The sequence below is a fragment of the Pinus tabuliformis genome, chromosome 4_2 (genome assembly GCF_031772625.1).
Source record: "Pinus tabuliformis cultivar Carrire ecotype Pingquan chromosome 4_2, CPIR1, whole genome shotgun sequence".
In the NCBI taxonomy this organism is placed as follows: Eukaryota; Viridiplantae; Streptophyta; class Pinopsida; order Pinales; family Pinaceae; genus Pinus; species Pinus tabuliformis.
The window spans coordinates 1134789758-1134861846 of record NC_142304.1 but is presented as its reverse complement, the minus strand read 5'-3'; the positions used below and the strand labels follow the sequence as shown (position 1 = coordinate 1134861846).

The 72089-nt window shown below is 37.0% G+C and overlaps 1 protein-coding gene across 1 annotated transcript; it reads left to right on the top strand.

Moving 5' to 3' along the window:
* The first annotated feature begins 27793 nt into the window (after positions 1-27793).
* On the top strand, positions 27794-53880 carry LOC149173673 (subtilisin-like protease SBT5.3). Its single transcript, XM_089426795.1, has 11 exons — positions 27794-28267; positions 28778-29299; positions 46731-46887; positions 47021-47203; positions 47380-47491; positions 49009-49564; positions 51768-51865; positions 51993-52247; positions 52475-52586; positions 52688-52901; positions 53165-53880. The coding sequence occupies exons 1-11, from the start codon at positions 27794-27796 to the stop codon at positions 53710-53712; spliced, it is 3231 nt and encodes a 1076-aa protein (XP_089282921.1). The 3' UTR covers positions 53713-53880.
* The last annotated feature ends 18209 nt before the right edge of the window (positions 53881-72089 follow it).

The window sequence follows — 72089 nt, the reverse complement described above, 5'->3', positions numbered from 1 at the left end:
TCCAGCAAACTTGATTTGCATGCATGGGCTTCTTTTCCCGAAATAGAAAAAAGCATCCCTAGATTTTAGGGATTTATTTTTAGCAGTTGGAGGTTACATGCAAAGATCGTTTTAGAAACTACCCTCCAAGGGTCGCTTTTTCCTAAATTTGTGGCATGTGCATTATGAGCCTCAAACTTATTTATTCGACTCTGTAGAGCTCATTCCTCACATCAACCTTGGAGCTTTGACATCCCATATTACATCTAGGAGTCGTCGGCACTTTCAACTCAGCTTTTTCTGGGTAAGACTTCTTTACAAGTATTTTTCAGCTTTTATGTCACTTTTTGTATGTTGGCTTGTGTGAGTGTTGTTTGCTTGATTTCTATGAACACTTGTTGTCATTTGCATGCATGTTTCCTGCACAAGTATTGTTTCAGTTTTCGTTTGCATCTCACTATTGTCGCATGCATGACACTATTTTTGCACCGATGGTTACCGTTGCGGCAACCTGCTTCACACACATGCATGTCTTCTCCTTTTATGAATCTTGCATCCATTGTTTGTATGCATAATCATTCACTCTTCCTTACACTCAGTTTGGCCATGCATTCAAAACTACACATGTTTTCAGTCACCTGTTTGCAGGTCTGGGCAACCTTGACCTAGACCTCACCTTGCCCAGACAACATTGCATATTTTTGAGAGGGAAGGCTTTGCCTTCCTCCCAGAAAATGTGCAAATATGGCCAGGTACTATCCTCTAGGCTTTCTCTATGCATTTCTGAGAGGCAGTGCTCTGCTGGCCCAGAAAATTGTGCAATGCAGTCCTTGGGCTTGCAGGCCTTGCTGGTTGAAAGTGTGCATTGCGCAACCTCAGCCCCAACAGGTCACCCTGGATTGCATACTATGCAAGTCCAGCAACCAGTCAGTCTCCCGACAGTTTGGACTGTGCTTTCGCAGGTCCGGTAGTCAGTCTCCCGACGAAAACTGCAAAATCCTTACCATTAGTCTCCCGGGTATGTTGCATGTCAGTTGTCAAGTTTGCTTTGGTTTTGAAATGACAGATTTCTTGCCATGAATGTCGACATGCCTCCAAGTATTGCAAGTGTTCTCCTATCTCTCAGCAATTCAGGTTCGATGGCCTTCAAGAGAGCAAGGTCAAAGGACACCGTCGAAAGCACAACTGGAGATGCAGTTGAGAAAGTGTCTATGAGTTTGTCGATTTATGAAGACACCAAGCTTCTCATAGACAAAGACATCAAGTAGAAATTGCAAGACATTAATGATACATTCTCAGGCACATTTTGGGAAGATATAGAAGACTGCAGGGTCTATGTCAATATTAACAAGTATGGCTTGTACCGGATTGCATTCAAGTATCTTGCGTTTCCATGCGCAGACATGATACATTGGATCGTCTTGCATGCTAATCCTGAGATGATAATGTTAAGCAGTTTCAGTAGGACATAGCTTGCTACATTCAGGGCACAGGACTATCTGTAGATGTACCCCTTGCCGCAATCGATGATCATAATGGAGACACCCTTTAGCAGACCCAGCAGCAATGAAAACTCCAGGGATATCTTGAAGAGCTAGGTGAAGGAGCCAGCCAAGTTCAAGGTGACACCCAACTAGGTTTAAAAGATGAAGATACTGCAAAAGGCATATCAGTACTTGGTCATCTTCGCGTGCTTCTTATACGTCCAAGAGAGCATGGAGACCCTGCCACAGATTTGGGTGATCGCTTTGGACCAACTGGCCAGTGAAGGAAGACCATGCAACTGGTCTGACATGTTGTCTCACAGGCTGAAGAAGCAGGTAATAGAAGCACGGTAGCTACTCAAAGGTCCCTATACTACTAGTGTAACCCCTTATTGTTATTGGTACAACCCCCTTATTATATTGTTGTGCCCATGTAGTCCCCATATTTTTATTATTGTGCCTCATAGAAGCCCACAATTGTTATTATTGTGCCCTTACATTATTATTGTTATGTCAGCTCTGATTATATTATGACCCCATAGAAAGGAGGTCTTGTCATTTGCATCATCCAATAATTGTTCAGTTGTGTATTATAAAGGAGGTTTCCCCCTCGAAAAGGCTTATCTCTAAGGTGTTGATCTATCTTTTCTATATTTTTGTGAGTTGGTTTCATAACATTTGGTATCAGAGCTTTGGATTCTAGGGTTTCGCTGCTCCAAACAGGTCATCATTGCATTGTCTCCATAACGTTTTTTCTAGGACGTTTCAGAAGCTAAAAAAAAAACCATTTGAGAAGACATCTCACAGAACTTTGGCTCCAAATTGTAGAGCTTGTCTCGCTATATTTTCAGAGATATGATATGAGGAAGTTAGGGTTTTTGAAATATCCTGAATTTCAACTAAAATAGATTATCGTGGGATTTTTGCTATAACTATTTCGCTACAAAGTTTCAGAGGCTAAACCAAAAACCCATTTGAGAAGACATCAATTTGAATCTCGACTCCAAATTTCAGATCCTGTCTCGTTATAGTTTCAGAGATATAGTCTGAGGAAGCTAGTTTTTGCAGACCCCCGAATTACATTCCAAATAGGTGATCGGGGAAAAATTGTCATAACTGTCTCTCTAAGCATCAAATTGAAATTTCGTAAGAAGTTTCTAAAAGAGTACTTCCTATAGTTTTCTGTATATTAGTTTTAGGTACTAAGATCAAAACAGTGAGATGTGGCACGCCGTACAATTTCGCTCTACTGAACTAGTCTATAATAAGGTCACCGTGGGAGATTTGGCATAACTCTTTCATGGATAATCAAATTCTAATCAGAACTGTGGGGTTAGAAAGAGAACTCAAAGAGATACCGCAGGAAGAAACTTCAGAACTTGGAGATATGAAAGTACAGAGTTACAGTCATTTCAAGATCGAGCTCCTGAAATCAAGAAAAGGCGATATGAGGAAGTTTGATGGAAAGGATCCAGTAAATTGGATACTACAGATGGAGAAATATTTTGATCTACATGGTGTACCACTATTACAAAAGGTATGTATTGCATCTTCATATTTAGAACCAGATCAATTTTTATGGTATAAAGGGCTTTGTTCTCGTAAACAACTTGTTACATGGTCAATTTTCACGGAGGAAATGATAACACATTATGAGGATACAGAGAGCAACACCTTCTTTAGAGCAACAGAACAACAAATGGAAGAAAAAAGAGAAAAAGGGCTTTGTTACAAAGTGGAAAGCAAAATTATGGCAACAAGGAAGTCTACCCCTCACAACTATAAAGATGGAAGTGTTGTTTCTCCTAGCCTTCCACAACCTACAAGGTTTACACCACAACAATTGGAAGAAGAAAGAGAAAAAGGGCTTTGTTACAATTGTGATAACAAATACATTAAAGGTAATAAGTGTGCTGAGAAGAAATTATTTACATTGATTGTGGAGAGGAGGAAGAAAAGGATCAATAAACGTCAAAAGAAGAGTATATACACCAGGAACCAACCCTAGAGAAAGAAGAAATGAATCCGACCATATCTTGTAAAGCATTGAAAATAATTACCACTCCTAAAAATCTCAAGATAGAAGGACATATCAAGAAGAAAAAGGTTCAAGAAGTGAAATATCATATCTAGAAAGAAGAAGTTAATCCGACCATATCTTGTAATGCATTGAACGGAATTACCACTCCTCAAACTATCAATATAGAAGGACATATCAAGAAGAAAAATGTTCAAGAATGAAAGATCACATCGAGTCTCAAGAAGTCAATCCGACCATATCTTGTAATGCATTGGAAGAAATTACCACTCCTCAGATAGAAGGACATACCAAGAAGAAAAAGGTAAGAGTGTTGATTGATTCAGGCATTACCCATAATTTTATTGATTGTAAGATAGCTAAGGAATTGAATTGCTTCCTATATCCAGCACCGGAGTGTCAAGTGATGGTTGCAAGTGGAGGAACCATAAATTGCTCTCTAAAGTGCCATAATATCAAGCTATCCATGGGAGAATATGTATTGAATAGCCCAATGCTTTCCATTCCAATGGGTGGTGCTGATGTTTTACTAGGAGACCAATGGCTACAATCTTTGGGTACAATAGCTTTTAATTTTCAAGAACTTTTCTTGAAATTTTTTTGGGAAGGAAAGGAAGTTGAATTGAGGGGTATTGAAGGAAAACCTAGAAAGATAATCAACTCTAACAACATGGAAAAGCTTCTAAATAAACAACAACGGGGTGTAATTGCATAATTATGTTCACTAGAGGATCCCACATCGAAATCATGTATTTCTCCAGATCTCCAAAAAGTTTTGGACAATCATTCCAAGGTATTTGAGACTCTCAAAGGCCTCCCACCTATTCGTGATCATGATCATGCTCTTCATTTCATTCCATGAAGTGTTCCTCCAAACATCAGGCCTTACATATATCCATATGCCCAAAGGAGTGGGAACTCATTCAAAAGTTGCAGAAGATCCCAGTTAAAACAATATTGCGAGAACTTGACATGGAAGGAAAAATCATATTGGAACCTGAAGGAGTCACAGAACCAAGAAATCGAAAGCTATGAAATAGATCAATTTCAGAGTATCTCATCAAGTGGAAGAACTTACCTTCTGAAGATTCCACATGGAAGGACAATAATTTATACAAAAGCATCAAGAACTACTCAAGCGTTGAGGACAACACTTTTTGAAGGAGAGGGGCATGTTAGGTCCCTATACTACTAGTGTAACCCCTTATTGTTATTGGTACAACCCCCTTATTATATTGTTGTGCCCATGTAGTCCCTATATTTTTATTATTGCGCCTCATAGAAGCCCACAATTGTTATTATTATGCCCTTACATTATTATTGTTATGTCGGCTCTGATTATATTGTGACCCCTTAGACTCCTATATATAGAAAGGAGGTCTTGTCATTTGTATAATCCAAGAATTTTTCATTCGTGTATTGTAAAGGAGGTTTCCCCCTCGAAGAGGCTTATTTCTAAGGCGTTGATCTATCTTTTCTATGTTTGTTTGAGTTGGTTTCATAACACTGCAGGGTCTATGTCAATATTAACAAGTCTGGCTTGTACTAGATTGCATGCAAGTATCCCATGTTTCCATGCAAAGACATGATACATTGGATCATCTCGCACACTGATCCTCAGGTGATAATGTTAAGAAGTGTCAGCAGGACATAGCTTGCTACATTCAGGGCACAGGACTATCAGCAGATGTACCACTTGTCGTAGCTGGTGATCATAATGGAGACACCCTTTAGCAGACCCAACAACAACGAAAACTCCAGGGATATCTTGAAGAGTTAGGTGAAGGAGCCAGCCAAGTTCAAGGCAACACCTAACCAGGTTTACAAGATGAAGATATTGCAAAAGGAATATCAGTACTTGGTCATCTTCACATGTCGCTTATACGTCCAAGAGAGCACAGAGACCCTACCACAGATTTGGGTGATCGCTTTGGACCAACTGGCCAGTGAAGGAATACCATGCAACTAGTTTGAAATGTTGTCTCACAAGCTGAAGAAGCAGGTAATAGAAGCATGGTAGTCGCCCAAAGGTTGGCAAGAAAAGATATGCATTTCCACATACATTCTGGATGCAATCTATGTCCGTCAGCAGTTCCCAGGCTTGAGTTGGGCATGGATATCAACGGAAACCTTTGTACACACTTACTACAGATTTCTTTCCGAATGCAGCTTCCATGGAGTCATCACACAGTTTTCAAACCATTTTGTCACCCTGGTGTACAAGATGATATTTGAGCAAGATCCACCTTGCATGTGGCATGAAACAATGGAGGCATTGATTGACATAGCAGATTGGTATGCCTCACCTCTTGGCACCTTCATACGGATGTACAATGTGGAGAAGTCTCTGCATGTTTTAATGAAGTTTGCCATGGACAAGCTGGTCATGCAAGAAGTGCTGTACCACATCTCGACAGCACTGTCAGCTAGACCGCATCAAAAGAACAAGGCACCCTATCCCACTCTTCAATTGTGGATTGGGTTGTTCGAGATACGAAATCATAAGCATGTTGATACCAAGACCGATGATTTCAAAAGATTTACTTTCGGCACCAGGAGTTTCAATCCGTATGACCCACACTGCTTGGTGAAAGAACAATATTCGAGAGTGTGGTTTCCGTGGATCCATGGGGTGTGTCATTAGCCTAAGGAAGACACATGGAGATACTGTCACATTTCTCCATGCTCAATGTACTAGTCGACATAGTTTTGGAATGGTGTAGCATCTTTCAGAGCAACATCTTTGAGAGTAGCATCATCCGCAGTAGCAGAGGGTAACATACCTACATGTGACAAAGGCAAGAGAAAGGTTGTCGATAGTGCAGAGGTATAACAAAGCTGCAAGTTCAAAGCAGATCACACCATAATGAAAATATTGCTTTTTAAATCAAAAGACCACACCTCACCTTGGTTTTAAAATAATCGCTGCAAAATTTACATAACCTACTTGTCTATCTGACTGGTAAAAACATGAAAGAGTTCTTATGAATTTTTCATTTTAGAAAAGACACATAGGAATAAATTTGACAAAAAAAGTTGGATGAAGAAAAAACATGCGTGTGGAAATTGCACTTACTGACCTTGGTGATCCGATGAAAATTTAGTTATTGGAAAGTCCAAATTATTTTATGGCATCCATGGACCATGCTACAATGAAAACTTACTACAACACTGCTTCCTTGAGCCTTACAAATCATGATGCCTATGTTGAAGTTAAATACCTTGTCTGATTATGCCAAGATGAATGCCTCGTAAATAAAGAAATAGATCTTGATTTGCTACCTTCCGAATCAGAGGTTGTTTTGGTACAATTCCTCCATATTTCTTATTGATAACTTCCTCCTACTATAGACAACCTTAATTAGTACATTTTTTTTATAGTTTCAAACGTGTGCCTACAAAGGACTATAACAATTTTGTAAATCAATTTTGAATTTCTATGTGAATTAAGATACACCCTTGAATAAAACTGCACATATTTGCAATCTGGAAATTGAACCCAAGAATAACATAAACTACATCTCTTTTTCATAAAATTTCCTTCTAAATGTTGAGTCACCTCTGTATTATTTTATTCATGATCCTTGAAAATATTCAAAATATCACCCTGCTCTTTACCACTATTCTCCTTGGTGTCTATCATGTTCTTGTTTTAATCCAACAAATTCTACTTAAGAAAATATAACCCACGTCATACAGTTAAAAAAAAATTAGAGATCATTCAACAACATTTAAACCATTTAATCTTAAAAATCAAGCAAGTGTGGTCCATGACCACCCCAATGAAAATACTATTTTTTACATCAAAAGACCACACCTCACCTTGGTTTTAAAATAATGGCCCCAAAATTTATATAACCTACTCGTCAATTTGCCTAGTAAAAAATTAAAGAGTTATTGTGAATTTCGCAATTTAGACAAGAAACATAGGGATAAATTTGAAAAAAAAGGTTGAATAAAAACATGCATTTGGAAATTGCATATAGTGACCTTTGTGGTCACATGAGAATTTATGGAAAGTCCCAATTATTTTATGACATCAAACCCATATATTTATACATCACAGATTCGAAAAAATATTAGCTCAAAGCATGCATAATATCCAAACCCTTCTCAAAACATTTTGAAGCTAAAAAAAAATTGCAATCACATATTACAGTCAATGAATCAGTTGTACCATGTGAACCCCATAAAAATGTACATTGGTAGTCACATCATGAATATGCAATGTGGTATATTCTTTATATATACAACATAATTTGGTGCATATTAGGGCTCACAATACATTTAGAGTGAATATCAAGTCCAACACACTTATTCTAAACTCATAATATATAAAAGGTCTCTCCAGAGATTCACATTCATTACTAACTGAGAAGACACTCCAAATGCACAAAATATCAAGAGAAGCTCAAATACCGATCACCTTCACCCATCAACCTAAACAAGGATTGCCTTTTCTGAAATAAAAAAGACAAAATGTTAGCATTTAAAGAAATTTCTCCAAAGAAATATGAACAAAGATAAATATCCAAATTATGAGAGAATTGACTTCCTACTAGTGCCAAGAGATCGATCATTTTTTATGTGTCCCTTGGTTGATTGAACTTGTGGCAACAATATCTGAGTCCTTGTGATATAGAATTGGGTTTCCATTAGGAGTTGCTAAAAGAGAATGTCTCCATATTATAGGAGTTCCCTTCTCTTGAACATCTAGACTCGACCTTAGAGAATGACCACGAAGCTTTGCTTTTTCCGACTCGGTAGAAATCGTGTAACTTGAAATCGATCGACTTCCTTGAGAAGCATGTTCAATATGCTCATTTTTAACAGATCCAAATGAACTACGTCTTCTAGGTGTAGGAATTTACAGGGTAAGTTCCTCAGAAAGAACACCAAAAGGACACCGCTCACAACCAGATCACAGATCAATACACCAGTATTTTTGACGTGGTTAAAACCCTCAAAGAGGGAAACAGTCCACGGCCTGAGCCAACACGGCCACTTCAGGCAATTTATTAATCAAAGAATGAAAATTTACATAAGCTTCTCTCATGCACGGATTACCCTAAAAATGACCCTCCATGCGCTTTAAATAGAATTCATGGACCAATCAGGTGTCAAGCCACGGATCAAGTGTCGGTAATACCGAGGAGAGAATGAACCGTCAGATCACTACATATCGTGACCGTCGGATTGTAAGTTACAAAATGTACAACGGTAAAGAAACACACTTTACCTAACTCTATACCTAACTCTATACTAGACCAAGTTGTACTTAACTATTTCCTATGTGTCGGAATATCCTAACATCCCCCCTTAAGAACAACTTGGGATAGGATTGAAGGATTTACAAATATGACACAATAGGAGAAGGAAGGAGGCACTAGAGCCTATCCCCCCTTAGTGACAACTTCCTGAACTCCAACCATAAATCGAAGTTTAGTGAACTTCGCCTCTGTGAGAGCCTTTGTGAAGATGTCTGCAACTTGATCATCTGTTGAACAATATTGCACTTCAAGAACATGGTCGTGAATGAGCTTTCCGATGAAGTGCATGTGCAGTTCAATGTGTTTGCTGCGCTGATGTTGAACTGGATCTTTGCATAGCTGAATGGCACTTTGATTATCACACCAAAGTATAGTCAGATGTTGCTGCTGAAAGCCAAATTTTGACAGGATCTGACAAAGCCACAAGGCTTCCTTACTAGCTTCTACGGCACCACGATACTCTGCTTCTGCTGATGAAAGAGAAATGGCAGCTTGTTTCTTACAAGCCCATGTAATAGGTCCTAAACCAAGAGTGAACACATAACCGGCAGTAGACTTCTGATCATCAGGGTCACCAGCCCAATCAGAATCAGTGAAACCAACCAATAGAGGAGCTGCTTCGGCACTATAATGAATCCCAAACTGAACTGTACCTCGAACATAACGAAGTATTCTTTTAGCTGCTTTCCAATGACTTTCACGGGGGTTTTGCATAAACCGAGCAACAAGGACAACAGCAAAGGAAAGGTCAGGACGAGTATGGGTTAAATACAAGAGTTTTCCTACAAGTTGACGGTATAATGTAGCATCAACTTCAGGAGAAGTACAAGTGACTGAAAGTTTGACTCCAGACTGAAAGGGAGAAGGGGCTGGCTTACAGTCTTCCATGTGAAAATGACGTAGAATATCACAAGCATACTTGGACTGGGAAAGGGAAATACCCTCCTTGGATTGCAAGACTTGAAGACCGAGAAAATAGTGTAAGTGTCCTAAGTCTGTCATTTCAAATTTCTTTTTAAGGCTGGACTTCACATGGTTTATAAGGTTGGGATCACTACCAGTAAGGATAAGATCATCAACATAAAGAACAAGGATGAGAAGAGAGGTGCCCACTTTCTTGGTGTATACAGTATTGTCAGAATGACACCTAGAAAAGCCAGATTCTAAAAGAAAGCTATCCATTTTGGCATACCAAGCCCGAGGAGCTTGCTTGAGACCATAAAGAGATTTCTTAAGTCGACATACAAGGCTGGAGTCTGTTTGTATGAAGCCAATGGGTTGTTCCATATAGATTTCTTCATGCAAGTCTCCATGCAAGAAGGCAGATTTAACATCCATCTGATGGACTTCCCATTTGAACGAGGCAGCAAGGGAAAGCACAAGGCGGATAGAGTTCATTTTGGCAACAGGGGAGAAGGTTTCAGTGTAGTCAATGCCTTCAACCTGTGAAAAACCCTTAGCAACAAGACGAGCTTTATGTTTATCAACTTTCCCATCTGGTCCATACTTGGTTCTGTAAACCCATTTGCATCTAACAAGTTTTCATCCCTTTGGTAGAGGAACAAGATCCCATGTATCATTTGCCAACAATGAATGATATTCTTCATTCATAGTTGCTTCCCAATCTGGATGTCCTGAAGCTTCTGCAAAAGTGTCAGGATCAGAATTCACTGGAGCTTGAGCCAGTAAAGAAGAGGCTCTTTCAAACTGAGAACGTGTACGACGCTGATCTGTAGGATCACCGGCAAGATCACCTGCTGCATCCCGAGTAGTATGGACCCATCTTGGAAGCTGAGGAGCTGAAGGAGGATCCTGAGAAGGTGGGGGAGGATTGTCATCCTCACTTTCATCATTTGAAGAAGAAATGCTTTCAAAAGTAGAAGAGATAGAGAGAGGTGGCACATCCGCCGGACTAGGCTCACAGGCCGATATATTTTCATCAAATTTTACATCTCTTCTAATGATAACATTTTTGGACTTAAATGGAATAAGTCTATAGCCTTTTACATCTTTAGAATATCCAACAAAAGTACATTTTTCACTCTTAGGTTCTAAAGCTTTATGCTTTTCATCTGGAATATGGGCCCATGCTTCACTTCCAAAAACAAGAAAGTGACTTACATCTGGTTTAATTGAACTCCATGCTTCTTCTGGAGTGATATTCTTTAGAACCTTAGTAGGAGTACGATTTATTATATAATTTGCACAGTTAATTACTTCTGCCCAAAAACTAAGACCAAGTCCTTTAGATTGTAGCATACAATTAGCCATTTCCTTTAAGGTGCAATTCTTCCTTTCAGCTACACCATTTTGTTGTGGAGTATATGGAACATTATGTTGCATTTGAATTCCATTCTCAGTGCAAAAGTTGATGAATGTGTTTTTAACATATTCTCCACCATTATCAGATCTTAGCTTAAGAATTTGATGTCCAGATTGTTTTTCAACAAAGGCCTTGAAGGCCAAAAATGTGTTAAATACTTCGCTCTTGAGTTTTAAGAAGTATACCCAAGTGCGTCTGGAGAAATCATCAATGAAAGTTAAGGAATACTTGCAGCCAGAGAATGAAGCAACTGGAAGTGGACCACATAAATCACTATGCACAAGCTGTAAAGGGGCTGAGGCGTGCCAAAAGGCACGTTTTTCAAAACTGTCCCGATGATGTTTTCCGAGTACACATCCGGAACAAACACCATCTCTGCAAGATACCATAGGAAGACCTGTCACCATATTTTCTTTACATAGATGTTGAAGGGAGCGATAGTTTAAGTGACCAAATCGCTCATGCCAAAGTTTGCTCACTTCATCGTTATGAGCAACAAATACTGAGGGAAGATTTGATGACCCAAATTTGTGAAACTTATACAACCTTGTAGAATCATCAGCAATGCCAGTAGCCAAAATCTGTTTAGGATCTTTTAAGTCCTTGATTACAACATCATGAGGTGAAAATTCAACGATTTTACCTTCACCTGAATGAGTTATCTGATATACAGATAGAAGGTTGCAGGATAAGGTTGGAACACATAATACATCATTAAACTGACCATTGTCTAGATGAACAGTTCCAGTCCCTACAACAGTAAGAGATCTATCATCACCAACATATATATTTTTGGTGTTACAATCATTTAAAGAAGAAAACATGGCTTTGTTTTTGGCCATGTGATAAGAAGCTCCAGAATCAATGAGCCACTCATGAGAATGAGAAGAAAAAGATACATTTAATGCATAGCCAGACCGAGATGCTTGACAACCACATGCAGAAAGTGCCATTCCTGAAGATGAAGTTGAAGTTGAAGATTGCCCCAAATGGATGTTATGCTTCTTCATTGCTGCTTCCAAGGCTTCCATCTTTTTAAAGCATTTTGATTCTAAGTGGCCATCTCGATTACAAAAATTGCAATGTCTATCAGTCTTCTTCCCTTTGTTTTTATTTGTCTTATCATTATGTTGAAATGATTTTTCATTTTGGGGCTAAAATTGCTTAGGACCCTTGTTTGGTTTAGGACCATTCTTTTTAGGATATGACTTCTTAGGATTCTTTGAATTTGGTTGCTGCTAGGCAGCTAATGCTTTCTTGGAAGAGTTTCCAAGATTAAGAAGACCAAGGTGTAAGATTTTTTCTTGTTCTCTTATTAAAGAATCACAGAAAGAGTCAAAGGAAGGGGGCTTGTAGTCTTTTCCTTGAGAAATGAAGGCTTCTCTTGTAGAATGGAAGGTGGAAACAAATACAGAGTAGGCTGGTCCCAACTTAGTAAGGATGGAATAAATAAGGTTACTATCTTATTTCTTAACCTTAACACTTTCCAAGAGATATCTAAGGGTCTTGAACTTAGACAAGAAATCTTCAATGCAAGAAAAATTATTAGGGTCCAATGTAAGCAACTCATTTTCAAGTTGATGGGCTCTAATTTCATTTTTAATCCCAAAAACTTTAGTGATTTGTTCCAATGCTTCATTAGGAGTATCAAGTTCTGCAATATGGAATCTAAGATCAGGAGAAATAGACATCCCTATCAAACCACGTGCTTGATCTTGTCTATTTTCCCATTTAGCAACCTTATCTTCATCCTTCGATTTCTTCTCTTGGCCTGTGGCTATTTTGTAGAGACCTTTACTTCTAAGTAAATCCTCAATGTAGGACAACCATTGGAAGTAGTTGGTGCTGTCAAGGGTAACTTGGTATTGACTTTCCATTTCAACAGAAACTGAAGCTAAAGATGCTAAAAGTAAGTGCTCCAATGGATAGATCTTGAAAAATTAGGCTAGTTTAAAAAAAACGGCTCTCAAAAAGGCTTCCGAATGAAGAAGTTATGGCTTTTTGAAAAAACGTTGTTGAAGTTGCCGACGAAGTGCGAGAATATGCGGAAATGAAAAAGTCCGCCCCCACAAAATGGAGACTTGAACCCAAGACCTCTACTCTCTTAAAATAGCTTTGAACCAATTGATCTATACAAAAAATTTGAGAGAGAGAGAGAGAGAGAGAGCGGGGGGGCTTTGGGTTGCGTGCTTGCTTTGAGAAAGCTCTTTTTCCCTACAAAAAACACAAAACCCAACACGGACATGCAAAGAAAACGAACCTTACGGCTCGAAGTTAGCTTTAGCCGAAAAACTAAATATTTTCAAAAATGAACCTTGCGGCTCAAAGTTAGCTTTGGCCGGAAACTAAATATTTTCCTCAATGTTTCTGATTTTCCGAGATCACCCTAAGGCACAGGGAAAAGAGCATACGCATGAGAAAAATCCTTCCTTTCTGTTTCTGATTTGCCCAGATCGCACAGAGTTGCAGGGCAAAGAGAATACGCAGAAATGAAAGGTATAGATCCGGTAATAAAAAGGCTAAATAAACCGAAACCGAAATAAACAGAGAGAAAATAACAGTAAACTGCAAATAAACATTGTATACCTCCAGATCTTAAAAATGACGCAGCTAGGGCTACCAGAAACCTTTTCGCGTGAAACGAAAGGGGTTCCTCACTGGAACAGATGCTCCGAACACAACAGAGCAGTCCTCTCCGCCCGAAAGTAGTCAGAAACAGCAGATCTAGGAAACGGCAGACGGATGCAGTTCTACCGGCTTCAGATTTGGATCACCAACGGATGCGGCCCTCAAATAGCTCTGATACCATGTAGGAATTTACAGGGTAAGCTCCTCAGAAAGAACACCAAAAGGACACCACTCACAACCAGATCACAGATCAATACACCAGTATTTTTGACGTGGTTAAAACCCTCAAAGAGGGAAACAGTCCATGGCCTGAGCCAACGCGGCCACTTCAGGCAATTTATTAATCAAAGAATGAAAATTTACATAAGCTTATCTCATGCACGGATTACCCTACAAATGACCCTCCATGCGCTTTAAATAGAATTCATGGACCAATCGGGTGTCAAGCCACGGATCAAGTGTCGGTAATACCGAGGAGAGAATGAACCATTGGATCACTACATATCGTGACCGTGGGATTGTAAGTTACAAAATGTACAACGGTAAAGAAACACACTTTACCTAACTCTATACTAGACCAAGTTGTACTTAACTATTTCCTATGTGTCGGAATATCCTAACACTAGGTTCCTACTTCTATAATGTTATTTCACCTATCCTCTTACTTTTATAGTATTTTATGCCTAATAATAACAACATTGTGATTTATACCAAACTAAGTATCTAAATGCCCCTACCTTGTAGCATTTCATTGTAGTATGGTCCTTTCATTTTCTTGATATTTTTTTATCTTCCAAAAGTGATCAAAAAAGCATTAATTAGTTTTATATGCTATTGCCTTACCACATTTCTTTTGCAACATCCTATGCAATTTCTAGTTTGTTGTCTTGGATGTCATAATGAAGAAGAGACCAATACTAATTAAGTTAGCTTTGGGAGAATGATGTCTTGTTGTTAATTTACATAAAATGTCACAACTTTCTTTTAATAATATTTTTTATTTCTCATTATTTACTTTTATCTTCACAATTTTGATATGTCAATTTTTTATAATAAAATTGTAATCAAATATATTAAAGAAACATAATCTTTAAATTTTGTTTTCATTTATTATATATATATATATATATATATATATATATATATATATATATATATATATATATATTTCATTTATACTATATATACTGAAATTATATATTTTCATGTATTTATAAAGACAATCTAATTTATAAATAAAATAGTTTTTTTCACAACATTTTTTTTTCTTAAGTTTATAACCGAAATCCCACAAAGTTTTTAAAATCTTGACTTTAAGTTGTTCAATATGTAAAATTCGACTCCCATGGGATTTTTAGGTGTTGAATCTATCTATGCATTCAAAAATGTATTTTAAACAACAAAAAATAACATTCTTGATTGAAATTGTATGGCCAAATTCCGTTGAAAGAGGCTATTTTGTCTATAAGTTAGACTAAGCGAGACTGTCAAAGAGCATGACCTCTCAATAGCAAAGGAGAGAATTGAATCCTTAACCTATCAATAGAAAATGTGCTTTAATATATATATATATATATATATATATATATATATATATATATAACCATTATTTTTGTTTTCCCCTTGGAAAAACTCATAATTTTATTCATAAGACAAAATTACATGTTGTAGATGCTAAAAAAACATATGCATATGGTATGTTCCTATTTTCTTTTTTTCGTTCAAATAAGATTGGAGCCTTCAATTAACCGAAAACATGATTACATATAGTACACATCTTTACAAGTGTAAAGACTAGTAAAATACACACTGGTTGATGAAAACAAACAACAGGGTCAACAATACCCTAAACATCACACAACAAAAAAATTTACCCTCTTTTACCGAAAGACTAACTGTTGAAAAGTGGCAACAAGAAATTGTTAAAAATAGAAGTGCTAAAAATAGCACTTCTAAAAATAGCAGTTTGGGTACCAGTGATGGGTTGGGCAACAAGGAATGGAAAATGTAAGTGCTAAAAATAGAAGTTCTATTTTTAGCAGTTCAGGTTGGATTCCTATTTTTAGGCAGTCCCTGGTCTAAAATAGGAAGTAAAATTTGAATTTGATATTAACAACAATTTGTAAATTAATTAATTAATTCAGTTTGAGTTAATTAGTTAGGGAATTATGAACTTGAAGTTATGTGAGGACATGCAATAGTTTCTCCTTTGATTGAGGGATTTAACCATCAGTTAAAGGATGAGGATGAGTTGTAATTAGTTGGCTCAGTTAACTGATTCAAGTCCAGTTAGATTAATTTAACAAGTTGTTAAATTAATGAGATTCAGTTTGTTAATTCTTGCATGCATGTAACAACTGGTATTTTCAGATAATTGAATATTATATCTTAGATAACTCATGCATGTTAGATCAGACAGACACCCAGTTGAGATCAAAGAAGGGACAGTGTACTATTAGTTGGATGAATATTTTTACTATAAAGGAAGCTCATCCATGATGAGGATTTATCTCCTTCAAGTTTGTGCAGTTAGATCAGAGGTTAGTGAGTGTGTGAAGAGGCCAATTCACACAGGTGGAAGCACTAGACCCCAAGGAAATTGCACAAGGAAATAGGAGGTTTGGAGGGCAGAGGATAAGGTTTGTGAAAAGCCTTTGACTTTCTATGAGTAGCAGAGGGATTGTACTGAGAGTTAGATAGCTTCTGAGTTAAGGCTTTGTGTAATTCGAACTATATTTCCACTTGTATGATAATATAGAGATGGGGTTTTAGGCAAGAGCTTTCCCCTAGTAAATTCCTCTGTGTTATGTGTGATTGATTCCTTCTTATCAGTTATATGTGTTCTTATTGATGTTGCTCATGGTTGATTAAGCTTCCGCTAAATTGTTTGTAGAAGTAGATCAAGTGTTTTGCTTTAGTACATTGCATTACCAGGTTGATCTACAGGTGGGAAATTTCTACATGGTATCAGAGCTAGCTGATTTGTAGAAAAAGTTCTACATGGTATCAAAGCTAGCTGATTTGTAGGAAAAATTCTACAAAATTCTACATGGTATCAGAGCACAGGTGATCAAGGAGAGAACAGTATACTGAGAGGAGATTTCAAAGTTTTGAGTTTTGGGCCGAGAGTTTGCAGAGCAGATCTAAAAATTTATGTACAAAATTTTTAGAAACAAATAACAGATTTGGATTCCTTGTGGAAAAATACCCAAAATCAAAAAAAAAAATCGGCTGAATCGGACCTCGGAGGAGGGAGATATCGTTGATTTAAAATCAACTCTTTTTCTAGAAATTTCATGGCAGCGGGAAAGTGGAAATAGATTGGTGTGCTAGCCAAGAACCCGTATGTACTTGAGGTACAAGATTCATGCAAAGCCTTGAGGATCAAGGAAAAGGTTAGATACTTGGTGGTTGAGAGGGAGAGTAAATTACCTCTCAACATGTAGAGCGAGAAAAAGTCTCAAACAATTGTGGAGGAGCCACGATTGGTGCAGCAGTTTTAGGAGGTTGTGGAAGAGCCACGATTGGTGCAACAGCTTCAGGAGGTTGTGGAGCAGCCACAATAGGGGAAGCTGAGAGGAGATTGAATAGAGACATCTACTCATGCAGAGACCTCTAGTAGGGGGAAACTTTGAGCCAAGTGGGCAGAGGGATCACATGTAGCCATACCTCCAGTAGGAGGTGGGAAGATGTGGAGTGATCGTCCCAAGGAGGGGCAGGATCCTTGAGGTACCCAACCTCTTTGATTCGACTTTGCTATGGGAGTCCCAATGAGGAGTAGCAGAACTGACTAATTGGGTAGAGACAAATGCAAATGGAGCAGCAGAGAGAGCTACAGTGCATGGAATCCTAGGACAGCGCAGAGCATGTAGGTTGTAGCAATGCGAGAGGCACAAGTGTGTTGCACAGTGCAGGGTAGCACAGAGAGGTTTGCAATGGTGCAAGATGCATGGAGATGTTGCAGTAGCGCAGAGGTCAGAGAGGGAGCATTTGTCAGTGGCAGGTAGAGCTTCAGCATCAAAGTATGTTTCTAGCCCAACAGAAAGGTCAGTTGGGAGTTTTTTTTGTTCCAAGAGTTGCTAGAGCAACCACACTTGGTAGATGTGTTGCATGCAGAACATTCCAGAGGTACATGATCGGGTTCGACAGGAATCCTTTCTTGTTGAGAGGGAGCGTTGAAAAGTGGCAACAAGAAATTGCTAAAAATAGAAGTGCTAAAAATAGCACTGCTAAAAATAACAATTTGGGTACCAGTGCCGAATTGGGCAACAGACCTGAGAAGTCTCTCCTCCAATTCTTCAAAGTGTTTGTGATGTTGATTCTATCCCTGTCTGTTTGCCTAAAGACTGAGGCCCCCCAATCCCACATGATAGAGGTAAAGGGGCAGAGGTTTAGTAAATGCTCCATCGTCTCCTCCTGTAAGCCACATAGATGGAATTTAGATGGGCCAACAAATCCCCTTTTTAGAAGATTCTCCCATGTGATAATTTTCTTTTGGTGAACCAACCACATAAACAATTTGATTTTCATCCATTGCAGGTTCTTCCAAAGGTCATTCCAAATCTGATCAGGGTTTGGATAATCAAAACCTAGGGCCATGCGTTTAGCTTCTTTGAGGTTAAAAGTGCCTTTGGTGTTTCAACCCCATCTCAGTTGGTCAGATGTGGAAGACACCAAAATCTTCCTCTGCTCCAAGTCAAGAGCAAGGGAATCTGCCTGGGCCCTCAAAGGACTCTCTTCATTGTAACCAAGATTCTTCCACATTCTCCATTTATCATTGTCCCATACCTGATCCCATAAATCACCTACCATAAGTAAACCTTCATTATCAGTGTCATTTTTTAGAGCGGTTAATTCTTCTCTAAACAAATTTGGTTCCTGCTGCCATATATCCTCCCAAAATCGTGCAAGGTTCCCATCTCAGATCTCCCAGAAACTATGTTGCTGGAAAATGGATCTATTTTCCAAAGCAAGGTTCCAAATGTGGGAGCCCTTGATAAGTCATGACATTCTAATATGATCCCTCTCCTGCTAGTTATTTGCATATTTCTGCTTCCAAAGCTTAGCCCAAGGGGTAGTTGATTCCTTGAGCTCCACAAGAGTTTGGCTCCCCATACTCTGCTGAGGATTTCAAGGTTGTGAAGCCTCAAACCACCATGGGCCTTAGGTTTGCAAAGCTTGTCCCAAGCTACCAAAGCCCACTTCTTTTTCTCTTCCCCTTTGCCCCAAAGAAAATCTCTTTGAATATTCTTGATCTGTTGCATAACTCCTTTAGGAGCAGGAAGAGCTGACAATATGAAAATGGGTATGGCCTGCAGGACAACTTTTGTTAGCACAAGATGCCCTACCAAATTCAAAGACCTACAAGTCCATTTCCTGATCTTGTCCTAAAGTTTGTTAATTACCGGCTCCCACACTCCCTTGCTCAGAGGTTTGTCCGTAAGAAGCATTCCAAGGTACTTAGAAGGTAACTAATCCCTCTGAAACCCTAGAATTCTAGTGAGGTTTCTCTTAATGGCAATGTCAGCGTTAAAAAAGAAAACTTTTGATTTTTCAAGGCTTACCTCTATTCCAGCATCCATAGCAAAGTCGTTCAAGATTTGCTTAAAATCTTTAGCTTCCTTGTGTTGGGACTCACAATTGACCTATTTTTGACCTTATCTTTTGCCGTATAATTACCCTTTTGCAGTCATAAGTTGAAAGCTTTTATTTTATAATGACATATTAACCCCAAGGTATGAAGTAACCTTCCGCATGTCTATGTTTAATTGTTTATTTCATATTCGTGAATATCTTTATACTTATCCTTGGAAACGCTGATTAAATTGTCAAATAATTGTCTTAAGCTTGCAGGAGTTATAATGTATAGTTGCTGTAACACCAAAAACAGCAACTACACAGTTGCTGCAACACCAGAAACAACAACTACGCAGTTGCTGCAACACCAGAAGCAGCAACTCCGTAGTTGCTACAGTCAGCAACAGCAATTACCTAAAGCAAGCTATTTTGTAACAGCCACGAACAATAGATGGCAGCTATCTAGAGAATCTTGACGTGGCATAATCAAGCGGAAGTCTAAAGAAAGAAGAACACAGTCAACATGAACAGCATGGGGAAATGGCGAAGGAATATGAAGATCCCGAGAAGACAGTCAAAGTCAGTTACCCACCGTGTAACAGCTAAAGCTCAAGAAAAGAATGTATTATCATACTGTTGTAACAGCACTCTGAATTGCTTATTTTTGACAAGATGGGTTAACTGAATAGGCTGTAATACTCTATTGTAATAGATGTCTCCTCTATAAAGAGGAGACATCTACATGAAAAGGGAGTTAGTCGGTGTCTATGGTCAGTCTGTAATTGAGATTCTGAGAACATCAGCAAGTCTGAACTCTATTGTATGTAATCTTTTTGGCAGATGAATATAAAACTGTTTTGAGCACTTAATCTCGTCTTCGTTTTCCTGGGGAATCTTGTGAGAGAGACTGGGCCCACCTTCCTCACAAGATTCACCCATTTACTTTTCTGTCAAGTGTGTAAGTGTGCAGTAATTTCTTTCTGGTACTCTGTTTGGATTTGATAGCATTACCTCTGGTATTCTTTGTTTTGCTAGTACTCTGTTTCATTGATCATTTGAGTTTGTTTCTCACCGGTGAATGAGAGTGCAGTGTGCATTAGTAATTCTGATTACAGGGGCAGGTGATGAACGTCCCCATCTAGAGGATAGGGTCCTGATCCTCTGCCAACAGAGCGTCCATTATTTTGCTTTCCAGATTCGTAGTTTTAATTAATTGCTTTCATCTTAACAAGTACTATAATGACATAGCGTAAGAATTACGTATACTACAGCTTTCGATGCTTTTAGACTTTAAGTACATACAATACGCAGTTCATTTGAAATAAAAAGACTTTCCCTGGTCGACAACTAATGTGGTACTTGAATGTTTAATTCGTAAACAATTCAACTAGCCAACATTTTGGCGCCGTTGCCGGGGAAGGAAACTAAAGAATTCTAAAAGCATTAATGGTTTCTTTGTAAAATAACAGGTGTATGAGAGGACGCAAGAAACCTAATTTTACAGGCGGCAAAGGAGGAAGGAAGACTTACATCGACGAAATCATCTCTAAGGCCGAAGCATCACAGAGGACGAGTTCCTGGAGACCCCAGATCCAATACTCCTCACAAACAGACCAGCAGACGGAGGAAGTGATAGGACCTGAGAGGAAGCTGGAAGCACCAGAGTACACCGAGGAACCGGAAGAGGAACCTGAAGAAACAAAAGACACAAAAGACAAAGCGAGTGATTCAGGGAAAATACCGATGGAGGATAACAGAACAGAAGGGAGAGGAGAAAACTCGCTCTCTACCCTGGAATTCCCTATTGGGGAACTTCCGAGAGGAACAACCCCCATGAAAAATATTCCACTCTCGGCATTACCCAATTTCCATGGGTTGTCCTCTGAAGATCCGGACGAATTCCTCTTCGAATTCGACATACTATGTAGAAGCTATGATTACATAAGTCCTAATCAGAAGCTGAAATTGTTTCCAGCAACACTAAAAGGGAATGCATTGAGGTGGTTTATGAGCTTGGGAGCTCAGGCAATCACCACCTGGGACCAAATGAAAGAGGGATTTCTGGCTAAGTATCAAGACTACTGTCGGACAAGAGAAAGAAAGGAAGAATTGTTTAAAATGGTCCAGAAAGAGGACGAGAATTTGGAAGATTTCGTGGAAAGGTTACAGTATAATCTGCAGCGGTTTGATCATCCTAATATGAGCAAAGATATTTTGAAGACCATACTGTTGAAAGGGGTAAGAGATGATTGCCTGGACATGCTGAACATACTTGGAAAAGGGGACATTTCTAAAGAACCCTTTGATGAAATTATTAAGCTCTGTATGCGGTGTTCAAGGGGAGCGGCAGGCAGATCGAAAAGCAGAGATAATGTGTATTCAAGGGTTCAGAAGTCAGCCAGTGGAGGAGCAACAAGAGCTGAGATAGGTAACTTATTAGAAGAATTTAAAACTGAAATGCTAAGTTCTTTTGCTTCACAGATTGATGCTCTGCAGGTCAAGAAGAAACAGGCAGAAGTAGAAGCTGCTATGGCAATTTTCTGTTCAAAATGCAGAGAGAAACATCCACTTAGAGAATGCCCACTGGATAGGATGCCTATATGCACAATCTGCAAGAAGGATCACGAAACACAGCAATGCCCCTCTCTGCCTGGAATCAAAGCAGCACTGCAAACAACCGAAGAAGAAGCTGAAGCGGTGTACCTAATGACTCAGAGGAGGCAATGGCCGCAAAGACAAGGTACGAGCTCTAATACAACATTCAATCGTTGGAATAATAGTTCTCCTTTTTACCCACCCATGAATCAAATGCAATATCCACCCTTCAACACAATGAACTTTCCACTTATGCAGCAACCAAATATCCCTTTTCCTGACCCTACTATGTGGAATCCTTGGGCCCCCCAGCAACCATACTTTAATCAATGGAACCCAAACTGGGCAGCCCAACAGATACCTTTTCCTCAACAACAACAATCTCTTTCCTTACCATCTAATAATCCTCCGAATAATTAGGCAATGATACCACAACTGCCTGTACAACCTAACCCTAATCCGAATAATAAGGCCTTGCAAGTTATTGACATTCAGAGTCAGTCTATTCCTCCCCTGCAATGTAATGATATCCATCTTCGCTCAGGGAGAATAGTTGAACCTATTATAGATGATATCACGGACTCTGACAAAAAAGAAACTAGAAAAGAGAAACCAGCTAACCATAGTACTGAAACAGTAGAAACAACACCTAACAATAATGACCAAACGGTAGACCCACCATTCCCTGAAAGACTAACTCTCACGAAAGTACCTGAACAACCTACCTTCAATCTTTTAGGAGAGTTACAGAACTTTTATGTCAAAATCCCATTATTGCAAGCACTAAGGGATGTTCCTATATACGCTAGAACTATTAGAGACATCTGTGTGTAAAGAAACCTGGAAGGAAGGCTAAAGACCCCCTCACAGTTCATGTGATGGGGGAATTAATTGCCTTAATGACTGAAAAAGATTATCCTGTCAAGTATGGTGACCCTGGTCACCCTACAGTAACAGTCCAGGTTGGAAAAACCTTTATCTCTAAAGTCTTAGTAGACTTAGGAGCTGCAATAAACATCATGACTCTCGAAACAGCTCAATTGCTCCAGCTGAAAAACTTTATCAGGGAAACTCCTACTATCTTAGAATTAGTTGACCGTTCTACGATCAAACCTGAAGGGGTCATTGAAGACCTTATAATCTCTGTAGAATCCTGGAACTACCCGGTTGACTTTGTGGTCTTACAAACCAAAAAAAAGTTGGGGGGTCATCCGTTGATTCTAGGGAGACCTTGGTTGGCTACAGCAGATGCTTTCATCAGCTGTAGATCTGGATCAATGACCATCTCCAATGGACAAGAAACTAAATAGCTGACCCTCTATCCCCATGCCACTCCCATGATTAACAGTGATAATTCTATATGGGTAGACTATGAGGATGAGGAAACCCAACCGATATTAACTATTGGGCAAGCTTTGACCTTTAAAGATTCCACCGAAGATGAGCTAATTAGCAGTTTTATTTCTGAACCCTCTTCAGTTAACCCAGAAACATCTAATCACTTCGCTGCAATCCTAGAACCAGAATCCCAGCAGAATATGAATGATGAAAACTTATGCCAGACAACACTAGGAAACTCTTCCAAGAGCACAACAGTTGAAATTGAGCCTGGTAAAACGCTGAATATAAATCCTGATTTGACTGAGGATGAAAAACAAAAATTAATAAAGTTACTCCAAGCAAACAAAGAGGCATTCGCATGGGACTACACAGACATGAAAGGAATCTCCCCTGAATTATGTACTCATCGTATATACATTAAGGAGGGATCCCGACCAGTCTGTCAACCCCAACGAAGAATGAACCCTAACCTCAGAGAAATTGTGAAGGAGGAACTCCAAAAACTTTTAAATGCAGGATTCATATACCCAATATCTGACAGCGAGTGGGTTTCTCCACTCGTAATTGTACCAAAGAAGAATGGGAAATGGCGAGTATGTGTAGACTATAGATCATTAAATAAAGCAACCCAAAAAGATCATTTCCCTTTACCTTTTATTGATCAAGTATTGGATAATTTAGCAGGTAAGAAATTCTTCTCATTCTTGGATGGGTTTAGTGGATACAATCAAATCAGGATTGCACCCCAGGATCAGGACAAAACCACATTTACCAGCCCATGGGGAACCTTTGCCTATAGAGTACTGCCATTTGGGTTGTGTAATGCTCCAGCGACATTTCAGAGAGCGGTGATAGGAATCTTTTCTGATATGTTAAACGATTCATTAGAAATATTCATGGATGACTTTACTCCTTATGAAGTGACCTTTGAAGATGCCCTGCAAAACCTTGAAAAAGTACTCAAGAGGTGTGTTGAAGCACACCTCGCTTTGAGCACTGAAAAGTGCCACATGATGATGAACCAGGGCATTGTATTAGGTCATTTCATTTCATTTTTAGGAATCCAAGTCGACCCAGCTAAGATTCAGGTGATTCAGAACCTTCCTATCCCCAAAACACAAACAGAGGTGAGAAGTTTTTTAGGACATGCTGGATATTACAGAAGATTTATTAAGGATTTTTCTAAAATAGCTTCTCCCTTGTTTGTGTTATTAATGAAAAATGTTGAATTCAAGTGGACTGATGACTGTGAGACTGCATTCAATAAACTTAAGCATCAGTTGTCCACAGCTCCTATTTTGAGAGGACCCGATTGGGAATTACCCTTTCACATTTCCTCTGATGCCTCAGACACGGCAATTGGAGCTGTCCTGGGTCAGGAAGAAAACAATCTCCCCTATGCTATCTATTTCATTAGCAAAAACATGAGACCAACTGAGTTAAATTATACAGTATCTGAGAAAGAATTTTTAGCAGTTATTTATGCTATTAATAAATTTCGGCATTATATTACTGGCTATACTACCTTTGTGCATACAGACCACTCGGCCATCAAGTATTTAATGAATAAATCAATTACTAATGCTCGAGTCACCAGGTGGTTATTACTATTACAGGAATTTGATATCACAATCGTAGATAGGCCAGGAAAAGAAAATGTAGTTGCTGATTTTCTTTCTCGTTTAAAAACCAATGAAAATGTTCTAGTAGATGATTCTTTTCCTGATGAGTATCTATTTGTAGTATCTGCTCACTCACCTTGGTATGCAGACATTGCCAATTATTTAGTTGCAGGAAAATTACCATCACACCTATCACACAGAGAAAGAAGAAAGATCATCTAGCAAAGTGCTAGGTACAGCTAGATAAGCGGGTGTCTGTTCCATACAGGGATAGATCAAGAAATCAGGAGATGTGTTGGGGAAGATGAGATTTATGACATATTGAAAGCTTGTCACGATGGTCCTTGTGGAGGACATTTTGCAGATAAAAGAACAACTCACAAGGTACTTAGAATGGGTTATTACTGGCCATCACTTTTTAAAGATGCAAAAAAATATGTGAAGGCTTGTGACAGCTGCCAAAGAATGGGCCAGCCCAACCATAGGGATGAAATGCCACTCAACCCTCAGGTAACTCTCGAACCCTTTGAGAAATGGGCATTAGATTTTGTAGGTCCCATTAATCCTCCATCCAATCAATGAGTTTACATTTTAGTATGCACAGATTACATGACTAAATGGGTAGAGGCCAAAGCACTCATCAAAGCTAATGAAGAAGCAGTATTAACATTCCTGTTTGAAGAAATCTTTGTTAGATTTGGACTACCCAGAGAATTAGTCACGGATGGAGGACCTCCTTTTAATTCTCACGGTTTCAAAGATACGCTTCAGAAATATCATATCAAGCATAAGATGACCACACCTTACCACCCCCAAGAAAATGGGCAGGTGGAAAGCACAAACAAGGTCATAGAAGCTATCTTAACAAAAACAATAAAGGAGAATAGAAGGGACTGGTTTCAGCGTTTGCCCGAGGCTCTTTGGGCCTACAGAACCACCTGGAGAAACACAACAGGATTTTCACCCTATGAATTGGTTTTTGGAAAGAATGTTATTTTTCCTGTAGAATTTGAAATTAAAACCTTAAGAACTGCCTTAGCTGTTAACCTTGATTTAACTGATGCACAGACAGCCAGGTTGCAGCAGTTGCAGGAACTGGACGAGAAAAGACTGGATGCCGTCCACCAAACAACTATGATACAGCAACAAAGGAGCAGATGGCATGACAGAACCATTAAGTAAAAGCAGTTCCAGAAAGGTAACTGGGTTCTTCTTTACGACTCACGTTTCGAGAACTTTCAAGGGAAGCTGAGAACAAGATGGCTGGGACCGTATGAAGTGGATACTGTTTTCCCAAATGGAACAGTTAGACTATTAACAATCGATGGAAGCAGAACACCACTGTTAGTGAATGGCTACCGACTTCGGTTGTATCAGCGGCCGGTTTCCAAAGAGGACTTTAAAGCCACTTGCATGGCAATAAAACAGTATTCTTTTCCAGGGGAACTTGCCGTCCCTCAGAACACTTGAATTTCTATTATTCATGTAATTATTAGGATTAGACATTTTTTTTAGGAACTAATAAATCCTGCCAAGGATTGCAATATTATATTTCCAGATTTTGCAGATGTAGCATGGAAAGTAGCTGAGAGCAAAGGCTTCAAAAGGAATTACTGGGCGGACTCCGAATTCCTGTTGCTGCAACACCATTTCCTATTGCTGCAACACCATTTCCTGTTGCTGCAACACCATTTCCTGTTGCTGCAACACCATTTCCTGTTGCTGCAACACCATTTTCTATTGCTGCAACACCACTTCCCGTGGCTACAACACCATGTTGCTGCGGCATTATCCCCGTTGCTGCAACACCACTTCCCGTTGTCCCAACATTATTCCTGTTGTTGTAACACTAGTTCCATTATTCCAGCACATTCCCCGTTTTTACAAACGTTTCCCCCTAATCCCGGTTGCCCCAACGGTAATTCTCTGTTGCTGCAACACCAATCTCGGTGCCACGACAGTGCTTCCTGATCCGAAATATCCTTTCCACATGAAACATACCACCTTTCATGATGATTACAGTACCTCACCATCACTTCCCGTCATTATCATATTCTCGTGCTTTCAGATCCGCGGTAATGATTATAATTTGACAGCAGACGAGAAAAGACTTTTTGACGCAGCGATCCAAAAAGGTAAAGGACAAAGGTACGCACGTTTATGAATAAGCATTAAATAATAGATAAGCGGAAAAAGGATGATAGGTCCATCAAATGATTGCATTTCCCAATCATATCATTCACACGTAGGAAGGGGGGGGTTACCAAAGCGATTTCCATAATGGTTAACCACGCCAACCACTGCCACCCTTAATTCTCCCGGTTGTATGTTAAAACTACAGCATGTTACCATTTATGATGTATACTCTGAGTTGAAATCGGTAGCTTGGCCCCGAATTCTGAAGATTTACCGAGACAACAGCCATGGGAGGAACCCTTATCACTCATGAACCAGGCACGACAGCAGTTCTGGAGCTCTTTCCGGAAATTTACCAAATTTTCCTGCAAGTTGGATGGATAGAATATTTCAGGAGACTTCCGGACTTTGATGAGCAGCAAGTCCTGGAATTCACATGCAATTTGACAGAAGGATTCTCTGTCGTCCAAGGAATTCAAGTTCCGGTTACGGAAGAATTCATAGCCGAAGTCGCCGGACTCCCAACAACTGGTACAAGGTGGTTCAGCAAGAAGCACTTGATTCTGAACGCACAGCAAGACTTTCTCCGTCTGGGCGAGGAAGTAGAAACCAAGGGCAGAGGTGTAGCATTGCGGTCGTTACCTCAACCATGGCCAAGAGTCACTGAATTCGTCAAGCAGTATCTAACATGCGAAGGTCGTTACCAGGTAATCTACCAGCACGACTTCGTTCTGTTAAATCACTTAAGAAATGGTCAATTATTGAACATGCCATATTATTTGCTGGGTTGTCTTAAAAATATGGCACGATATGCTATGAAAGCGAAGAATCCAGCCCTCTCCCTAAAACACCATCGCCTAATCCAACTGCTGATTAACAGAGCTCTTCCTCTGAACATTCCTCCACCCCCCATTAATCCCCATCCGGAGGAAAGAACTCCACAGCCTGTCCAGGGTAGTCCTCATCAAGAAGAGGAAACTCCTCGTCAAGCTGAGGATACACCTCAGCGAGACCAGGAGCCTCCTCAACAAATGGACGACACCCCTGAGCAAACCCCTTCGGAAAACCCTCAGCAGACAGAGCTTATTCCCGAACAACCCCAGCAAACACCTCTGCATGTTACAGAAAATAAACAAGAAGTAGCGGAATTAACTGTGTCTCCCAAAAGAACCAATTCTCCCGCTCCCATACTCAGTATCTCTACTGATGATTCTGACGATAATATCCCAATTACGCAGCTTAAACAAAAAATGCAGCAGGCAAAGAAAACCCCAGTAAAAAGAAGAAGAACGAGGGTTTCAACCAAAGCACCCACCACCCCGACTACTATTTCGACCTCAAGAACCAGTAGGAAGAGAAAAACACCTCAATTCCCTGCCTTTTTACCAAAACAAAAATCGGCAGTAGTTGGATCCCCTGATCCCTCCAGCCCACCATCCATTGCTTTAAAACCCCGCACTCCAGCCACTTCTCGAAACCCTTCTCCCTCACCCACAGAGGCTGAGATGCAGAGCGTTCATAGCTTCGTGGCATCATATCTTAAGACAGCTGATACACAAGAACCAGCTGCCAACACCCAGAATGATAGTGAGCAAGTGGCTGCAACACAAGAACCAGCCACTACCCCAGGTGACACACAAGAACCACCTGTGGGAAATATTGATCAAATTGACGTAGCAGAACCTCTGCCTCCACTGGAATCTACTGTCTCACAGGATCAGCCTACTATACCCACCCTGCAAGAAGAAATTGAGTTTCTGAAAGCTCAGATTCAGGATTACCAGGAAGAGATAATAAGGATCAGGGAAGCATATCAAGAAGAATTCAGTCTGCATGTTTTAGCAAGAGCAGCCTCGGCAGCAGAGAAAAGCAAAGATATCGAATATCTGTGTACAAGTTGTGGTGAGATATATGCTCAGGCAGGGTATAGGTTAGTGCAAGAACCAATAGAGGAAGCCCCCGAGGCTGAAAATGAAACAAAGGAGTCTGTTGATGCTGAAGTAAAAATTTCACAATTTTCTACTGAGACAGAAAGACCTGTTGCTACACAAGAACCAACAGGATCTGTAGAAAAAGCGCAGTCAGCAAGCCCTGTTGACACACAAGAACCAACAGGAGCTTCAGAAAAAGTACAGTCAGAAAGCCCTGTTGATACACAAGAACCAACAGGAGCTTCAGAGGATGTGCAGACAGAAGAACCTGTTTCAGAGGATGTGCAGATAGAAGAACCTGTTTCAGAGGAAGTGCAGACAGAGAAGCCTGTTGTTACACAAGAACCAACAGGATCCTTAGAAGAAATGCAGTCGGTGATACCTGTTGATACACAAGAACCAACAGGTCATCCAGAGAACATGCAAGACCAAGACCAGGAACTTACTGACACACAAGAACCAGTAAGTTCACCTGAAGTTGTACAAGATCAAGAACTTACTGACACACAAGAACCAGTAAGTTCCTCAGAGGCTGCACAAGAACAAACAAAGGAGCTTCCCGATGCTATGCAGGAAGAAAAGGAAGAAGAAGATACAGATTCACCCCGGCCTACCCAGATTATTATGGAAGAAGAAGAAGATACAGATTCACCCCGGCCTACCCAGATTATTATGGAAGAAGAAGAAGATACAGATTCACCCCGGCCTACCCAGATTATTATGGAAGAAGAAGAAGATACAGATTCACCCCGGCCTACCCAGACTACTATGGAAGAAGAGCAAACAGTCTCAGAAGGAAATAAGGAAGAATTGAATTCACCTAGCAAGAAGCAAGGAGCAGAAGAAGAAAAAGAGACAGATTCACCCCGGACCACCAAAATCAATCTGGAGAACAATGAATTAGCCCAACAGGAGGAAGAAGCCCTGGTGGAAGATGAAGAGAAAGATGCTGGATCATTCCAGCACACTTCAACAGAACAGATGATTCTGGTTGATGCCTGTATGCAAACAAAGCTTCCCACTGTTAGTGATGCATGTGTAGAAACATAAAGTTTTCTGGAATTGAAACGCATATGGTGGAGAGAATATCATCAGTCTCAAGGCAAAGCATTTGAACAATAGAAAGGGACCTGGTTTGATCATGCCTATAGGAACTGGGAAGCACTGGAACAGTGCAGGGCCCAGTATAAAGAAATTAAGGAACTGAAACACAGGATGTCCCTGATGTTTGAGTTATGCCAAAGGATGCTCGCCACAAGGAAACCCTCCTTCAACTATGCCACATTCTTAAGGGAAAGGCTTGCATTTATTCAGCTGAAGGCCATCAAGGAGGGGAGGCCTTATCAAGTGGTCACAGCAGATCAGTTTATGAAAACTTTTGCAGAAGCACCCAAAAGTGACCAAAACCTGCTATGTGAATTGTACCTCCATAATGAGGCTGTGTCTGAAGAAAGAAACATGAACATGACACCTGTAGTAGGTGACATACAATTGATAGCTTTCATTTCCTTTTTGGCGAATCAGCTTACCTGGCAAAATGCCTATGTCTCAGGCCTCCAAAACGAACAGAATTGCCTTTTGTGGATTCGGGCTGAACCACAGAATGCTGCCACTTTCATTTTGCAACATTTAAAAATGATAGACAATGATGATATGAAGGATCATGTTATGAGACTGCGAACAGAGGTCCTAACAGACTGTCAGCAGTATGTAAAAACCAAAGCATCATTGGCTGTGAAAGCAAATAAACTATTTTGGGATAACTGCCCCGCAGAAAGGAAAGAATATCACCCGTATAACCCATCAAATCTGCAAGTAGCATTATCAAGGGTACCTTGGTATGTTGAAAGCGTGCCACATTGTGCTGAGAACTGGATAGGTTACAAATTCAAGTTCCCACTTTTATGGTTGCCGGGTGATCAGTATAAGGGTCAGTTTGGACTTTCTAACAGAGAAGAGGCAGCAGTATGGAAACATATACGAACTGTTTGTGGTTTCAGAGACAAGTTTGATGTCACTCCCTACAGCTATTGTCTTAGTAATCTCCATTGTTCGTCCCAGTTCTCCGACTCAGACTCAGAGTAGACATTGCATGGGGACATGCAATCTCTTCAGTTGGGGGGGATGTTGGGACTCACAATTGACCTATTTTTGACCTTATCTTTTGCCGTATAATTACCCTTTTGCAGTCATAAGTTGAAAGCTTTTATTTTATAATGACATATTAACCCCAAGGTATGAAGTAACCTTCCGCATGTCTATGTTTAATTGTTTATTTCATATTCGTGAATATCTTTATACTTATCCTTGGAAATGCTGATTAAATTGTCAAATAATTGTCTTAAGCTTGCAGGAGTTATAATGTATAGTTGTTGTAACACCAAAAACAGCAACTACGCAGTTGCTGCAACACCAGAAACAACAACTACGCAGTTGCTGCAACACCAGAAGTAGCAACTCCGTAGTTGCTACAGTCAGCAACAACAATTACCTAAAGCAAGCTATTTTGTAACAGCCACGAACAATAGATGGCAGCTATCTAGAGAATCTTGATGTGGCATAATCAAGCGGAAGTCTAAAGAAAGAAGAACACAGTCAGCATGAACAACATGGGGAAATGGCGAAGGAATATGAAGATCCCGAGAAGATAGTCAAAGTCAGTTACCCGCCGTGTAACAGCTAAAGCTCAAGAAAAGAATGTATTATCATACTGTTGTAACAGCACTCTGAATTGCTTATTTTTGACAAGATGGGTTAACTGAATAGGCTGTAATACTCTATTGTAATAGATGTCTCCTCTATAAAGAGGAGACATCTACATGAAAAGGGAGTTAGTCGGTGTCTATGGTCAGTCTGTAATCGAGATTCTGAGAACATCAGCAAGTCTGAACTCTATTGTATGTAATCTTTTTGGCAGATGAATATAAAACTGTTTTGAGCACTTAATCCCGTCTTCGTTTTCCTGGGGAATCTTGTGAGAGGGACTGGGCCCACCTTCCTCACAAGATTCACCCATTTACTTTTCTGTCAAGTGTGTAAGTGTGCAGTAATTTCTTTCTGGTACTCTGTTTGGATTTGATAGCATTACCTCTGGTATTCTTTGTTTTTCTAGTACTCTGTTTCATTGATCATTTGAGTTTGTTTCTCATCGGTGAATGAGAGTGCAGTGTGCATTAGTAATTCTGATTACAGGGGCAGGTGCTGAACGTCCCCATCTGGAGGATAGGGTCCTGATCCTCTGCCAACAGAGCGTCCATTATTTTTCTTTCCAGATTCGTAGTTTTAATTAATTGCTTTCATCTTAACAAGTACTGTAATGACATAGCGTAATAATTACGTATACTACAGCTTTCGATGCTTTTAGACTTTAAGTACATACAGTACGCAGTGCCTTTGAAATAAAAAGACTTTCCCTGGTCGACAATTAATGTGGTACTTGAATGTTTAATTCGTAAACAATTCAACTAGCCAACACCTTGACTGTGGGAATTCCTTGTGACATAGTATCATCCACAAATTGTTGGTGAGTTGAAGCAACTCCATCTATGGTCAATTTCAGTCCCTGGATTCTTCCTTTAGCACTTGCACTTTTTATCGCTCTGCCTAGCCCTTCCATCATGAGCACAAAGAGGAAGGGGGAGAGCGGATCTCCTTGTCTGAGAGCCCTGGAAGGCATAAAGGTTCTTGAGGGTGAGCCACTAAGCAAGATTGAAAAACTAGCTGTGGATACCAGGGATATAACCCATCTAATCCAGTTGTGGTCGAAACCATAAGCTCTCATCACTGCCCTGATGTAAGACCATCTTATCTTGTCATAAGCTTTCACTAGGTCAAGTTGTATGATCATGCCAGCTTGCTTATTTCTCTTAAGTGAGTGTACCACCTCATGAGCTTATATGATGTTATTGAGAATTTGTCTTCCTTCCACATAACCAGTTTGCTCCTCTGAGATAAGAGTTGGAAGAAGGGGCTTGAGTCTGTTAGCGATCACTTTGGAAATAATCTTGTACACCACATTACATAAAGCTATGGGTCTGAATTTGTCCAGTGTCATGGATTTTTCCTGCTTTGGAATCAAATCTATGAAAGAGGCATTGAGAGCATTCAAAACCATTCTGGATCTTCTAGAGTCTTCCACTACATCAAGGATGTCTTGTTTGACTATTTTCCAACATGCTTTGAAGAAGTCCACATTAAATCCATCCGGGCCAGGAGCTTTCCCATTTTTGCATCTCATTAATAACTTCAGTGACCTCATCTTCAGACACTGGCCTGTTAAGATTGTGATTGTCTTCCTTTGTTACAAGCTTGGGAATATACTTTGTGAAATTTCTAATGAACTGTGACTTGTCTAAGAGAGACTCCTTTGCAATGCTAAGGAAGTGTTGTACTAGGATGGATTCCATTTCTTTGTGGGAGACAAGCTCTTTCCCTTGAAAATATCTGAGTTTTGAAATTTTGTTTTGTGCCCTGTGATCCAAAGTTGAGTTATGAAAAAACTTAGTGTTTTTTCCCCTCCTCTGATCCACTGCACTCTTGATTTCTACCTCTAGAATATCTCCTCTTGAATGCACCTATCTTCCCATTCCTTCTTAAGAGACTCAGCTTGAGTTTTCTTTTCCTCGGTAAAACCCTCTGTGATTATGATTTGATTAATCCCCTAGAGTTTCTGTTCAACTTCTCTTTTGGCTTTAAAAATATTTTCAAACTCTTTCTTGTTCCAATCTTTGAGTCTGGATTTGATGTGTTTAAGTCTTTGTTGCAGCATAAACATTTTTGTGCCTTGAATGGGAAAATCTTCCATCCACCATTTGTCAATATTGTTGGTGAAGTCAGGGTGAGAGAGCCAGACATTTTCAAACCTAAAAGGTATGTTCCTCGATGTACCCATAAAAGCGGTTTTGAGCTGTACAAGCTAGTGGTCCGAGCCTCCAAAGGGAAGGATTAGAGCTGACATGTCAAGGCCTGTGAGAAGGAGGTCCTATGAGATTATGAATCTGTCTAGTTTAGAGGCAACTTGAGAAGCCCCTCCTCTCTTGTTGTTCTAGGTGAAAGTGTCATTTATTGTTTCAGCATCCACTAGTCTCATTTTGTTTATGAAGTTTTGGAAGGCAATGGAGTCTCTGCCTAGTGTTCTGGTGCCACCTTTTTTCTCTGTAAGAGATTTAATCATATTGAAATCCCCTACCAGAATCCAGGGCATATCAAGATATCTCTCTCTCGGCTCCTCAAGGGAGGTGAGAAGCATGAGTTTGTCTTCTAGTTCTTGAGGACTATAGACATTTGTAATCATGTAAGCCTCCCTGTCACCCAAAGGTTGAATCACCAATGATAGATAGTTCCTGGATGCTTTTACATCCAGGATTCCAAGTTTTTGGGGATACCAAAGCATAAGAATCCCTCCTACCGAGTTATCTGCCTTAACCTCTAGATACTCATACTTGCTTAACCATTTTCTATGTATTTCTCTGATGTTGTCCATCGAACACCTAGTTTCCTGAATAAAAACCATATCTGGTTTTTTTTCTTTTATTCTAATACTCAGATTTCTTTGTTTCCTTTTACTTCCTAGGCCCCTAATGTTCTAGGTTGTAAGCTTCATTAAGAAAGGTTTGTAAAGGAGTAGCTGGTGAGATCTCTCATCTTACCTGAGTTAATCATGAGTTTTCCACATTCGGTCAGCAGCTCATTCTGTCTTTTTCTTCCTCTTTTCCTACCTAGATTCTTAGAAGAGTGTCCAGGTGTTTGCTCCATTGTTTTCATCCCTATATTCTCCTGGATGTCATGGTTTCTTTTGACTCTAGATCCCTTCGATTGGGATCTCCAAAGGAAGAACTGTTGAACCCTATCAAAATCCTCCTTTAGCTGGGTGTCAACCCCTTTGGCAATACCCTGCTCCAAAAACTTTTCTAGATCTAAGTTCTCCCTCTCAAGAATCTCCTGCAGTTCATTGCCCTTCGTTCCCGCCTCACTTGGGGTCATCTCATGGTCCCTACTGAGCTCCACAATGTTCAGTAGATCATCCTTTTGTTGGTTGTTCTTTGGTATGTTCTCCATGCTAGCATCCTTATCCTTCTCATTAATATTAATCTCTGATTCCTAGTTTGCCCCGTTGTTTCCAAATTCTTCTTTTAAGATTTTGAAACTATTGTGGCTTGGTTTCCCATCCTCGTAGATTTTCTTTTGGTACCTCTATCCTCCTGTCCCTTTTCCCCCACCTTAGTGAAACCCTCCGGATCTTTGCTTGTGGTGGTTTTTGTGTTGTTCTCCAGTTTGTTTGATGGGAAGTCTCTGTATAGGTGCTCGTTTTCATGGCACTTACGACACCTGAATGGGACATGTTCATAGTCCACCACCTGTATCCATTCTTCATCATACACCTCTAAAATGATCTCATCCGGAAGTGCTCTAGATAAGTCCATTTCCACACAGATTCAGGCAAATGAAGTGTATTTGCCTCTTAGAGTCGCATCTAATATTTTTATAAAATGCCCTAATTTATTTCTGATAGCCTTTAGAGACTCCGACAACCAATAATCTAAAGGAAGGGAGTATAGTCTTATCCATACCAGTACTAAAGTGAATGTTTCTTATTTTGGGACAAAATTCATCACCCATGGTCGCATGTAAAGGACTGCAACAACGTAAAAATAGGGCCCTCCCTCAAACACTCTGTCTTTATCTTCTAGGCTCATGAACACCACCGTAAAGAAGCCCCTCGATCCAAGGTGAAGGTTTATTTCCCCCTTTGGTTTCCAGTGGTTCCTTATCCATGCGTGTAAGGCCTTCTCCATCGGCCAAATCCCCATAAATTTGCAGATAACCACTTGTTCCACCATGTGTTCTCTATGCACCTGTAGCACTGGGTCACTTAAAACGACCCGAGGAATTATGGTCGACTTGGGTTTACAGAACCCTATTGCGCTCATGGGTGCAACTTTCTGACTACTACCCTCTTTCCTCTTCTCCCTGCTATCTTCCTCATGACTTTCTTTCTGTTTATGAGGTTTGATGTTTGTGTTAATATCCTCAGTTATCACCTCCGGTGGTTTCTTGAAGCAATGCTAACCAGTTCCTTTGCTTCTATTCGTGGCTATTTGACTATAGGAGGGAGTAGAACTCCCTCCTCCATGACCCGCCATGGTTACTAGCTCCAAACCCTAACACAAAACCTAGTTCACGTTACAAAGCCCCGTGTGTCTTTCAATCAGTATGTTCTTGTTTTCACAGGAAACAACAAAAAAATAAGAAAATATAACTACTATTATTTTCTCCCTTTCTTTTTTTTCCACCTTTCGCCAACCTCCAGTGTTGGGAGTGGTCGTTACAATGGAACATTGATTTTCATTTGTATGTATGGGAGAGTCTTTGTTAGAATTGGATTCTTCTGATCCATGAGTTTGCTTGATGCTGGTTATTTCCATTCCTAGTAGTTGAGATTCTTGGTGCTACAAAGGGTTGTTGGGGTCTTTCTCCTCTTTTAGTGTGTTGTTCTAGACCTTTTGATCCTCCGTTTCTGCTTTGTATTCTGTTCTTTCTGATTTTTTGCTTCTTCCTCCAAGGGGGCCATATATTGCCATCCTTTTGGCTATTTCTGATGCTTCTTGTTCCATTTGGGAGTTTGCTTTGCTTTAGGATAGGCACTGTGGAGGTGTCCTGTTTGTAGACATCCACGACATCGCAAGGTTGTATTTCCATAGTCTAAAGGTTGTGTCCACTATGTATTATTGAAATTCAATGTTATGCTTTCTGGTAGTCCCTGGCTGAGATCTACTTCAATGCATATCATGGCAAAAGTAAATATCCCCCTTGTAAGTTTGTCCTCGTCAATCTTTAGGAACTTTCCCAGTGCATTCCCTATGGCGATTAAAACATTGTGATGCCAGAAGTGTAATGAGAGGTTGTGCAGCCTGACCCAAATTGGCATCTTTGATACCACCATTGTGTTGGCGTCAAATTTCGGAAACCAAGGGGTCATAAAGAGTCCTGCATTGCCCCAGAACCATGGTCCCTTATTGAGGATATGTTCCCTTTCCTATATTGTTATGAATCTGACTATAAAAAACCCTTTGGGGCATAAGTATATTTCACAGTTTGGTGACTAGGAATAATATATCCATTGGTGAAAAGCATCAGATTTAGGCCAAAACCCATTGAATCTGCATATAATTGATTTGGAATAGATATTTGTGTACAGGTCGTTTACCTCAGGCATTGCGATGGTGAGAGTAAGATTCTCAGGTTTTTGTTCTACAATGTAGGGCTCTGGTAGCTCGACCAGTGTTGCTGGTTTGGTTTGTGCTTTCTCCTTACCTTTGACTGCATCCTTAAAGGAGCCTATGCTTTTTGAGATGGTTCCAATGCATCCACCTCGCAGATGCAGGTTAATCATGATGGTCGAGTCTGTGGTGATGCCATAATCCTGAAGTGTGAGGTTGTCCTATAAAATGTGGCCTGAGTAGATCAGATTTTGTCGGCATGCTGGTATCCCGAGGTGGTTATGGATTTTATACCTTAGCTCTTGAATCCTCTTCCCCTTCTAGATCCTCCAGCAAAAAGTCTTGCCTTCCAGTGTTTTAATGAAGATTTGTATCAGATCCACCTCAGTAGAGTGTGGATTTGTCTGAGGAGGGGCTCGATCTATTGCCCATGTGCCCAAAACTGACAGATCTAAGCATATCGATGCTCTATCTGGTTCTTTCTTTGCCAAATCCCGTTGTCGGTGTGGTGGTAGGTTTGTGTAAGGAGCACCCAGACAGGTGCCCCATACCTTCTCCTGCGCTACCGTGTTAGTCATAGAGGGTTTCCCTTTCCCTTTTGTCATTGGTTCTGCTAGCCGGTGGTAAACAAAGGAGATTGGTTGGCGGACAGCCAGATCTGACCAGCGTATGAGCCAAACTGCCATCTGGCTACCCACATCGACTTTCCCATGGCCTGATCTATAAGGAGTGCCACGATTCAGGTAGGGGGAGGTCCTCTGTGGCCGTTGTGGAGGTTGTTCTGCCTCTGGGGTTTCATACCCTGTTTTTTGGTACCAATAAGCAATTGCCTGCTTTCTTGCATCGTTGTGCACAACTGCTATTATTACACGTACACCATTGATGCCTAGATCCATGGGCTGGAAAACGTCCTCGACCGACTCTATTGAGAAAATGCAGTGCCAGAGCCAGCACATAACAAACCATGTGAACTTTGTAAGGCTTTCCCTGGTGTAGGTCGGTCCTGATGTAGAAAGACAATTAACTCATCAAGCCCCCAGTTGTTCTTAGTCTATATTGGGGGTTCGAAGATGCCTTTCAGTCGTTTCCAGAGGGAGGTCGAGAGGAGCGAGCCAATCCCATCTGCCAAGATCAGTAGGACCGGGTCTTTTCCATAGCCAGGGTTACTTAGTGTTGCAGCGATGAGGTTGTCCAATATGTCAGCGGCCTGTTTGGTTTCTGAAGACTGGTAAACCCTAGCTGCGTGCACCATTTCTCGTGACTTTCCTCTCTCCAAAGAACTCCGCATAGACCCTATAACCATTAATGTTATATATATAGAAGTATAATATTTCATAAAACATAAAAATAAAAATAAAACCATTAAAATTAGAAAATATTTTGAATTTAAAATTTTGTTATTATTTATTATTTGAATATATAAATATTTTTTTATTTATACTATACACTTTTAAATTATTTAAATTAAATATAAATAATAATAATGGAAATATAATATTTCAATAAAATATAAATATTAAATATTAAAAACATATGAATATTAAAAAATAGTTTAATCTTTAAATTATATATATATATATATATATTAATTAGAAGTATAATATTTCAATGACATAAAAACTAAATATATAAAAAAAAATTACTATTAAAAAAATATTTTAATTTTAAAATATTGTTGTTATTAATCTATATGTTTAAATTATATAAATTTATAAAATATTTTAATTTTAAATATTTAAATTATATAAATATTAAATGGTTATAATAGATGATGCATGTGTATAATCACAACTACATATTTGTTTTAGAAAGAGGGAGTTAGCTTTCATAAAATTGGTTAGTTGTCTTTTTTTATGTTTTTAATATAGAAAGTAATTTTTATTGGTTCAACTAGATAGAATTACAGTTGTTTGTGTTTTAGTAACCAGGTCAAAACAAGGAGAAAAGAAATGTTTGATTTATAGTAGATGATGCAGGGTATAGTGAAAGCTACATATTTGTTTTAGAAAGGAGTTAGTTCCCATAGAATTTGTTAGTTGTTTTTTTGTTATTTAGGTAATTTTTATCGTTTCAAATGGATAAAACTACAATGGTTTGTATTTTGATAACTATGTCGAAAAAAACGAAAAAAGAAATGCTTTATTTAAATAAAACTTTGAGGAAAAAATCAATGGATACAAATAAAAAGCTAGTGATTTTTTACTCACCATCTTAGATATTTAGTTTTCTAATCACAAAATGGATATTTTTGGGTTTTTGGTCTTCCTCTTTTTCTTTAGCATAGAATTCACCAAACCAAAAAATAAATACCCCAGATCTTTTATGAGCCAAAAATACTAATTTTTTTACCTTTTATCCACTGATTTTTCCCTCAAAGTTGTATTCTAAAACAAACACTAGCCAATTAATTTAGATCACTATTATAGTTAGCGTAATGTAATGGATAAGGTAATTGAAGTAATCCTACTAATCTTACAAGTGCATGGACACTCTCCTCTTTAAAGGAGAGAATAATCCATTCCTATATTCATTCATCCTCCTCGATAAATGAAATGATTCACTGAATCTTTACCCGTTATGTTTACACACTCCTATTTTAAGAGGGAAACGATCCAAAATATCCGTCGCATATAATTCTCGCACACTACAAGGCATGCCACCCTGTGTGTCAAGTAACCAGAATTCCATGTAGTCGTGATTGCCCTCAAAACCGATACATTTATATCTTGGGCTCCATACATATATATATCGAAATCAGAGTTCCATGCAGTTGAGATTGCCCTCAAACTCCATTATTTTCTACATTAATATCACGGAATTCGCAGTTGAGATTGCCCTCAACCTCCATTATTTTCTGCATTAATATCACGGAATTCCGTTCTCCGCTCATTTATATATATATCTGAAAATCAAAACCTCTTTTATGGGCAAATAGACATTACCAAGGCCTTTTGTACAAAAGGGCTTTTGAAATAATACTGCACCATGCATCACAGGGCAGCAGCCATGGCTGGGAAAACAAATTCATTTCTATTTATTTTCTTCTTATTATCAGCCTCCATAGATTCAACTGTGGGAGTTACAAAGGCAAGAAAAAATGGCTTCCACTCTGCTTTTGTGTTATATGTTTTAATGTCTTCACATTAACAAATCTATAATCAAGATAAGTTTGTGGGTATATTTGCTGATGGTTTAAACAAAATATTTCAGATTTTTTTTTTTTTTTGGCTGAAACCATAGTTGCAATTCCTGATCATTGTTTTTCCTGTTGCAGTCATATGTGGTGTATTTAGGAGGACATCATCATGACAATGTGGACTACCAGCAGATAGTTGATTCACATCATGAGCTTCTAGGATCAGTATTAGGAAGGTAATTCACTGAACCAATTAATGGATAAATGAATACTCTTTTTATAATATATTGCTAATATTAATAAAAATCGGTATGCTCATCTTTTGTTACATTTCCATCCTGTGTTAGTAATAATACAGACTTAATTCTAATTCTGAGTGATTTTTTTAGATGAAAGGCTGACATTGTTGCCTGTATATGAAATAACTCAAATGCACCATCATAAAACTTGACTGTGTGTTTTAGATTGTTATCCTTGTTCATGTGTTTTATGAAGAAGCTTGATTTTATAATGAGGAATATTGTGTATTAATTTTCTATTATTTAATAGTATAAGTGATTTTAATGATTAAAAAAATGTGTTTCTTCATAATCAAATATAATAATAATTATAATTAATTAAATACTTCACTTTAAAATTAAATTATTATAATGTTCTGCAAAGCCATAATCTTAATCAGGTGGATTTCTTCATTCATGGTTCAGACTGTACAATTCAAAAAGTTGAAAGTCTGGAATGGTGAAAGAGGAAAGGATAATTCTTATTATTAAAAAGATCATTTTGACTCCTATGATTATAGTTATTATTATTTTTTTTATGTTAATGATATTATTCTTATGACTAAAAGTCTAATGATTTCAATAGAACAACTAATAAGTGTCAATGTTGATAAGTTATGACAATTAAATTGCAAAAGATTTCTTACACTAATTTCCCTTATGACAACAACGCTATAAAGGAATCAATCTTCATCTAAAACTTAACTATAACTATAGTATTGAGAAAAAGATAAATAGAAGCTAGAAAATTTATTATGGACTTGAAAACAATTGTAAATGAATAGACTCCTAGCTATGAGATAACAAAAAGATTCTTCTTTGAGACTCTTGTCCCTCGTCTTGTCTTATATAGTTATGAAGTTTAGGGTTTTAGTATTTTTAGAGAACCATGAAAAAGATAGAGAAAACCTAAAATTATGCTTTAACATATGATTTCAAAATTAAAGCCATTATATCATATCCCATCTTTTTCATAAAGTGAGACATGCCCTCATTGAGAATATGGTTATGACTAGGTACCTAATATACAACAACATGGAAGAAAAATTGCTTCCTTAATCTATCTCAATATCCAACCATAGCCTCTATTTAAAATTTCAGCCAAAACCACCTAGGACTCTAGTAGGGTTTGCATAAAGATGTTAACTTGTTAAATCAGTGGGGAAAAAAGAAAAATGTGGCATTGCATAATAATGATAATATTAAAGACAAATTGTGGTGTCATAATAAATTAGTTGATAAGATAAAATTAAGATACTATGAAGAGGTGAACAATCCTAATTTAGAAGAATAAAAGTATCTTCATGTTTTGATTATCATAAAGAAGAAAACCAACATTGGTGAAATAAGAAAAAACTAATTTATTTATATTTAATAAATATTTTATTTTTATTCAAAATTAATGTTAGAATTAATTATCTTTTCATGGCGTATTCTCTATTTAATCTGATTCCTTGATCTGATTCTCCATTTTATCCTAACGATGAACCATACTACATGATTGACATAATTTTTCTGATGTGATTTTTACCCAAAAAAATCTTATATTAAAAAACTTTCACTTATAACATGATGCTGTAAAAGATTTAACAATTCTTAAAACATTATGCAGTAAAAAATCTGATCTTTATAACCCAATTTTTTTTTAAAAACACTCCCTTTTAAAATATAATGTACAAACACATTATAAATAATAATTTCAAAATATTTATTATAATCCTAACCATATTACTCGTCAAAGCTAATATCAAATTAAAAACCTTGCTTACCAAAATAATTTTTATATTTTATGATAATAATAATATCTACTTTAAAATTATAATATCTTATGATAACTTCCTCCGATGATACAATTTTCACCAAATATAAGTTTATATGATTTTCACCATCTACTCATCTTGAATGTTTTGTTGTTAGTTAGGGTTCCTTAAGCCTTAGTCCGCCCTTCAGATTACGCCCGTATTCAATTTGTTTTTTTTTTTTTTTTTTTCTAGTTTTATACAAATATTAGGTATTGATTTTATTTTAAAATAAAAATGTAACGTTAAAAAGAGTAAATATCTTATAGTTGTAGTATATTATGTAAATTTATTATTCTTCGAACAGGTAAATTCAACGAGCTAAGTAGATTATCAAATTTTCATGTTAAATTTATTTCTTTGACTTGTTCAGAGGTAGCAGATTGTATCATCACAGATATCTCGTATTTAATTTTTGCAAGTTATTAAGTATTGGGTGGGTTCACCAGAATCTCATAAATAATAAAAATAATTGTTATTTTTATGACATCTTATTTAAATAGATAATAAGGAATTAGTTTTAATTGATAAAGAAAATGGTTTTTATATTTTGATATCTAATTATAAATAATTATATGAATAAAGATTTTGATTTGAAAAGTGGATAAAGAATTGAGGATGGGGTATTTAGATTAGATTTAATAATCAATTTTATTTTAATATAGTTCTTTTAAATTCCAAATAAGATTGAGGTTTATTTTTCTACTCCATTGGTATTGTCTCTTTGTACCATTTTTTACTATTTCCCTTATAGTTTATTACTATTTCTTACTTACCATTGACAACTCATTGTCCCATTGGTAGGGTGCATGCTTTCCATGTTTCTATGCACGTGTCATGAGAGAGATATCTAGTGAAATGTTCCCCAGATCCCTCTTTTGGGGAATATTTGGAGAGATAGGGGAAATGTGTTTCCCCAATGTGGGGAGCATGTTTCTCCAAAAGAGCTGTTTGTGGGTGCCCCTTCAATTTTGTTTGAAACGAGTAATTTATAAGTGAGGAAGCTTAATATTGAACCCTAAGGACTTTGCTAGTGGAATGTAATTAATGGTAATGTTAAATTCTCATATTTCATTTTCATGATTTTACTTAAATTTTTTACATTACCATTAATTGATTCATAATATTTAAGAGTGGTCCTAAAGTCATTGGATTTCATAAGTAAAAACTAAAATTTTAGATCTCACTCAAAATCTAATAGAGTTAAAGTTTTAAAGGTTTAGGATTTGGTGGGTTGCAATGTTTCTATTGGATTATATCATGTCTAAGGGTATGGAACTAGAATTTAATTGAGAACACCATACCTTCTATTTATGTTGATGTTGGTGGCATGGACTATTGAACTCCTCTATCATGACCATAGTGAAATTGTACAAATCACTCGAACAAAATCTCAACTCGACATAAACAAAATCTCCATTCGACATACTAAGATTTTCTATCTTATTTTGATGCTTAGAGGGACAATGTCATTCCCAATATACACAATGATTTTGATGATATGTAAGTATTTGTTGCAGCATGATTTGTTTAGACTATAGAAGTCAGTTAAAGCCTCTTTATTGATGTAATTATCTTATTGTATTTGGTGCTATTTTGGTTATATATATATATATATATATATATATATATATAAGGTTTCCATAATTGTGTATAATGGTTTGGATTAATATGGATGCACGTGGATACTTACGTGTTTTTTTTCAAAATTTGAGGATTTATGTAATTTTGGTCAATCAATATTTTTTTGTCTGTTTTCTTTTTCTAGTTCCCAATTTTGGGATTGATTGGTTCACTCACTCTCTAGTTCTAATAGAATTGGTTCATTGTCCATTGTTCATTTGATAACCTTAGACCCAGTATTTGGCTCGTCACTTTTTATTCTTTTCAAGTTTAAGAAATTTCAATCTATTATTCTACAGTTCATAATTTAATATCTATTATTTTCTTAGTATCAATAAGATTATAGAATAATGGTTGATGAATTTAAATAAAAGTATACAATGTTTTACTATTTCTATTTCGTTGAATTATTTATGATATATGAATCAATGTATTTCACTATTGAATTTGAATTCAAATATCTCACACACACATGCAAGTGCTCCCCCTTAAATTACCCTAAAATGTAGGGGCTTTCCAACATATCCCTCTTGTGTGTCTTCCTATCCCATAAATTTGGTGGAACATTGCCTTCTAACACTTTTGTAATAATGGCTTCACATTTCCAACCCACTACTATCACTAATTGATGCCCAAAAATACAGGTTAAGGAGACCTATTAATCATTAGCTTGATCTCATGTCGATAAAATATCAATTTCTCACTACTACATTCTTACTATAACTTTTTATTACCCTATTTAATATTGTATTTCCAATTACTCATGCTTCATCTAGTAATTATTATTCTTCAATTATGTTTTAATCTTCTTTTCAAAGTACTAACCCTTGTCATACACTATTTCTTACATTATTTATATGTTTGTAAGCACATTTTTTATTCATATAGATTTTTTTATTCATATAGATTTAAATAGTTTGCATTTTAACTCTTCATCTAATAAAAATATTTTCTAAAATAATTTTTCTTTTTCCAAAATTTTTTAGAGAAATGTGAACCTTAAAATTTGACAAATATACAAAACTACCATTTACTTGAATAACCATACAAAATTATTATTTATAAATAGAAACTCCTTTAATTTGTTGTTTCATCATAAAACCTTTTTACATTTATTCTTCAAAAATAAAGGGCTTTCATGCCCTATATTACATAATTCTACACGCAAGCGATCCAACCAATGATACTTGTACAAAAAAATACCTCTAGTTTGTCACCATTAAATATAATGGTTATATCCTATTATAAAACACCTATTACTATTATATTTATTTGTTTACATTAATCTTCATTTTCACTAAGTGTAAAATTTGTTCAAGATGCTTTTAGAAAGTATTTTTGTATTTTTCTAATAACACCACATTATCTAGATAATTATTCTTCTTCTCCCATCTTTGGTGATCAAATTTTCTAAATTATCTTTAAAAAAAACTTATAATGTTAGAGAGAAGGGACATCATTATTTTATCATAAGAATATTATAAATTTTAATTTAATAATGATGTAAAGATAGAAGATCTCATTTCAATATCATACCATTATATAATTTCTAAAATTTTCTATATTAACCTTTTTAATATAAATCAAAAGTAATTTCTTTTTACTCAACCCAAATTTCTTCCTTCTTCATTACTTTTTATAATTTGATTTTATAGATTGTATCAAAAGATTTAGCAAAATAAACAAAACAAAGATAACTACTATTATGTTTTCTCTTACTTTATTTTTTTGGCAATAAATGTAAGTGTTGTGAATGATCAATGAGTGAATACTTACACCAAAAACTATTTGGTGAGAAATCATGAACATTATTTTCTTCATCACCTTTAGTTATTTCCTTTATTAAAATGTACCAAATGATGTAGCAAAGAAACTACTAGTCACAATGGTTTAATTTTTTTTTTTAAATATTATTTAAATCAACACCTTTGTGAATATGTAGGAATTAGCTGAGAGTTCTATTTTCTTTAATTGGATATTATTTTCATAAATGTATACAAAGGTAGACTTCCTCCTCATTTACTCATTTTAAATATAAATTTAAATCAATAATTTGTGGGGGTTTTATGTGGGAACATGCAATTTGTATTATCTATAATTAAATTTCAAAGTACACTTGAGATAGCATATAAAGAACTATTTTTATATGCTTACTTTAGTCTTTACTTTTGTCTTATAATCTTCATCTTTACTTTTATACTATTTTTTCAATACCCTCAACTTATGAGGCTCATGCAATTACAATCTATGTATATGCATTATGTATCTTTCTAAAAACCCATGGACTTATTTGTTATTTTGCTATTATATTTATAGTTGAAAATAAAATAAATTTGTTTGTCTGTAAAATCCAATTTATTAACTTCATGTTTTTTTAATATAGTTGTTTATATTATCCATCCATATATATATATATAATTAATTTTATTTATAATTTAATTAATTTACATAAATAAATATTAATATATAATAATTCAAAACACAAATTTCCTATATAAGTATTACCAATTCCAATCAAGCATGTGTAGAATATGTAAAGTAAATGTAAAATATCCAAATAAATACACACTTACCATTTTATTTTCTTATTAATAGAAGACCATATAACTTACCATTTTATTATAAATAATCGAACATATAGCTAACATTCTTAAAGCTTCCTGATCGAATATATAGCTAACATTCTTTAAGTTTACTGTCCACAAACAATATGTGACTTGGCTACAACCTAAAACCTAAAATTACACAATTATATATTATCATCATACTGATCAGGGTTTTATATATACTTTTCCACTGAAAAAATGCAGCAAGGAGGCAGCAAAGGAGTCAATCTTCTATTCATACACCACAATCGTGAATGGTTTTGCTGCTACTCTTGAAGAAGAACATGCTCTTTCTCTCTCAAGTGAATAACTTACCATTAATGCTCATTTTCACTCTTTCACATTGAATGAACGGGAAGCCGGTAGATGCATAGAATTTTTCTATATTTTTTCTAACATAATTCGGTGTCGTTAATTTTGGGTGCTGTTATTTAGAACTCCCTGAGGTATTATCTGTATTTCCTAACCAAGCAAGAAGTCTGCAAACAACTCGTTCATGGGGATTCCTTGGCTTGGAAATTGGAGCTGGAAAATCTGAGAATGTATATGTTCCTCCGGGATCGCTATGGAGACAGGGGCATTTCGGACAGGATGTTATTATTGCTCACCTGGATACAGGTAGCGACCCACCTCAGTAGCCTTGGAAATAGCTCTCTGTGTGTGTCTGTTAATATATTCTCTAGGTGACCCTTGGAAATGGCTCGCTATGTGTACCTTGAGGTTTAGGGTTCATTTTTTAGGTGAGTTCATTATATTTGTTATTGATTATAATGCTATTTTTCTTCTGTATTCAGGGGTATGGCCGGAATCTGCAAGTTTTGATGACACAGATATAGGACCTATTCCTTCTCGATGGAAGGGGTTCTGCCAAAAGGGAACACAATTCGGTCCAGAACACTGCAACAGGTGCGTTGATGAGGGGTCAGAATATTTTTCAGTTTGTTTAACCATGCTTGCATATCGTATAACATTCTCTTAAGATTTTTAACTCAAACCTTTTTACTGCGTACAATGGATTCTATCAGTATCTATAGACTGAAATATCAAGCTCATTTTTTTCTATCTGAGTGTACTTAGATTGCACATTCTCAAATATTTTGGGATATATAATGAACATTATTGGAGTCAAACTGTTAATATTCTGAAATATATAATAAAGAGATAAGGATTGCTTCCTAAGTTCAACAGAATGCCAAGGAAGATAGATAATTTCAAATCGTTTATAAAGGATTACAGTTTCCCAATAAGTATGTTTCAATTTTGTATTAGAAAGTAATATGGTTTGTAAGTGTTTATTGGCAGCTAGTTTTAAGCACTTTGCCAGAAATCCTGCGGGAACATTAAGTGATAGGTTTTTTCGTTTAGAACTTTATAAATATTCCATATTTGAAGTAAGCTGTCACTTCGATGTTTAGGCATGCTTTTGAGTTTAGAATTTCATAAATATTCTATATTTGACAAGTTTAATATTTGAAGTAACCTGCCACTTCGATGTTTAGGCATGCTTTTGAGTTTAGAACTTTATGAATATTCCATATTTGAAGTGACAAGTTTCAACGTTTAAGCATGTTTTTGAGGTAAGTAATGTTGGGGGTAATTGTCACATTTATAATTTTATTTTATTGGGAATGGTGGACTAACTACTATTTTGGAATTTATCTGGGGAAATTAATTTCCCACCTAGGTTAATGATAAGGGTTTAGAAGTTTACGGATGTTTGCTAGTTTTGGTTTCGGTGTAATATGAGATTAATTTTCCACTTAAGTATGGTAAGGGTTTGGGAATTTAAGAATGCCTGCTGGTTTTAGTGTATTCTAAAACTTTAATTGGAACCAACTACTGCAATATTAGATTAATTGCCCACTTAAAGTAATTGGACTAACCAACCTTCTGGGAATAATAGATTAATTGCCGCTTAAAGTAATAATAAGAGTTTAAAAATTTACTTATGGTTATGGATTTTGGATTTGGTGTAACTGAAAACAAGTAACTTGTCACTTGAATATTTAAGCATGATTCTAAGAGATGATTGTCAGAGATGCTTAATTTTTATTTGGATGGGTTGTTACTGAATAATACATCTTGTTGCTTGTACAAAGTCCTCTGCATTCTTATTTCTTCCTGCTGTACTGCTTGCAGTCTATTGCGGTTATTACTTCTTGCATTACATTGCTTAGAAGAAAAACACTTTGAACTTGCTGGTTGGAGAATGTTCGATCTCTGTATTTGTTTCTTTGTTTGATGTTGTATAGTAAAAGCCAACCCCATTGTAAGATATCCCTACCTGAAAAACTAGAACAATTACTTCCCAATTACTAGAATCATGGTTCACTCTCGAGTGTTTTGCAATAAAAAGATGATTGGAAAGCAGGCCCTTTGCAATGGAATCAAAGTTTTACTCTCCAAATTGTTGTTTGCAACAGGAAATTGATTGGAGGCAGATATTTCATCAAAGGGCGTGATGCTGAAAATGGGCCTTTGAATTTTTCTGCAACAGGGGAATTTCTCTCTGCGCGAGACAAATTTGGACATGGAACTCATACTCTGTCTACAGCAGGGGGGAATTTTGTGAAAAATGCAAGCATATATGGACACGCAGAAGGGGTTGCGAAAGGGGGAGCCCCTCATGCTAGAGTTGCAAGTTATAAAGTTTGTTGGCCTACAGATACACTGCCCAACACTTGCTATGATGCAGATATTCTTGCAGGATTTGATGCAGGGACATACGACGGAGTTGATGTGTTCTCAGTTTCTCTTGGAAGTCCCCCTCCTTTTAACGATTATTTTCAAGATGGAATTTCAATCGGAGCGTTCCATGCAGTTCAAAGAGGGAGGGTTGTTGTGTGCGCTGCCGCAAATGCTGGTCCAGTTCCGGCGACGGTTGCAAATGTGTCACCTTGGATCATAACTGTGGGAGCAAGCACCATCGACAGAGTATACCCTTCGACCGTTTATCTCGGAAACAACAGAACATATATAGTAAGTACGGCTTATTGGCATTGTTTAACCAAATTTGAATTTATGTTTTGAATTAATTATTAATAAGAAAGAATTTTTATTTGTCTTGACGATGAACCACACTGGTTGGTTCGAAACGCGTCGACAAATGGTTTCTCATGTGATTTTCGCCGAAAAATCTATCATAAATTTTTATTTGTGTTTAAAATATGTATTTTAATGAATAATTAATTATTCTAGTTTCGAGAATGGATGAGGTGAACTAACAGCTAGCCTAGGAATATGGGATGTATCCCATTGAAATTTACGGTTTGTAAATAGCGAATCTTAATATGGTATCAGAGCATTGGCCTAGGTTATATTCTTTGGAGTTATGTCGAGTTATGTCGGACCAATATGGTATCAGAGCGTTCTTTGGAGTTATGTCAGAACAATAGGGTATCAGAGCATTGGTCCAGGTTATATTATCAAGAGTAATGTGAGAGCAAAGGTGTTGGAAGAGCATGGATTGACTGCTTGGAAAGGTCTCATTATACTCATATTTTGCCAAGTTCATAGTTCTTTTCATAAAATCTCTAATGGCCACCCTGGAAACATGAGACTAATTGTACACAAGGTAATTCTAAAGATTTAGATATTTACTAAACCTTGCTGGGTTACCCGCATTTAGCACCTATAAAAACCCATAAACCGTGACACAGATTTTGCAAAGTTCACAATTCAGACATGTAATTTCAACAAATCTATGCCAATTTTCAGGTAAATTTGACTCAAAAAATTCCTTTAAAACGTACAACAGTTATACTGCGGCGGACTTTTGGCGTTGTCTAACTTCATCTTTAGTTAAGTAATCTTATGAAGTTCGATTTGCCAGTATTCCATAAGAACAGAGGGTGGAAATTCACCCTTTCAACTTGGAACCGCTAAATAGGCCGAGAGGCTTATTTCATTATGTTCATGTTGCATGTTTTTTGCAAAGCATTGTTGGATTTAATGGTTTATTGATTATCAACATAATTGTTAGTGCTGTAGAGGTCTTTTCATGGAGAATTTCGAGAGGGCAATAAAGCATATTGAAATTTTCACGTTTCGGTCGATAAAATTGAAAATTTGATATCTTTTATTCCCCCAGCTCTCCTTGCCTTCTTTCACACTAATGGCCTTTTCACCTGGAGCAAGCTTATAGATTCATGGCTCTCCAACCAGCCTATCTGGAAAAATCATCATCAACTCGCCTTACCCCCTCCCCTCCATCCCCTCTGGCAATCTGCTATTAACAGCTTCTCACACATAGGAATCACTCAATCGGGTACCAAAGATGAGCTGGTCTGGTCCTTTCTGAAACCTTCCCTTCCTCTCACTGTCAAAAATATCTACTCTCTCATTTCTTCTACCCTCCCGCCTTCTCTCCCTATTTTCCCCACCAAGCTTTGGAAAGCTCCCTGCCCCCTAAAAGCGATCCTCTTCTCTTGGCTCCTTTTCTCCAACAAGAACCTCACCTGGGAGGTTCTCCAAAGAAAAGGTTGGCATGGTCCGAGCAGGTGTTTTCTATGCACAGCACATCATGAATCAAACTTCCACATGTTCTTTGAGTGTGCAGTCTCTTCTTCAATCTGGTATGAGCTCTCACTCTCTCATGGTTTTTCGCATCGGTCCTTTCCTTCTGTACTGGACGCCTTCCTTTGGTGGAGCTCTCAGCGGCCCTCCTGGCGCGCACTCTTCATCTTAACATGCTGGCACATCTGGAATTGGAGAAATCATCGCCTATTCCAGAACTCCAACATGCCTCTGCATTCCATCTTGGTGTCCATTTCGGGATTTATGCCCTCTTCGGCGTAGCTCTTTCTTCTTATCAGGCTGGCACCTTCTACATTTTGCTATACTTACGGCTCATATGTGTTTTCCAAATATGGTTTTCAATTCGGCATATATATCTCTCCTCATTAGATTGATGTTGCTAACTGCAGGCCATATATATGTTTTTCTCAGTCCAGGATCTTCTCTGTTATGAGGAAAATTGCATACAAATCAGTAACATGCCTCCACGGAGACAACTGTAATGACGATCAATTATATCATCTTAATATAATTACATTCTGATTTTTTCTTTTGAAAAAAAAATATATATTTTTTTCAAATCATGGGCATTGAAATCAATAAATCGGATCCCTTGCAGTATGCTAGAGAAATCATTCTGTTACTCTGTGTTTTTGTTTGAGGCCAGGGACGAAGCCTATCCCAGTTCCAATTACCAAAAGGAAAACTGTATCCACTGGTATCATCAGTGAGGGTGAAAGCGCCACATGCAAATACAACTGCTGGGTATGCTGCATACTATTACCTTTTACGAATGAAAAAAGTTGGACAGGAGTAGGATTAGTTCAAGCCATCAACGGCTCACTTCTTTGTGATATTGTGTTTTAACAGTTTCAATGGCTATTATTTTCAGAGAACACTGTCTCGCGGGATCGTTAGATCCCAGAAAAGTTAAAGGAAAAATTGTTGCCTGCCTTCGTGGTCTCAATGACAGACTTGAGAAAGGTTTAACCGTTCGATTAGCAGGAGGAGTAGGCCTGATTCTCGCCAATGCACCCAATGCACCCATTGACGAGAGAACCGTTACTGCAGACCTTCATTTTCTTCCTGCTGCACATTTGAATGCAACTGATGGAGCGGCAGTTTTTCAATACATCGAATCAACAGCGTAGGATTCAAATGCAACTTTTTCAATTCTTCTAAAACGTGGTTAAGATAGCTTTTAGACGATGAAAGAGATTGCATGAAAAAACCTAATGCCCAATTAAATTATGCTCATCCAGATCCCCTGTCGCTTCCATTTATTCAAGAACTCAATTAGATATAGAGCTTTTCAACTTGTAGTAAAACCTGGTTATTGCATGAAAAACCCTAATGCCCAATTAAATTATGCAGGTCCCCTGTGGCTTCCATTTATTCAAGAACTCAATTAGATGTAAAGCCAGCTCCGACTATGGCAAACTTTTCCTCTCGAGGTCCAAATTCTCTTACTCCAGACATACTCAAGGTTTATAATTCAATCCCCACAACTCCATTGTTATGATATCTCCATTATAAGGTATCATAATATTTTGAAAATAAAATCGTTAACTGTCCTCTCCAATGCAGCCTGATATTACAGCTCCAGGGGTGGGAATCCTTGCAGCAATTTCAGAAGCAGCAAATGCAACTGGTACTAGCTATGATAATAGATATGTACCTTTCAATCTAGATTCTGGCACGTCTATGGCGTGTCCGCATATTGCTGGTGTTGCAGCTTTATTGAAGAGAGCTCATCCTGATTGGAGCGCAGCAGCCATCCGGTCTGCCATTATGACTACAGGTATCTCTATCTATTTATTCATATACATATAAAGTTGTGACGCATTTTTCGTTTTGACAGGTTATATGTTCGAATCTGCTTTGGAAGCAAAATTTTAAGGGTTGATGTTTGCGGGTGGATTAATATTAATTATTATATTTCAACATTCTCATTTACAAATAGCTAGTTATCTATAATTTTATATTTCGTCAATTTTTTTTAATGAAAAATATAAATTTAGCATTTACTAATCTTCTTCCCGTTTTAATATTTTTCAATGACAGCTAGAAGATTGGACAACACCAAAACGGCCATTAAAGATGCCTTACTGCAAACAGCAGGTCCTTTTAACTATGGTGCAGGTCATGTCGATCCAAATAAAGCTGGAGATCCTGGCCTAATCTATGATCTATCAATCAGAGACTACGACACTTTTCTTTGCAGCTTGCATTATAATTCAACCCAGATAGAGGCCATAACAGGGAGGGCAGTCACTTGTCCTAAACGACCCCCTAACATCTATAACCTCAACTATCCTTCCATCGCTGTCTCGGCACTGAAAGGATCAGCGACTGTGAGAAGAACTGTGACAAATGTTGCAGAGGGACCGGTGACTTATAAAGCAAAAGTGAATTCTCCTGTCGGAGTTTCAGTGTCAGTTGAGCCTGCAGAGCTTGAATTTTCTACCAGCGGGCAAAAGAAAACATTTAAGGTGGCCCTGAAAGCCGTGAACAGTTCTGGAGGTCAGTACGTATTTGGGTCCCTTATATGGAAAAATGCCAGATATTCGGTTGCAAGTCCCATTGTTGTGAATGTAACCCGTGTGGATTAAGGTAGTGAATATCTCACTAGCCAGCTGTTGCTTTTCATTGATTGATAGACAATTGCCAGGGAAATTTGTAAAAGGGTCTCTGAATTTTTCTCTTTTGTAAAATCCGCAGGCTAATAAAATTTCGCGCATAATTTATATTTAATTAAATTGTTTTTCTTTCTTCAAGTATACAGCGTCATATCGATTCATCACAACATGCAAGTTGGTACAAAATTTTCTTATCATGTTTTCTTCTCAATTTTCTTTTTGTAATTACTCTCGCATGCCAATTCTAAAAGTTAAGAAGGGAAAATATGTCGTATTTATTAAAGCATGTAATCTCTTCGCTTGATCAAAGTATGAATAAATTAGTTAACTGGTTTTGTATTAACGGTTAAACCATGTGTCGTTGGTTTCCATTCCATAATGAGAAGTTGACTGTGACTTGTGAGTTAAGTTTTAATTGTTTTTTAGTGTTTTTCTTTACGCTTGTTTTTGTTTGTGAAGTTAACATGATTAGAATGGGAGAGTAGTCATTATTGCACACATAATTAAATTAGAATGGGAGAGTAGCCATTATTGCATATGAAATTGTTCTCAACACTTATTGAACGATGTAATAAAATAAATATAGATACATGAAAGAGAATGTAATAAAATAATTATAAATACATGAAAGTTGTTTAGAGACAGGCAAACTATCTTGGACACAATCACTCACTCAAGAGAATATCTTCACCACATGCTATTCTAGGAAGATAGCTTGTTGGAGATAATCTCTTAAAACCAACTCCATCTCATAACCTCTTAAAAACTAGGAATATAATTTGTGCATAGATATCAACTTTTCCTAATAATGACCAATAATAAAAGCAATCGTAAATGTGATCACACATAAGGCAACTGGGAGTTACATATTCTAACACTCCTCCTTAACTGACTACATTCTTAATTTTCATCTCAATGTCTTCCTTATTTGTAACAAATGCTTCATTATGGCGTGCAGAACCTTATCAATAACAAAGTCTACATATGGTCCATCTTGGCTTCATCTCATACCCCAATGATGCAAACATCACAAAAAAATTGTCATTCCTCTTTCAAAATTCAGTCAACAATCAATTTTTTTGCTTCTTAAACAAGAATAATGCATCTCACTTCCATATATCCATGCTCATCATTTCAAACATGTACTAGTTGGAATTTAATTGCACCACTATCATCTCAAATTAATGGGGAACCTATTGTACTCCAGGGCCTAACACCTATCTAACTATAAATATTTAGCAGCGAAACATCCTCTGGACATACTTTGTAAAACCATATAGAAACCTCATGTTAACCCAAAAAATGTTAGGTCCCTATAATACTAGTGATTCCCCCATTACTATTGTCATTGTAGCCCTTATTGTTATTGTTGTGCTCCTATTGTTCCCATATTGTTATTATTGTGCCCCATATAAGCCCCTTATTGTTGTTTTTCTGCCCTTATATTATTATTGTGATGTCGGTTTGGATTATATTGTGACTCTTTAGACTCCTATATATAGAAAGGAGGTTTTGTCATTTGTGTCATCCAATAATTGTTCATTTGTGTAACGTAAAGGAGGTTGCCCCTTCGAAGAGGCTAATTTCTAAGGCATTGACATTTCTTTTCTATCTTTTCGTGAGCTGGTTTCATAACATCTAGTATCAAAGCTTTGGATTCTAGGGTTTCGTTGCTCCAAACAAGTCATCGTGGCATTTTTTCTATAATTTTTTTTCTGCGACATTTCAAAAGCTAAAAAAGAACCCCATTTAAGATGAAATCGTTCTGAACCTCAAATCCGAATTTCAAATATTGTCTCGCTATATTTTCGGAGATATGATATGAGAAAATTAGGGTTTTTGCAGACTCCCGAGTTACATTCCAAACATGTAACCTTGGAAAAACCGTCATAACTTTCTCTCTGAACATCAAATTGAAATTTCATAAGAAGTTACAGAAGGAGGATGGATTTTAGTTTTCTGTGTATCTTTCTCAGATCCAAAGATCGAAACAGTGACACGTGGGACGTCGTACAAGTTTGCTCTACTGAAAAATTATATAATTAGGTCATCTTCGTAGATTGGATATAAATCTTTCTTGGAGAATCCAATTTTGATCAGACTGGTGGAATTGGAAAGAGGACTCAGAGGGCTACCTCATGAAGCAATTTCAGACCTTGGAGATTTGCAATTACAGAGATACAACAGATTTAATATCGAGCTTCTACAAAGTGACAAAAGGGTGTGTAGTCATTTTAAAATTTTGGATAAGTTTGGATTCAAAATTAGTTTGAATTTCAAAGGGCATAGTGAAGAATAATTATTATTAATTGATGCCTCGAAGAAAGAAAATGGAAACACTTAGTAAGCAACCTGAAATCTCTAGCATGATTCATGAAGAAGAAGAAGAAATGCAACATGATATATCAAAATTACGAGACCAAGTGCAACAAATTTCAGTTTCACAAAAGGTAATAGAAGTTAATATTGATGGTTTAAAGAATTGTGTGGAAGCTAATATGAATGGCGTGCAAGTTAAGATGGATGGCATGGAAGCTAAGATGGATGGCATGGAAGCTAAGATGGATGCTAAGATGGATGGTCTAGAAGAAAAACTAAAGGCGACATGGAAGATTTGAAGATAGATTTGACTAAGTTGCTACAAGAAATGCTTACTAACGGTGAAAGGGTAGTAAAAGAAACTCATGATGAGAACAAAAGAAATGTTAATCATGATTTCATAGACTCTAATGTTGGATTGAAGACCCATCATGTTCCAAAGATTGATATGAGGAAGTTTGATGGCAAGAATCCCGTCACATGGATACTACAGATGGAGCAATATTTCGATCTCTATAATGTGCAAAACACACAAAAGCTACGCATTGCAGCTTTATATTTGGAACCAAATTAGTTTGTATGGTATCAATAGCTTTGCTCTCGTAAACAAATTGCCACCTGCGAAATTTTTATGGAAGAAATGATAGCACATTATGAGGATACAAAAAGCGACATTTTTTTAGTCAAGTGATAAACCTCAAACAAAAGGGCTCAATGATGGAGCACATTGAGGACTTCCAAAAATTGAATATAAGGGTAAAAGATATTCCAAAAGAGCATAGGATTGATGTGTTCATAGAGACTTTAAAGGATAACATCCAACATGAGGTTCGCATGTGGGAACTTGACTCATTCAGGTTGGCAAGAAAAATGGAAAGAAAAAATATGGAAACAAGGAAGCCTACCACTCACAACTATAAGTAGGGAAGTGTTGTTTCCCCTAGCATTCCATACCCTACAAGGCTAACACCCCAAAAATTAGAATAAAAAAGAGAAAAAGGGCTTTGTTACAGTTGTGATAGCAAATACACTAAAGGTCATAAGTGTGCTGAGAAGAACTTATTTTACATACATTGTGAAGAGGATGAAGAAAAGGAACAAGAAATATCGAAATAAGAGGATATACACCAGGAAAAACCCTAGAGAAAGAAGAAATAAATCCAACCATGTCTTGTTATGCATTGGCTAGAATTACCATTCTTCAAACTATCAAGATAGAAGGACATATCAAGAAGAAAAATGTAATAGTGTTGATTGATTTGGGCAATACCCATAATTTTATTCATTGTAAGATAGCCAAGGGATTAAATTACTTCCTTTATCCAACACTAGAGTGTTAAGTAATGGTTGCAAGTGGAAGAACCATAAATTTCTCTAGAAAGTGCCATAATATCAAGCTATCAATGGGAGAATATGTATTGAATAGCCCAATGCTTTCTATTCTAATGGGTGGTGTTGATGTTGTACTAGGAGTCCAATGGCTACAATCGTTGGGTACAATAAATTTTAATTTCAAGAACTTTTCATGAAATTTTCTTTGAAAGGAAAGGAAGTTGAATTAAGATGTATCAAAGGGAAACAAGGAAATATAACCAGCTCTAATGGAATGAAAAAGCTTCTAAAGAAAGAAAAATGAGGCGTAATTGCACGATGATGTTCGCTAGAGGTTCCACATCAAAATCATCTATTTCTCCAGATCTCCAAAAAGTCTTGGACAATCATTCCAAGGTATTTGAGACTCCCAAAGGTCTCCCTCCTATTTGTGATCATGATAATGCTATTCATTTGATTCCAGGCAGTGTTCCTCCAAACATTAGGCCTTACAGATATCCCTATGCCCAAAAGAATGAAATTGAACATATGGTTGCAGAAATGCTAAAGGCTAGTACAATTCAACCTAGTCAAAGTTCTTTCTCTGCTCCAGTAATATTAGTGCACAAGAAGGGTAGATCATGGCGCATGTGTCTGGATTATAAGGAGCTTAACAAGCTCACTATTAAAGATAAATTTCCCATTTCAGTGATTGATGGACTATTGGATGAATTGCATGTGTTATCACAAAATCTGACCTTGATAGGCTAATGATCAAGTAAACTTTGAGTAACTCTTTCAAACAAATCTTTTGGTTGAGGCTTAGCCTCCTCAACCTGAGAGGGCTCTCTCACTAGGTTTAGGGTTTTTATTAATGATTAGATGGCTAACTCTAGGAACAAAATGAACATAAGTATAACTTGTTGACTGGTTGAAACTATAATTAGAAAATATCTATTGGATTATGGAGTCAAAATAGTCCTCAGCAAAACAACATTATCAACCTAACATGGAAGTCAAGGCACTTAGAGTTTAGGTTTATGAATAAAATAGTAACACAGTGAAACAACACAGTTTATAAGCATGTGAAGGAAGATAGAACATTTTCCAATGAATTCTAAGTATCACAAGCTCATAACACTGCATGTAAGTAATTGAACAAAGCCATAAGAGCATCAAACACATAAACAATTTGTGAATCTTGGGTAGTCAAACTGATCTCTACATTAAGTTTGAAAAACACACAGTCTACTCACATAACACAGCTTCTTTTGCTAATACAAATGCCAATCTTGAGTAATTCGACCTCATGATTCATATAGAGTCTTTACAACCTTGGATTCTATGATCCATCCTTAGGAGAATTCGAATTTGACACCTATCTACTCATAAAACAAACTCTTAATTACAAATTGACAACTAACTAACAACTAACTGATAGTCTTAATACAAATAGGAGTGAAACTCCTAAAACATGTTTCAACAACCTTATCTAAGACTTAAATACATTCTTTGACAACTATTAATCCATTTCTTTGACCTTTATGATGATTTCAACATTGTTACCATCCTTGCTGATCCATGACCTAACTGTCCATAAACTGTCTTTGAACAACCTGTGTAAAACTGGAGAATTCTGATTTTCTGAAAATGTGGCTTCAAAGAAAGCCTTCTTTCTCTCAACTGGTAATGCTTTTGAGGAAAGTGAGAGAGGTTATTGTAGTTGGAGATTATATGAAGAGAAACCGCTTTCAAAATTCTAAAATACTTTTGAATTTGGCCAGAAACTGATCATGAAGTGAACTACTAAAACCAGAAAACAGAGTTTTTCTCTCAATGACTTTCTGTAGTTTTGTATCTCAAGTTGGGTCATCAGTTTCTCCCACCTCATAATGAATTTAAATAAACTGAGAGATTTTTTTGTAGTTAAGTATGTTAGGAAGAAAAAACCTCTTTTAGTATTCAAAAATGAGTTTTATATTGCTCAGGAACCCCCTTGGAAGTTGACTTCTAAAAACAGAAAAAAGAGCATACACAACAGGGTTTTTACCTACCATTGTAAAACACTTCTTTGACCATTCTTTCTTCTGATTTTCAATCTGCGTCTTCATATGTGATCTTAATATTTCCATCAACAACACCAAAATTTGATAACCAACAGTCTTTATCTCCAAATCATGCATAAAATGCCCAAAATTCACCTTCAACAGTTTCATAGCGCTGCACTATTTTTATCTGAAAAATAGGTGTTGAGACAGAGCTTATATCTTTTGATCCCTGATAGTTGTTACAAAAAGTGAAGGAGTTTTTTGTACATAAGAATGTTTATAAGAGAAACCTCTCTCAGTTTTTTTAAAACCAGTTTTAGTTGTCCGGAATCTGCATTACAAAATCATGTATAAAATAGGAAAAATTCAGAAAAATGAAAATAGGTCTCAAAGGAAACTTCGAAACTCCAAATTGGTAGCACCTAGGACTTTTCTTTCTACACCACTGCCATCTAAGACTTCATACATGATCCCATGTCTACCAGCAACCTCAAAATTTGGAACTAGTCCAACCTTACCTCCGGAAAACATCCATAAGTGCTAAATGATCATCTTCAGCAGTTTCGTAGCATGCTACGAAATTGTTGTGTATGCTCTTTTTCAACACGACCTTCAAAAATATGTAGTTTGGGAGTTTTTTCAAATTTCCATGAAGATTGATATGATCAACCAAAAATCAAAATCACTTACCCTTATAGATGTTCTTCTTCACAACTATTCTTCCTTTTATATGCCAAAACTCTTTTTATGTGCCAAAACTGTTTTTGATATATCTCCTTCACTGCTCCTTTTCAACACCCTGTTTCATTATTGCTGTAGACCCTTTTCCAGATTTGGTTAGTTGTATTTCCAGATCTTCAATTTGCCTCTTCAATCCCCTATTTTTAGCTCTCAGCTGAGCATTAATCTTCCTTACAAATCTAGCTTCTTTGATTGTAGGAACAATCCAAGTAAAGTATTGAGTTTCACTACTTACTATTTCTGGTTTGGAGACCATTTTAGCTTCGCAGAGAGCCTTCATCCTTTTGAAATTTGTCCTTTCAGATACATGCTTTCTTGCTCTCTCATAGTCTAGCAATTTCATTGTTGGCAGCCTTTAACCTTTCTTCCATAACCTCATAACTGGCTTTTTGTATTTGAGTGGCAGGAATTGGGCTTTTGTCACCTTCAGGTCTTGGAGATAGAATGTCAATCATCTCTTCTTGAATATCATATTTTTCTTCTGTTCTCCCCAGCTCAATATTGGACTCTTGCATCTTCTTGGATTGCTTGGTTAAGGGTTTTCTGGGTTTGTAAACAAATGCTGAGACATCCTCCTCAAATTCCAATTTCTTGGAGGGTTTCATTTTCTTTGACTTTCCTTTATCAGATTTTATCACATCTGCTTGCACCAAAGGGGATTCTGAAATATCAATGGATTTTAAAATATCATTTAAATCACCCTTAAAGCTAGAACCTTCTCTCGAGATCACTGTTTTACCTTTCTCCTTTGCAATTGACTTCTAATCAATCTCTTTTGAACTAGTTTGCTGGTTGACTGTTCTTGTGTCATTTCATTAACCTCAGGCATCTTTTCCTTTTGAATTCCTGTAACAAAACCGACCTCTTTTGAAACTCTATTGATTAGTCTCACTTGCCAATGATGATTAGCCTCGCTTGAATGATGGATGAGTAAAACCTTGGTGAATGATTCCCAAAGTTTACTATCGAAAACAACTCTGTTTCAAGGGTTTGCATGCAAACTAAGATGATGAGGCTAGCCAACTTTGAATTTTGAAATTATCATTCATAATGACCCCTAAATTCGAAATGATGAGTTTGGAGCGATGACATGCTCATGGACTAACTTGTGACTGACACTTAATCATGAAAATTCTAACGAGTTTTTATCGGATTGATGTTTGACAAGACTGTTTTTACGAATCCGCACTTTCGTAGTGCGCTACGAAAAGAGAAGTGTTTTCATAGCGCAAAATAGCAAATTTACATTGTTTGTGCTACGAAAATGTAGTTTCAAGACTAATTTCGAAATTTTCAAATTTTCCTTGAGCTATGAGTTTATAACAAGGCTGTGGGACTCATGAAACATAGGAAAGGGATATTAGACTTTATTTGGACATAAAAGAAAAACTAAACCTTTGAGACTCCTAACCTAACACCTACCCACTAAAGCATAAGATGACTTGACACTCATCTAAGACCATGAAAAATAAAAAGTAAACTTCTGTTTTGGTGATAACAGTGGTTGCGCTTGGGATAGTGTACCCCTATGGCACACAAAGAACTCGTAGCTCCAGTGCTATCCATTTTTTGGTAAAACAGAAATACTTTTATTTGATTTGAAAAGCATCTTCTTCAAGCTTTTGGGCCTTCAACTCGAGCTTAAGCTCTTTTTTTCATCTTTGAGCTTATTCACATACTCCTACCTACCCTATTAGCTGCAATCTCCATTTGTAGCTCAAGGAACATGAAAATTCCAATGAAGCCAGTCATTGATCTGATATGACACTTGAATCTCTTGACTGTGCTTGAAGCAAAGATAAACATGATACTGAAATAACCGAGTCATCATGAAATGTAACTAATCTTCAAGATGAAAATATAATTGGAAATCTGAACATTAAATCTTTTCCATGTAATCAGCTATAGGGTCAAAAAATACATGATTAGTTTGATGATCATCATAACATCCTATATCTTTAGACAATTGATTCTCAGCAACACAAGATTCCTTTGATATGCTATCCAACTACTTTCTTGAATGATTCCCACAAACAATGTAATTTTCCTCATTATTATGATTATTCTTTGATGTAAGCTGCTGCAAAGTATGACATAAAAAATCAACCTTTTCCTCTGCCTGAGGGTTATAAAAGCTATCGTCCAATATTTCTTATTGGTGTTTGCAATGATTTTCATATTCTTTATGATCAAAATATTGGAAAGTTTGATGCATATTTACATTAATCTCAGAGGATGTAACATGGTTTTCATAAGTGAACCACTGTTGATTTTCATGTTACATTTCATGGGATGTTATCCTTTCTTCTTGGTGTTGAAATGTATTTTTATGAAGAGCCTCTAAAATTTCTTCATCCATGAATTCATCATCATCATAAAAATCCTCCAAATATTGAATAAAGCTCACAGAATGTTTACAGCAATCTTTGACCAGCAATAAGGAGGGATGACACTCTTTATACATCTCATAGAATACATCATGGAAATTAACAAGAAAATATAATGAACCATTTTCCAAGCCTTTATACCAAGACCCTGCTTTTCCTTCTAAAGTGGTCATAAACATCTTCATGAGACAATCTTCAGGGAACTGAACCTTAAGACTATGTACATGCATATGGAACCTAACCAAAGGAAGAGTAGCATTATCTTTCTTTTCATATTTGAATATTGGAAGATCATCTAACCATTCAACCTTTGGCATAGGATTTGGAAAACCAGGGATATGAGACCGATTTATAGGGGCATACCTGACATTCATTCTTGCAATGGAACTCATCTTCAAACTTCATCAAGCTATTAGTATTCTAGCAATGGAGTCACCTTCCAATTTGTTATTTGATGTGTGGAGTCATCAAGGTAGATGCAGCCTTGAACAGATTCCTGAGCTCTTGCTACCTTCAGGAGTTCAGCTTCTTGATTTTGGGAATGAGTAATCTTCAGGCTCCCAGCAGACGCACCAAAATGCTATCACAAAATCTGACCTTGATAGGCTGCTGATCAAGAAGACTCTGAGTAACTCTTTCAAACCAATCTTTTGGTTGAGGCTTAGCCTCCTCAACCTGAGAGGGCTCTCTCACTAGGTTTAGGGTTTTTGATTAATGATTAGATGGATAACTCTAGGAATGAAATGAACAGAAGTATAACTTGTTGACTAGTTGAAAATATGATTAGCAAATATCTATTGGACTGTGGAGTCAAAATAGTCCTCAACAAAACAACATTATCAGCCTAACATGGAAGTCAAGATTCACAAAAAGTTTATGTGTTTGATGCTCTTATGGATTTGTTCAATTACTTACTTGCAGTGGTATTGGCTTGTGATAATTAGAATTCATTGGAAAATGATCTAACTGCCTTCACATGCTTGTAAATTGTGTTGTTTAATTGTGTTATTATTTTATTCATAAACCTAAACTCTAAGTGCCTTGACTTCCATGTTAGGCTAATAATGTTGTTTTGCTGAGAACTATTTTGACTCCATAGACCAATAGATATTTTCTAAACATAGTTTCAACTAGTCAACATGTTATACTTCTGTTCATTTCGTTCCTAGAGTTAGCCATCTAATCATTAGTAAAAAACCCTAAAGCTAGTGAGAGAGCCCTGTCAGGTTGAGGAGGCTAAGCCTCAACCAAAAGATTGGTTTGAAAGAGTTACTCAGAGTCTACTTGATCAGCAGCCTATCAAGGTAAGATTTTGTGATAACAGCATGGATCAATTTACTTCACCAAGTTGTATCTTCATTCAGGATATCATCAAATCAGAATGATGACTAAAGACATTCCAAAAATAGCATTTAGAACTCATGAGGGTCATTATGAATTTTTGGTCATGCCTTTTGGCCTTAGCAATGCACTTTCTACATTTCATCTTTTGATGAATTCCATTTTCAAAACCTTCCTTGGAAAATTTTTGTTAGTATTTTGTGACGATATACTAATCTATAGCAAGTCTTGGAAGGATTCTGTTCAACATGTTGACACAGTGCTCAAACTATTGGAGGAGAAACAATTATATGCAAAAAACTCCAAATGTTTCTTTGGAGTACAACATGTGGAATATTTAGGTCATATTGTATCTCATGAAGGTGTTAAGGTAGACCCTAGCAAAATTGAAGTCATTAAGGAATGGAAAATCCCCACATCCATAAAACATCTACAAGGATTTCTCGGGTTGAAAGGGTATTATCGCAAGTTTGTTAAGAATTGTGAGAGAATAACATCACCTCTAACAACATTATTGAAGAAAGATGCATTTTTATGGACTCCAGAAGCAACGAAGGCCTTTGAACATATTAAAGAGGAAATGTGCCAAACAACGGTCTTAGCTACGCCAGACTTCACAAAAACCTTTATTGTGGAATGTGATGCCTTAGGAAATGGAATTGGTGTTGTTTTAATGCAAGAAGAAAGACCCATTGCTTTCGAAAGTCATCCAATCAAAGGAAAGTATTTACACAAATTTATTTATGAGAAGGAAATGTTGGCAACACTACACGCACTTAAGAAATGGCGCCCCTACCTAATGGGAAGACACTTCAAGTTAAAAACGGATCATGATAGCCTTAAATACTTTTTAGAACAAAGATTATCTTCAGAAGAGAAGCAAAAATGGCACAAAGATGTTGGGTTATGACTTTGAAATCATATACAAAAAAGGGAAGAAAAATGTTGTGGCAGATGCACTCTCAAGAAAGGATGAGGATGTGGAAGCATTGTTTTGTTCCATTTCTATTATCCAACCAAATTGGATAAACGAAGTAAGGGACGAATGGATGAATGGCGAAGAAGTATGGGCACTCATTCAAAAGTTACAACAAGATCCTAGTACATTTGATAAATTTAGTTGGAAAAATGATTCGTTATGGTACAAATATCGCTTATACCTATGTTAAAATTCCCAACTCAAACAAAATATTCTTATGGAATTGCACGCCTCTCCCTTAGGAGGGCACTCGAGATTTTAAAAAACTTAACACAGGGTTAAAAAGGAATTTTTTTTGGGATGGCCTTAAATCTGATATTCAAAACTTTGTGGTGGAATGTTTGGTTTGCCAACAAAATAAAGTTGAAACGATTAAGACCCCGGGTCTATTACAACCTTTATCCATTCCAAGTCAATGTTGAGAGGACGTTTCAATGGATTTTATCACAGGGTTACCGAAGTCCAAAGGAAAGAGTGTCATCATGGTGGCAGTTGACAAAATTACCAAGTATGCACACTTTTGTGCATTATCTCATCCATTTAAAGCCAATACAATTTCTACTGCATTTATGGAAACAATTCAAAAGCTACATGGAAACCCAAGATTATTGTAAGCGACGGAGATCCCATTTTCACTAGAAAGTTTTGGATATAATTATTTTCTTTTCTTGGTACTCAGTTAGCTCATAGCTCATCTTATAATCCTCAATCTGATGGGCAAACTGAGATAGTAAACAATTGTTTGGAAGGATATATTTGTTGCTTTGTTTCTGATAAATAGACATAATGGGTCAAATGGTTGCCTTTGGCTAAATGGTGGTATAACACTTCCTTCCATATTGCAACAAAAATGACCCCATTTATGACACTTTATGGATATCACCCATCGTCCATCACATCATTTTTAAGAGAAAATTCTAAGGCTCAAGTAGTGGAAGATCACATCGAGCATTAACAACAAGTTCTCAACCTCTTAAAGGATAGCCTAACTTTGGCACATAATAGAATGAAACAGCAGGCAGATCAACATCACAACAAAAGAAGTTTTGATATAGGTGACTGGGTATTTCTATGGCTACAACCACATAAACAAATGTCCCTTAAGAAAGCTAATAAGGATGATAAATTATCACCAAAGTATTATGGTCCATATAGGGTGTTGCAAAAGATTGGTACTATGGCATACAAATTGGAGCTTTTTGCAGCTTCCTGAGTGCACCCAGTTTTTTATGTTTCATGCTTAAAGAAGGTGGTGACAAGCTCCCAGTTCAAACAGTATTGCCAGAACTTGACAAGGAAGGAAAAACCATATTGGAACCTAAACATTCACAAAAACAAGAACTCGACAGCTACGAAATCGATCAATTTCAGAGTATCTTGTCAAATGGAAGAACTTACCCACTGCAAATTCCACATGGGAGGATGAGAATTTTATATAGAAGCATCCAGAACTAGTTAAGCATTGAGGACAACACTTTTTTGAAGGATAGGGGCATGTTAGGTCCCTATAATGCTCATGATTCTCCCATTATTATTGTCATTGTAGCCCTTATTGTTATTGTTGTGCCCCTATTGTCCCCATTTTTTATTATTGTGCCCCATAGAAGCCCATTATTGTTATTGTTGTGCCCTTATATTATTATTTTTATGTCGTCTTGGATTATATTGTGACCCCTTAGACTCCTATATATAGAAAAGAGGTTTTGTCATTTGTATTATACACGAATTGTTCATTTGTGTAATGTAAAGGAGGTTGCCCCCTCGAAGAGGCTAATTTCTAAGGTGTTGATCTTTCTTTTCGATATTTTTGTGAGCTGGTTTCATAACATACAACTCCTCATGACCTCATTTTATTTTAAATCTATTAATTCTCTCATATATATATATATATATATATATATATATATATATATATATATATATATATATATATACATATATACTAAGGAGACCTAGTCTTAAGATCATAAAATATTTCTTGGTTGTTGTATTTATTGTAAAAGGAGGTTTCCCTCTCGAAGTGGATTGTAACTATTCGTTTCTTGTCATTTTTGAAGTGCAAAGATCATAACATTTTGGTATTAGAGTTCTTGATCCTAGGGTTTTGCTGCTTCAAATAGGTCTTCGTGGCATTTTCATTATAGATTATTTTATAGGTTGTTTCAAATGATGTAGCCTAGAGAAGAAAATCCAAAAGACACCTCGAGAAATATATAGTTCAAGTTCATATATTGGTTCACTATACTTTGGGCGATATTGTCAAATGAAGTTAGGGTTTTTGAATGTTCTTAAATTTCATCTCAACAAGGAAATATGAAAATTTTGATATAAGTTTATTTTATGTGAGGCCGCAAACCATGTAACTTTGGGCATGTTGAGGAGAGATCGTGGTGAACATCATGTCCAAGTTTCAAATCTTAATTCGCTATATTTTTAGATATATGATCTAAGAAAGTTAGGGTTTTTGTATACTCTATAATTCAATTTTAAATAGGTCAGTTTGACATTTTTTCTATAACATTTTTTTTTGTAAGTGAAACTTGAACCATATTAAGAAGAATACTTGGAGAATATTTGATTGCATTTTCAAAAAAAAGTTCACTATAATTTTCTATTTATACTGTATGGAAGTTAGAGTTTGTGAAAAGTCACGAAATAAATTTTAAATAGGCAAGTTTTGTATTTTTGCTATATTTTCTTTTCTAGATGTTTTTTTTGTTAAGATTGGAGGACGTCATTTTTCTATTGATTTTAACAAGAAGCTACAACCAGTTCTGAAATTTATTAGGTGGCTTCAACTTGCCTTGTGGGAAACCAAGTCTGTTGGCCAACTAAGAACATGGTATGTCATCCAAAAACGATACTTTTTGAGTCTTTCTATCCAAGCTACATATTACTATATGTCCATATTTATCCCTCTATCTACTTGCTACTAACATAATTGTAATTACAAGTACGAGTAAATGTTATCCGCATCAAACTTTACAAAAAGATAACGACATGCTTCATTGATCTGTTGGAAATACTGAGAGGGAGGGTGAATCAGTATTCCTTAGCAATTAGCACTTTTAAATCTTTTCATATCATTAGTTAATATTCAATTATTATTAATGTTTATGCAGTAATAACAGTAAATAAAAGAACAAAGGAGGCATAAGAATTTTAGGTGGGAAACCCCCTCTGAGTCTGTTACTTTCAGTCTTTGAAGCCTTCCACCAATGATCAAATATGCTCTTATAAAGTGGTATTAGGGTGTCAAGGTCACATTTTTTCATTTCAGTGAGTCTTCAAGTAAAATTTGGTCACTAGGTATTAGGTCTAGGATTTGTTTTCACTCCTTCCAAAGTTTTCCAAGTGTTGGTCCATGTCACCATTTAGCTGAGTGTACCATCATTCAAAGAGTTTCATCATCATTTCAGGTTCCAATGGGTCATTTTACACCTTGTTCGTGCTCCAATTTAGTACTTGGGTAAGGCTCATTTCCCTCTCCTAGGGTTTTGAAAGTAATTTTTCTTGGATGGTCAAATCATCAACAAAACTTGTATCCTGATGCTCATACACCTTCCCCTATCCTTAATGTACCTTGTTAAGCACTTCCCATCACCGATATCTCTCAAATTCATCATTTTCCCACAAACCCTAGCTTATTGTTAAAATTTGACAATTTTCTAGGCTAGGCCTGTGTTTTTTCCTTTTCGACCCCTTCCCCTCACTCAATATTTGAAATTCCACTTTACCTTGATTCCTAACATCCCTCCCTATTTTCCAAAATTTTCTCAAGAATTTAGAAGCCCCTTATCCCCTTGATTTCCCTTCATTTCTACAAATCCTCCGTTCCACATATCGGGATAGGTTTTATTAAAATGATGTTTTTGAGAAATAGAAGATGAATATGACAACAGTGAGAGAGTTTTTTTTCCATAATTGACCCAAGCAAAAAACCTCTTTCAGTTTTTACACAGGTTTCATGGTTTAAGAGACATGTCGAAAAAATCATTTGCCTCAGGAGGGTTACTGCACCTCTAGTGTGACCTCGGTAAAATAGATTTTTATCCTAGATGGAATGACTAAATTACTTGTTTGATAAGTCAACGGATAAGTAGACACAAATAGATTTCCAATGAGCTATAATGAGCCAAATTTGGGGTTTAGAAAGACCTTCAAAAGTTGACTGCAACAGCACTCTGCAGTTGGGCAACCTCATTATGCACATTTTGACCAATCTTGGGATATTCTCCTTTTGACAGGGAAAATGAACTCCAAATTGAAAAATTCAAGATTTTCGAGAGAGTAGACTCGACAATATTTCCAAAAATCTATCAAAATCCCAATTTGGATATCGGGAAGCTGTAAAGAGTGAGTTTTAATTTGGCGCTACGCACCAGAGGCCGACGCTAGCACCTAGGTGTGTAGCGCTTTTCACTGGAGGATTTTTTGAAGAAATGGCTTACATATTTGGATTCCGCATGATGAGAACATCAAACCTAGAAAATATCAGCAATTTTCGAGCAAAAATTGGTCACAAAAGGGTCAAAAAACCATCAAAAAATGACTTCTTTACCTCTTTTTGGACACACAGAGGCAGCCTTGGGAAATTTCACTTTTGAGGGGGAAAAGGATCTCCAAATGAACAATTTCAAGATGTTCCAAAAGATAGATAGGAAGAAATTTCCAATGAGCTATCTTGGGCTCAATTTTGCTAAGGGGAAGGCCTCCAAAAGCAATTGTGAAGTGGTGCTATGCACTTGGCCAGTGGCACTACACATAGAGCCAATTTGCCCAAAAATTCAATTTTCGCCTAGTTTTTCTACAAGTTGACTTTTTCTCCCATCATGGATGAATTTATGATTGTAATTAATGACTTGTCATGTAAATGTAATAGTGAAATGATCTTATAGGGTAGATTCATTAGTTTGAGGTGGTTTGGGGGTCAATGAATCAGTTTCCATGCTTATAGAGGCAAGTTGTTTGATTGCCTGTATTCTAGTTCTTAGTTGGGAAATGGTTGAAATTGCCCCTCTTCTCATGGATTCAACCCCTGAAGGTCAGTATGAGTGCTTTGGTTGTCTATATGATGTAGTTTCTTCCTCATTTTTAAAGGTTGGACTCTCTTGGATGCTCTGAGCTACATTGTACATCTCTACAGTAGTTTGGCAAGGAAATAAACCAGGATTTGCAACTATTTTTGTGGCAATGTGTTTTTGCATAGTTTCTCCTTCTATCATTAGTTTTTCTCATGTGTTATATGTGCCAAAATCTAATTCATTCTTCTAAACTAAATGAAATCAAGATAGATAGGTAGAATACATTGGTGATAGTGCTCTACCTTTGGAATCCATTTAGTTTTTGATGCTTTCTACAGTTTGAAGAGGATACATGATCTTTGCATGCCCTCCTCAGCTCCTCATTAGTCTTAGACCTACCATCTAACTCAATTACAAGTGCCAAAACACTTACCTACCTCACCCCATAGAACACCCTGCATCCCGACTTCATTTCCCGGACCCAAAACTGCCTGCTCCATTTGATCCAGCAACAAAACCATCAAAATCAACCAAAAAAACCTAGAGCTACTATACCTAACCTAAAATCCATATTTGATTCAGTCATCTCAACTAAGATTGACAAGGAGAGAACCCTCTCTCAACCTAGTAGGGCTAGCTACTGGGTTAAGCTTGGTTTGTGGTTATCTTAGGATTGCCTCCATTCAGCCTGAGGTCAATCTAGGCTCTAACAAGGTCAAAAACCACTAAACTATTTTATAATAAATTCTTTAAACTTCAGCCCCAACTGAAATGAAAGAAACAACTTCCTATAATTCTAGAAAAGCATTCTTGTCTAGCTCCCATTGGAAGGATGCCCCGAAACCCTGGTTTCTTCAGTAATCAATTGAATGGATGCTCCAACTCCCAAGCAACCCACAACTCACCCTAGCACCACCCTACCACCTTGAAGTGTTCACAGACCCCAACTTGTAGGCGACTTCATACACCTGCCTAGCACCTCCCTGCCACCCTATAATGACTAAATTAAGACAAGACTATGTATTCCAAAACGAGGGACAAAAATCCACGATTCAATAAGATGTACAATGATTTTTGTGTACTTGACCAAGTACCCAATCAAAATATGACATGCAACCTAACCATGACATCATCCAACAATGACTCCTATACCTCCCAAAAATTCCTCTTCAACTCTAGGTAGAATGAATCTTTCACAAATGACTCTTTTACAATCTTTACAATGATGACTCTTTTACAACTTTACAACGATGACTCCTTTATAAATGACTCTTTTACAATGATGACTCTTGGCCTTAGCAATACTTCATAATATTTGAATGGCTATCATGTCTTCAAGGATGTCCCACTACAACGCTTGCTTTGATTTGATACTTCTACTATTGAATTATTTCTTGAAGTTGTACTTGAATCTTCTTCTACCTTCATGCAAAATTTTCTCGGTGAAACCAATCCCAAAACAAAACAAAATGCCCTTAAACTTACCTCTACCTACAAAACTCATGTAAGTGCATAATAATTAATAAATACAAATTAAAATTACAATGCATACCTGAAGTGTGCTTGTCACTTTTGTTGTTGACTTGTTGTAGCAGTAGAAAAAGACTCCCAGTCTTGATATAGGCCCGAACACTACGCAAGTCTATATCCAAAACTGACCTTCCATTAGGATACCTACCCTTGAATGTTGACGTGTGGTCCTTAATGCAGTAATGATTTTTCTTGCCTTCTAGGAGCTCAATATTGAATCTATTGTATCTATGTAATTTTGGATCTATAGGGTCTTAATTTGCGTCCTTTGGTAGCCCTTTGAGTCCTTGTTCCAACCCCATATGTCTGATCAAGATTGGATTCTTTAAAAAGGAGTTATGCCCTATCTCCCACGATGACCTTCTTATAGACTAGTTCAGTAGAGAAAACTTGTACGAAGTACCACGTGTTATTTTTGCAACCTTAAGCCCTAAAAATGATAGCCAACAAACCACATTCCATCCTCTTTTTGTCACAATTTACAAAATTGGAATCCAATGCTCAGAGAGAAAGTTATGACGATTTTCCAAAGTCACTTGTTTGACAAGGAATTTGGGAGCCTGCAAAAACCCTAACTTCCTCATATCATATCTACTAAAATATAGCAAACCAAGATCTAAAATTATATCAAGAGGTTAATCATGATTTCATCTCAAGTGGGTTTTAATTT

Excerpts from the sequence above, each read along its gene's own strand:
- LOC149173673 (XM_089426795.1), top strand. The coding sequence starts at position 27,794 with ATGGCACGATATGCTATGAAAGCGAAGAATCCAGCCCTCTCCCTAAAA. Across the intron at positions 47,204-47,379 it reads TATTGCTCACCTGGATACAG|GGGTATGGCCGGAATCTGCA; the intron begins GTAGCGACCCAC and ends TTCTGTATTCAG. Across the intron at positions 47,492-49,008 it reads GGTCCAGAACACTGCAACAG|GAAATTGATTGGAGGCAGAT; the intron begins GTGCGTTGATGA and ends TGTTTGCAACAG.